Genomic DNA, 71,604 nt, shown 5'->3' with positions numbered 1-71,604 from the left:
ACTCAAGGGGTTACAGCCTATCCCGGTACGCCTGTTGGTCCCTCCTCTGTTTACCTCCCTGCCTCCTTCATTTGATATTCCACCCACTCTTATTTACTTATGTCCATATTTGGTTTTGATTCTTCTGGGCATACCTTCTTAATCACTCTTTAATAATCTCCTCCCCTATCATGTAACCACAAGGTCATGAGTTCAGAAATAACAGATGTGTTATCAACTGCTGTTTTTGGTTGGTTCAATTTCTCATTTCTCCTGACCACCAGTCCAACCACAAGTTCCATTTTGTTCTCTTTTTACTTCAACTGAACAGTCTAACGGCTCTTGCACCTATTGGGGTGTTTTCCTGTTTTTCTTATAATGCTTCAGTTATAACATTGCTTTTAGCTGACCCTTTTTAGAAGCCCTTATAATATTTTAATAATACATTAGCCATTATATTTTCTCCTTATGATAAACATTGCAATATATGAAAAAGTAACATATCCATTTCTAACAGGCTCAATGTCACACACACACACCACTTTGTGCGGTGCGATGGTTAGAGTGGTGAACTGGGATTCTAACTACACTACACTGGCTCTCCATGGGGTTGACATCAAAGAATGTATATATTCTGCTTTCCAGCTTGTTGGGTGCTGTTTCATGGCGAAATTATGGTTCCGCAAACATGGAGCCAGTGAAAGGGAAGATAAATATTGAAATCACTACTTGATATCCATGAATTCTTCCGAGGGCCTTTTTGGAAGCAGTGATAAAAGAAGTGGTATTAGGAGCTCTTGCTGTCTCTGAAGTTATTTTGAATAGATATCACAAAAATGTAGATCAGAGCCAGATATTTCTGCATTTATCTGCCAGTCCTGTGGGTATGTTTGCTTACATGTTTAATAACAGATATTTAACCAACTCGGAAGCTGCAAAGACTACCCCGAGAGGTGTAAAATGATACATTAGCAAGTAAGACAAGACTCCTCCATGGAAACCCAGGGGAACACGAGCAGTAGTGCTGGTCTCGTGGCTCCACAGTGACTATTTCCTTTATTATTTATTTAGAATTCTCATGCCTTGCCCTTCATTCAAAAGAAGCACAGAACAGCTTACCATATTAATAAAACAATGCTTTGCAATGCCAGGCAATGGGGTGTATGTGTGTATTACTCTGTCTCTACGGTTGAGCCAAAATATTTCCGTATCAGGTTTGATGGTTCTGTGTGTATGTGTCTTCATGGTATATAGAATAATCATAGAATAGCAGAGTTGGAAGGGGCGCAAAAGGCCATTGTGTCCAACCCCCTGCTCAATGCAGAAATCCACCCTAAAGCATCCCCGACAGATGGTTGTCCAGCTACCTCTGGAAGGCCGCTAGAGTGGGAGAGCCCACGACCTCCCTAGGTAACTGGTTCCATTGTTTTTCCTGATATTCAGCCAGAATCTGACTTCCTGTAACTTGAGCCCGTTATTCCATGTTCTGCACTCTGGGAGGATCGAGAATAGATCCTGGCCCCCTCTGTGTGACAACCTTTGAAGTATTTGAAGAGTGCTATCATGTCTCCCCTCAATCTTCTCTTCTCCAGGCTAAACATGCCCAGTTCTTTCAGTCTCTCTTCATAGGGCTTTGTTTCCAGACCCCTGATCATCCTGGTTGCCCTCCTCTGAACACACTCCAGCTTGTCTGCGTCCTTCTTGAAGTGTGGTGCCCAGAACTGGATGCAATACTCTAGATGAGGCCTAACCAGGGCCGAATATAGAGGAACCAGTACCTCAAGCGATTTGGAAGCTATACTTCTATTAATGTAGCCCAAAATGGCATTTGCCTTTTTGCAGCCATATTGCACTGTTGGCTCATATTCAGCTTGTGATCTACAACCATTCCAAGATCCTTCTCGTTTGTAGTATTCCTGAGCCAAGTATCCCCCATCTTGTAACTGTGCATTTGGTTTCTTTTTCCTAGATGTAGAACTTGGCATTTATCCCTATTAAATTTCATCCTGTTGTTTTCAGCCCAGCACTCCAGCCTATCAAGGTCACTTTGAAGTTTGTTTCTGTCTTCCAGGGTATTAGCTATCCCACCCAATTTTGTGTCATCTGCAAATTTGATAAGCATTCCTTGCACCTCCTCGTCCAAATCATTAATAAAAATGTTGAAGAGCACCATTGGATTCTCCCCACCCAGCTGCTACTCCCTGCTCGCTCCCAGTGACTTCCCCCCACTTGTTCACCTGCTGACCCACGGGACTTACCTGAGGCCTCTGTATGCACCAGCGAGCTGTCTGGCCTCCTCTCTAGACTGCCATAGATTTAGCATCGCAAATTACGGCACTAAATCTACAGCAGTCTACAGAGGAGGCCGGGTGGCTTGCCAACACATATGGAGGCCTCAGGTAAGTCCTGTGGGTGGGCGAGCAGGTGAGGGGGGCGGAAAGTGGATGTCCATTGGGCTGAATCAGTCCAAAGTGGTTTTGCTATTTCAGGCTGAGGTGGTCCAATCTGGTCCTGAACTGGATTTGAACCGTGGTGGGCCAAATTGGGAAGTGGTGGGCTGATTTGGCCCGGTTTGATTTGGGCCTCAGAATGGAGGCAAAGCGCAGCCCTGATTAAAATCTTTCTATGCAGAGACTTCTTTAATTCCAGTATGCTGATGTGCATTTGGGATGAGCTGAGCATTACGTACTTGTGTGCTTTTTTTTGGGCTGTCCTTATAAATTGATGCTCAGCCTTTCTATCTGTAAATCAGCAGATGATTCCAAAGGCACCATAAACCTCTATGAAGAAACGCAAAGGGATACTAGGATAAGAATGCCCAAACCTTGCTTAAAGGTGTCCAGCCTTCCAGAACAACCGCATTTGCAGTCTTTTATAGCAGTGGAAATAAAAATCTGTCAAGTTCTGATTTTCAGCTCCCAGAAGCCAGTAAACCAGTTTTTATGGATGTTCTTGCTGCAGTGAGGGGAAAGAAAGAAAAAAGAAGAAGGAAGAACAGGGAGGAAGAAAAAGAAAAGCCCACACAGGGTGTCAGCTACATCTTATGGGGGAGGAAACAATTGAACTTGCTGGGTTACATAATAAAATAAATGAGAAATCCCATGCCAACTTGTCAGCAGCAAAGTCCGTGAAAAGTGAAGGCATCTGGTGTGGTGCTTATTCATGTCTTCGTGCAGTAGAAGCAGGAGGCCTGCTTGGTATGCAGCTATCTTACTCTGCTTGCTTACTGGGTCCTGGCTTTCCTTTGCTTCAGGGCTGCAGAACCTGAGGTCCGGAAGCCAAAGCCAAATCGCTTGCAGTCCCCAGATGGCCACACCCTCAATGCCTTTCTGAACAATTGATGACTTCCTGGCTTTGGTGGATTTTTGAAATGGCTCCCCTAAGGCTCAGCTATTGGCAGGTGCCACAACACAGGCTCTGAACACCAGACCTCACATCTGCCACCACTTCTTATGGGGCGACACAGGCTCTGAAATCGACACCTATTCCCTGCTCAAGCCAAGCACCACCACTTGGTACGTCTGAGGCAAGGGATAAAGCCCACCTTCCTCCAAACTATGTGGAGAAAGGGGTTTAAATTGGAGAATGGATTTTAATATATATAATAATGCGCTGTGAGTTATATCTGCTTAGGTGAATGATTGTCAGAGTGGGTGCTGAATGTGTAAACTTAAGATGATAAATGCCAAACAGACACGTGGGCTTTTTGTGGTAGTTTAAAAACAAAACAATCAAAATTTATTTTTAAAAGTTCCTAAGCTTTGTTTCAAATAACAACATTTAAAAACCTTTTTGAAACCTTCCATACAATCCTGTCACTCTCACATTCGCGCTTTCCTTTTTCTCACACAATCACTCTTGAACTTTCTTTATTATCAGTATTGATTAATATACTTCCACTACGTGCACACCACACTCTAAAGACACCACTCACTACACTGACTCTCAAATTTCCCAGAACTTAAGTACCGTAAATACAGAGAGCACTACAGACTCTTAAGGGTACCTAACAAGTCTCCCTGAAAAGCTTTTCTGAAAAGATCTCTCAATCCCCTCCGTCCTTCCCTTATATATCACTCCTCCCCCTCCCAAGACATTCTAACTCCGCCCACTCAGGCCAACATTCTAAAAACGACAGATTTACAAACTGCAGACATACATTTGGAATTGACTTGTGGGGTGTAATGCCACAGCAGGGAACACTTTAAGCTGGTTTTTTGGTCTTGAGCCTGATCCACCACTGGAACGTGGCACCTGAGAAATTCTCTGTAGTGGAATCCAGCCCTTGGGCTCCATTGCCAAGCTGTTGAGATTTTCACTCATCATTTTATATAACTGAACCAATAAAAGAACCGGGTTTCTGGCTCGGAATAGTGGGGACAAGGCGAGACTCACATTCATCTCAATTACAAGATGGCGGCAGTAGGCACTTATCAACATAGCTTTTTACAAAGGGTGTGGACAACTTGATGGACAGGCTTATCAAGGGCTTGTAGCTGTGATTATTAAATGGAGCCTCCATACCCCAACACAGTATTCCTCTCAATCAGGAGAGGCTGGTGGATCCGATTCGGGTGGGACAGAGATTCCATTCTGGGTTTTAGTTAGAATGTCATGTAGTCCTAACCCCCTTATTGGTATAATCTGCTGCCTACAGGAATATGGAAGAAATTAAAGTGGAGGGGGAGAAAACGTTTGTGGTGTTTGATTAAATCCTCTGCAGTGCTGAAGCTACTGAATTTCTGCAGAAGCCAAAGGTTCTAGTTTGGGGCAGTAGAATCAGATGCCAGTATTTCACAGAGAGCTCTTTTGCCCTTCCATTTCCTTCTTCAAAATGTCATTGCAAGTAACCTTCCAGCAGTGGATATGAAAAAGTAGCAAGAGAGATAATAATGATGATGATGATGATGATGATGATGATGATGATGATGATAATACTGTGGATGGAAAAGTGGCAGGAAAGGTCTCTCCTCTAGTTTAAAGGCCTTCATGCTACACTCTAGAGCTGTGCAAGCTTCGGATTTGGAATTCCAAAGTATTGGTGGCCATTTTGTGTAGAATCCGCCATTTTGTGTAGAACCCTAGTGTGGAGCCAGGAAAGATCCTACAATTCCCAGCAACTCTGGACTCCAGTAAGTCTGTCCATCTGTAGCAATTCCAAAGCTGAAGTTAGCACAGCCCTTCTATACTAGGGTGACTAACTGTCAGGATTTCCCCGGATTTGTCCTGGTTTTTGTTCTTTCCATGGTGTCAGGGGGGATTTTCTATAATTTTCAATAATGTCCTGGAATGACACACCTTCCCCTTTAAGGCTGCCATTAGCATGGCAGGAGGGAATGACATGCTTTCTTGAGGCACAGCATTCCCCCACCCCGAGCTCCAATTGAGGTCTTAAAGGGGAAAGTGGGTCATTCGTGGACATTATAGAAAAGGCCCCAATTGGAGTGGATGGTGGTGGTGCAGAATGAAATCCTTTCCCCTCCTCCACTCCAATCGGGTTCTTTAAGGTGGCGGGGGAATCACGTACTTTCTGCAGGACTCAGAAAGCTGCTTCCCCACACACACACTAGGTGTCCTCTTTTTTGGTTTCCTAAATATGGTCACCCTATTCTATACTCCTTAGTCTGCTAAGGGAGTGGTCTGGGTTCACAGAATCTTTGAGAGACCCGAACACACCTATGACAGATAGGAGCTTCCTGGTGTAAAAGCATGAACCTCGGGTGGTTCTGTGTGTGGCTGTCCCATGTGGCGAGCCCTCAGAAGACGGGAAATCAGCATTCACTACACAGGCAGGTAGCGTGTCATTTGAGGAGCAGAGGTGTGGCAGGGTCCATGCTCTCACTCTTATTCTTCACAGGTGTGTGTGATGTCAGGGCGTGGACTGTCACGCAAAGGGCAGGGCCAGAACTTTCTGCTTGTTGTCAGTGTGCAAATATACACAAGGCATGTTACAAAGGTCCCTGCTGTCTGCCCTGAGGGATCTCCAGGGTTTCCAGATGGTGAAGCAACTTTCTGTTTTATAGAGTTTGAGAAAGCTACTCTAAAGTGTTTTATAACACGGGCTGTTTCATCCACTGGGCTGCTTCCTCTTCTAAGTCAGTGTTTTATGGGCTGGAAATCAAGGGTGTGTGTGTGAAGCATTGTGATCTGTAAGGGACCAAAGGTTCACAGCGACGGCCATTTCACTTCCTGAAGTGAAGGACAAGATGGCAGCCCCCTCCCATTCTATGTACAAAAGCGGACCACTGGTGGTTGAATCTTTCTTCAATGCTGGCAAAAGGACAACCCCTTGGCAGAAGGCTAGCTCAGGGGGCAATGTGGCAGGCTGCGTGGCTCACCGCTCTTTCCACTGCCACCTTGCTGCCACCTCCTAGTATCTGCTGCCTGAGGCAACTGCTTCACTCTGCCTAATGGGAGGGCCGGCCCCAGAGGGTCATGTGGATGATATGCGTTGGACAAATGAGATGGTGTTTAAGCACAAAATTGGCCCAATCATGTAGAAAGAAAGGAGAGGGGAGGGGGAGTCAATGTATGCTCCGCCATGACATACTTTTCACAGGATCTTCCACTTTCAGTTTACATGAGCTGCAAAGGCTTAAGAAGTCCTTGGGAAACAGGATAGAGGAGGTAAGTGATAAGTGCAGAAAGGATTTAGTGCTGGGGTGACCCTATGGAAAAGAGGACAGGGCTCCTGTATCTTTAACAGTTGTATAGAAAAGGGAATTTTAGCAGGTGTCATTTGTATGCATGCAGCACCTGGTGAAATTCCCTCTTCATCACAACAATTAAAGCTGCAGGAGCCCTGCCCTCTTTTGTATCTGGTCAAAACACAGCCCCAGACATCTGTTTTATCCCTCCTCCCAAACCTCCATGCTTGGGGCAGCCTGTTTGCCTTTAAAATATTCGATTGTTGGGTGGTATACGTATGTGATAAATAAATAAAACAACATATTTTTTGATGCTGCACGGCTGTCATTTATCCATCCATTCACCACTTTTCATATTTTTTCAATGAAAATGTTAAATAATTCTTAAATGATTTGGGGGAGATTTCTTGGTGGCCACACGGGCACTGGCCAATCAGTGCTCTGCCCGGACAGCTTCTGCTTCAACGTTGAAGAACTGCAAGCGGGTTTTTTTTCCTCTTTTCCATTTTTTCTTTTCAGAGCTCAATCCTGGAGAAGAAAAGATACGTTTGGGCTGAATGCAACTGTGGCTGTTTCCAGGGCTGCGTCACTGTTCTGAAAAAGTTACTTGTAGCTTCACACAGCTTCATGGTGAGTTTTTAATACCAGCCCTCCAATGATTTTTCAGTGCAGATGCTAAAATCGATTGCATGTGAAATCAACTCAGTATTGCCTCGACACAGCGGACAAACTCAGGCAACTTCCAGGAGAATCCAAAGGTCACTGCACATAACTGCCTTCCGAGTCGCTGCCCTTTCTTGTATGGCTCCTAGCTTGCGATGCGTTTCCTGTCTCCACAGCTGCCTGCTGGGAGATACTGCATCTGCTTGGTTTCTGCTGGTCACACTGCTGTAACTAAGAGTACAGGAGCCCCCTGCCAGGGAAAAAAAGTTTTGTCCAGCTATTATGGAAGGGATAGAACTTATAGAATCATAGAATAGCAGAGTTGGAAGGGGCCTACAAGGCCATCGAGTCCAACCCCCTGCTCAATGCAGAAATCCACCCTAAAGCATCCCTGACAGATGGTTGTCCAGCTGCCTCTTGAAGGCCTCTAGTGTGGGAGAGCCCACAACCTCCCTAGGTAACTGGTTCCATTGTCATACTGCTCTAACAGTCAGGACGTTTTTCCTGATGTCCAGCCGGAATCTGGCTTCCTGTAACTTGAGCCCATTATTCTGTGTCCTGCACTCTGGGAGGATCGAGAAGAGATCCTGGCCCTCCTCTGTGTGACAACCTTTTCAAGTATTTGAAGAGTGCTGTCCTGTCTCCCCTCAATCTTCTCTTCTCCAGGCTATACATGCCCAGTTCTTTCAGTCTCTCCTCACAGGGCTTTGTTTCCAGACTCCTGAACATCCTGGTTGCCCTCCTCTGAACACGGTCCAGCTTGTTTGCGTCCTTCTTCCATTATGGAGCCCAGAAGTGGAAGCAATACTCTAGATGAGGCCTAACCAGACCCAAATAGAGAGGAACCAATACTTGTCATTTGTGTGGCTGCATCTCCCACACACTCTCTAGCCCATGGTCCTGTGTGCTTGCTCATGTATCCCTACCCATCTCTTTCTCCCCACATGGTTTCTTGAAAAGAAGTGGCCAGGACTGCAAGCCTATGGAATCTCTTTCAGCCCAGGGGCTGAAAAAACTGTACAGTGAAGGGTCAGAGTTGATCCCTGGGATGAAAGATCCCCAACCCAGCTATGAATGGATTTCCTCCCAGGTAAGAGTGCATCAAATCACAACCCCCAAATCCTACAAAAATCCAAAGAGTCTATAACAAAACCTGCATGTCTTACAGCAAAAATCAAACACATTTGCACCCATTTTACAGACTGTCATCATTTATTATATACAGAGGAATGAACGTTATTAACTAATTATTTGTGAGTGTATGGAGAGGGTAGAGTTGGGCATAGATGGACAATGCAAAGACGTGCAGAGTGATGTTTGATCTTGTAATGTTCCACAGGCTGATTATTTGCCTCCAAATTTCAAGGTTGGTTATCCTGACATCAGCAGCTGTCACTTGGGTCCATAGGTTCTCCATCGGCCAACTCAGGTCTGGAACAGAACAACATTTTCAGTGGCCAGCCAGGTTAAGGACACTTTCAAATGAAATACTGAAGCCTTGAGAACTGCTACCTTCTGGGCTTCGCTAGTTTCTCCAGATAGACAATAGCAAGCATAAGGTTGACACCTGAGTCTCAAGGTTGAAGGAGCAAAGGTTTGTTCACACCACACATGTATCACTCGTCGCCTGCAAGGATTCTCATTGTCGTGGTCATTCCATTTTTGCAGCTGTGGATTCCCGTTCCTTCTCTCTCTCGATTCTCCACTGAGCTTTCTTCTCTAGATTAATCTTTAACAACGACTCTTCTCTTTTAGCGGCCTTTGAAAATGCATAACATGAATTAAGTGCTAGATCAATGCCTGGATATGTGAGGGGGAGGGGTCTGTCTTAGCTCGGGGGGAGGAGCTGTAGCTCAAAGGGGAAAGGACATAGCTCAGAGGTAGAACACATGCTTTGCATGCAGAAAGCCACAGGTTCAATCCCCGGCTTCTCCAGGTAGGGCTGGAAAATTCTGACCGGAAACCCTGGAGAGCCACTGTTGTCAGTCAGTGTTGACAGTACTGGGCTTGATGGACCAAGGGTCTGACTCAGTATAAGGCAGCTTCCTATGTCCCTAGATAAGTGCCTGGCTGTGACAATGGACTGGATGAGGGCTAATTAACAGACGCTCAATCCAGACAAGACCAAGATGCTGTTAGTGGGAGCTGTAGGCCAAAACATCTGGATGTTTTGGCCTACAACTTCTGATTGGATGGAGGATGCTCAACCTGTTTTGGATAGGGTTGTATGCCTCCTGAAAGTGCAGGTTCATAGCTTGGGGGTTCTCCTGGAGCCATCTTTGTCATTTGAGGCACAGGTGGCCTGAGTGCCTTCTACCAATTTTAGGGTGACCCTCTGAAAAGGAGGACAGGGCTCCTGTATCTTTAACAGTTGCCTAGAAAAGGGAATTTCAGCAGGTGTCATTTGTATATATGGGGAACCTGGTGAAATTCCCTCTTCATCACAACAGTTAAAGCTGCAGGAGCTATACTAGAGTGACCAGATTTAAAAGAGGGCAGGGCACCTGCAGCTTTAACTGTTGTGATGAAGAGGGAATTTCACCAGATCCTCCATATATACCAATGACACCTGCTGAAATTTCCTTTTCAGTACAACTGTTAAAAATACAGGAGCCCTGTCCTCCTTTTCATTTGGTCACCCTACCAATTTTGGCCTGGCTATGTTCCTATCTGGACAGGGATAATCTGGCTTCAGACGTCTATGTTCTAGGAACCTCCAAGTTAGATTACTGCAATGAGTCAGAAGTTCCAGCTTGTGCATTACGCAGTGGCCAGCTTGATAACAGAGACAAGAAGGTGTGAACATACAACACCCATTCTGGCCCATGAAGGAGCTACTCGCTGAACCCAATTCAAGGTGTTGGTTTTGATCTATAAAGCTTTACATGGTTTGGGACTGCAATACCTGATGGAGTGCTGCTCCTGGCATGAACCTATTCAGAAACTACAATTGTCATCTAAATCCCTCTTCCAATTGCCTCCTTGGAGGGAGGATCAGAAGGTCAAGGGACAGGGCCTTCTTGGGGGTGCCCCCCAATTGAGGAATTATCTCCCCAGCGAGGCCTGCTTGTTATCAACATTGTTATCTTTTCAGCACCAGGTTAAGACTTTGTTCCGCTTTCAGTCTCCTTCCCTGGCTCCTCCCCTCAGCCTGCTCTTCTGACTCCTCCCCTTACCTTCTTCCCCTGACTCCTCCCATTAGTCTGCTTTTCTGTCTCCTCCCCTTAGCTTCCTCCCCCGGGTCCCCCCATCAGCATGCTATGGGCTCTGTCCCCAAACCTTTCCCAGGTTGCAGAATTGTTTTCTTGGCCTGAGAAATAAATCCGGACAAGCTCTTACCTGTTTGCCAGAGATGACCATGGCCACGCATCCGAGCAAAGTCAATGCGATCATGATGTAGCATATTCGGATCCGCAACTTGTTTTGAGCAGTCTTGAGCACCTCAACTCTGCAGAACGATAGAATCATGACAGAAAAATGTAGAGTCGTGAGCTACAGCAGGGGAGGGCAACTTGTGCTCCTCCAGATGTTTTGGCTTACAACTCCCGTCAGCCTTAGCCAGTGTATCTAATGGTGAGGGTTGATGGGAGTTGTAGGCCCAAACATCTGGAGGGCCACATGTTGCTCTCCCCTGGGCTTCAGGTGTAGCATCTCCTTTGGTAAACCACTCCGAGATGATGATGACTCAGGACCAATTCCCAGTCCCCAGCATCTCCACTTGAAGAAGCAGGTGATGGGAACCACTTCTGATAGAGTAAAAGAGGTGCATGCTGGGTTAGATGGACCAGTGGGGTGACTTATGAAGACAACTTCATTAGAGCAGCAAACCATATGCAAAAAAAAAAAAAGTCTTGGCACGCACATCTGGAGGGCCACACATTCCCTATCTCTGTGCTAAAGGGCCCGTTTCTTTGTCAGGAGGACATGCTGGAGACTTCAAGTGCTTCAAACTTCTTTGTAATATCGCTTTATTTTTTTACAAATAGACCAGTTGAATAGGAGGAGGCAAGAGGTCAGGCGAGCAGCCTGAAAGCAAATAGCTTGTAATTTTCATGACTTCCTTGGGCTGCTTCATGCCAGGCAGCTGAAAAAACACAGGATCTCTCCATTCTTCCCTCCTTCGCTGGCTCTCTTCCAACTGCCAAGCTACAGTTGTGCATGTACAGTCAACGTGTGCCCAACGCCTAGTAGGCACCAGCCATCAAAAGCCATCCATATTCATCTAGCTATCAGTGCCCATTAAAGAAAGCATCAGCTGTTAAGCAAAGCAGAACTTCTCTGCAATTCGCCCAATATACTAACAATTTCCATTGCATTCCCATTACAAGAAAGCTATCAAGTGCTGTCACATGACAACTGTTAGAGAACAAATATTGAACAAATATTGAACAAATATTCCAGATAATGCTGTCTATCGGATTCTGATGCATTTTGCATGTAATGCCAAACCAGCCTTCCCCCACCTGGCCTCTGGATGTTTTGGACTTCAACTCCCAGCATTCCTGAGCATTGACCATGTGCGCTAAGGATGATGGCAGTTGAAATCCAAAACATCTAAAGGGGACTGGGATGTGAAAATCTGCACCGAAACGTAGTTTTAGGGCTCTGTGCACAAGCAGCTGTGAGATTCAGGCTTATACCCTCTCCTTCCCCCCTTTCCTGTAGCACAGCTGCAAGGAGATTGGCAGAATGCACTTCTGTTTCCAACATTTAGGGCCTCTCCACACCCAGCAAAAATCCCGCAGCCTTACTGGGGCTTTGTCTTCTGGAGTCTTTGCAGGTTTAACAATCGGCAAAATACACACCCACGCCCCTGGTTTTGCTAGTTCCTTCCCATATTTATTTATTCATTCATTCATTCATTCATTCATTCATTCATTCATTATATTTATATACTGCCCCACAGCCGAAGCTCTCTGGGTGGTTTAGAACAGTTAAAAATGGTAAACATTAAAAAGTATACAAAATTTTAAAACCCATCAGAAACATAAAAACAACAGTCTAAAAACAACAGTATCCATTTTAAAAACAACAATTCTTGGGTCCATTAAAAACAAACTTAACATTGTTAAATGCTGTTAAAATGCCTGGGAGAAGAGAAAAGTCTTGACCTGGCGCCAAAAAGATAACAATGTTGGCGCCAGGCGAACCTCATCGGGGAGATCATTCCACAGTTGGGGGGGCCACCACTGAGAAGGCCATATCGCCAGCAGGTAGGGCTGTTTTATAGTGTGTTTTCTATTTATAACTGTATTTTCAGGGTTTTATAAAATGACAGATTCCCACCTGAAAACAGCGTGAAAGGCATTGGAAGTTGATGACCCACAAACTTCCGTGGGCAACTAATTATGAGCATGCAATAAATTGCTTGTGTGGAGATGCTCTTAAACCAACTTGAGTTCCCCATTTTGTTTGAACTCAGGGGAACCCTGTGTTTAATGTAAACCATGGTTTGTTTAAATAAGCCAAGTTCAAAGTTAACGAACAAGAGTTTAACCTAGGGTGACCCTATGAAAAGTTGGACAGGGCTCCTGTATCTTTAACACTTGTATTGAAAAGGGAATTTCAGCAGGTGTCATTTGTATATATGGAGAACCTGGTGAAATTCCCTCTTCATCACAACAGTTAAAGCTGCAGCTGCCCTGCCCTCTTTTAAATCTGGTCACTCTAGTATAGCTCCTGTAGCTTTAACTGTTGTGACGAAGAGGGAATTTCACCAGGTTCTCCATATATACAAATGACACCTGCAGAAATTCCCTTTTCTATGCAACTGTTAAAGATATAGGAGCCCTGTCCTCCTTTTCATAGGGTCACCCTAGTTTAACCGAGCTAGAGTTCTCCAAGTTTGGAGATAATAGGGAAGTCTGGTTAGTTTAAAAGAGGAAGTGAATGACTCCCAATATCCTTGTAGCTGTGCTGGAGAAGGAGAATAGGAGAGAGAGAACACACATGAGCCCAAATCTCAAACCAGTTAATTCCACATAAAGCTAAACTGTGACTTAGCATGACATGCAAAAGAAGCCATGGACTTCAAATATGGAACTTTTGGTAGATATTGATTACCAAAATTTTCAGGGAGGGATCTTAAGGACAATTTGGGAAGGCAAAGAAAACATTTCAATCGTCTTCCCCTGCCCCTTAGCTATGGAGCATTGTGATGAAAGAAATCCTCATCTTGGCTTGTCGGAGAAGTTGGGTTCTATACACATTTGCTTTACAAAGCTCCCCTCCAAAGCAGGGGGGAATAAATTAATGTTTCCAAATCGGTTTGGTTTATTTTGGGGCAGAGATAATGATCAACGCCCACACACTTCACTTCCTATATCACACAGCTCTGGTGAAGTTTCTCCAGAGGAAGGTTGCTTGTCACTTAAATGTATTTTGGGTGACATGGGAAATAATGGTTGTGTAGGCGTATCGGAGGTGGGGGGAGACTTGGGCTTTAGTTCTGTGTGATTGGAGACAGAGTAGTTAAGGCGGCAGTCCTATGTACACTTACCTGGGAGTCTACTTCTGAGTAGACTTGTATAGGATTGTGCTATAAGAGCTAAAGACTAGGGATGTGCTCCGCTTCTAATCGGACTGGCGAATTAGAAGCAGAGCGGGGTGCTTCGCCTCCCCTTAAGGCGGAGGTGAAGAGGATTGGGGGGCCGGCGGAGCGTGGCGAAGAGGATCGAGGTGAAGGCGGATCCTTTGCCTCGATCCGGAGCTCCGCCGGAAAGGTAAGTGGGTTTACCGGGCCCTGCCGCTGTCCAGCGGCAGGGCCCGGTAAAACCCCCTCCTCTCCCTTACCTGCCTCCGTCCACAGTCCCTCGGCTTCTTCAATTGAGCCCGCGGTTCAACCAGGAAGTCTAGGCCGCACGGCCCAGACTTCCTGGCTGAACCGGGGGCTCAATTGAAGAAGCCGACGGACTGCGGACGAAGGCAGGTAAGGCCCCCCTCCCCCTTGGTCCCTTACCAGGCTCTGCCGTCACCGCTGCACGGGCGGCGACGGCGGCAGAGCCCGGTAACCCCCCCCGCCCTCCTCTCCTGGCCTTACCTGGCACCACTCCCCTCCACTGTGGAGCTCCGATTCGGAGCCGGAGCTCCGCAGCGAAGAGGAGCGGAGTATGAGCGGAGCGGCGCGGAGCGGGCCGATGCGAAATTTTTGGATCGGCCCGCGGGTCGATGGGGGGTCCGTGCACACCCCTACTAAAGACGTAAAAGCCTTAATGGTCCACAATCTACACATGCTCTGTCCTTTTGTCTTAACGTCATCTCTGGTTAAACAGGTTTTAAAGGCTTTTAAACCCCCGGAAAACCCCCGCACCTTACCGTGGCTTTTATCTTCGCAGTCTTCCACCATCATGACAAGCTCCTTCACATGCAACCATGTGATTTGTTCCATTTCAGAAAGGCCCCGTTATGTTTTAATGAGACAGTGCCATCTAATGGCAAAGAGAGGCTGCAATATCCGGATAATACCACATTATCTCTGGTTTTTTTAAAAGGCACAATTTCCAGGGGATAGTGCAGGAGACATCATGACTGTTGACATCATTGTCTAATGGACCCACAAACCTCTGTGAGTGGCAAACATGAGTGTGCTATAAATAGCTTGTTTAGCGAAGCTCTTTGTCCTGCTCCACACACCCCCAGTCATTCCCCAAAGCGAAATTGGGAGGAGGGCATTTTGGGTCAGCCTTAGTTTTAACAGACATGATAGTGGAGCAAAAGACATGAATTTGCACAGAATGGGCAGCTGTGTTCCTATCATACTGATTAAACTGGGTTGGCTCCAGAATTAGAGCAGATCAATAAAATCATTTTAGCTAGTTATCATTAACTTGTCCCATTGTTTTCAATGGGTCTATTCTAAATATGATTAAGTCCGGATGCAGCCCAACAGTTAGGATTGAAATGTCTGATATGATATGTTGCCTGAATGAATTGTTATTGCTATTTTTCTCTCTTTCTCTCTTTTCTCTCTTTTCTCTCATTCTCTCTTACTGTCAATGATGTTACGCTTACTCCGGTCAAGGAAGCTCGTAGCCTTGGCTTTATCTTCGACTCCTCGCTCTCCTTTATTCCTCATATTGAGGCAGTAGCTAAATCTTGTCGATTTTTCCTGTATAATATTGCCAGGATTCGATCATTTTTGTCTGTCTCTTCTGCCAAGACGCTTGTTCATGCACTGGTTATTTCACGGTTGGACTACTGCAACCTTCTTCTCTCTGGCCTTCCTTCTTCTCACATCAGTCCGTTGGTTTCTGTTCACCACTCTGCCGCAAAGATCATCTTCTTGGCTCGCCGCTCCGACCATGTTACTCCGCTTCTGAAATCTCTTCATTGGCTTCCAATTCACTTCAGAATCCAATATAAACTTCTCCTGTTAACCTTCAAAGCTTTTCACGGTCTAGCTCCTTCCTATCTCTCCTCTCTCATCTCACACTATTGCCCCGCTCGTGCTCTTCGCTCCTCTAATGCCATGTTTCTCGCCTGCCCAAGGGCCTCTACTTCCCTTGCTCGGCTTCGTCCATTTTCGTCTGCTGCCCCTTACGCCTGGAACGCTCTTCCAGAACATTTGAGAACTACAAGTTCAACCGCAGCTTTTAAAGCTCAACTAAAAACTTTTCTTTTCCTAAAGCTTTTAAAACTTGATGTTGTGCAGACTTCTACTGTTACTTTCTACTGTTAGTCTTTCCCTACCCTGTGCCTGCTTACCCTTCCCTGTACCTGTTTGCATTCTCTTCCCCTCCTTATTGTTTTACTATGATTTTATTAGATTGTAAGCCTATGCGGCAGGGTCTTGCTATTTACTGTTTTACTCTGTACAGCACCATGTACATTGATGGTGCTATATAAATAAATAAATAATAATAATAATAATAATAATAATAATAATAATAATAATATTTTTGTGTGTATTGTGGGTTGTTTGGAGTGTAATTGCCCATAGAAAATCAGCAGATAGGTTAAAATCTAATCTATCACCAATTCCAGCTTTGTCGATCTTCCATCTTCCTTTTAAGGAGACCGTAATAAATAAGTAGTAAAGTACTTACGACAAGAGTGCTGGGATGTCCTCTTCTTTTTTAAACCGCCCTGTCCACAGCAGTATCTTTTTGTCAAACTCAGTAGGTCTTTTCTCATTTCGGAATGTGCCATGACCTTTAAAATATAATCGAAGGTCAAGAGCATGTGCTCCAGATGGCTCCCATTGAGGGGCACTTTTCATGTTCCACCTGAGTTACAGGGTTGGTTTTGAGCATCTCAGTTAAACTCCAAATGAGACAATCTCCTTGGAGCGTCCTTTGGGAGGCAGGTGGAGTGCCAAGGACATTTCAAGGTGACCTGACTTTTTCTCCCCAATCAACTTTATTAAAGCATGGTGGAAGTTTGTCTCCATCCTGATAATATTTTTTTAAAACAAAATAAAAAATAAAAACGAAAACTCATCCCAGGTGGAAATGGCAAATGTCTCATCTCCCTGTAGTAATTCCCTTTACTGAAATCAATAACGCGCGCAGTTCTCCGAACAACCTTTGCAAAGAAAATAGTCTCTAAATGATTTATAGTTTTGTGGGCAGAAAGCCCCACGGATAAATTGCCAAGCCTGGAAGTTATAACAATGTTGCAACCCCACGGTACATACTTCAAGAAACAGATTATCTCAAAGGAGAGGGTCCCCCCCTCCTTTCTTCCTTTCTGCTCCAGAAGACTAATTTTTGCAAGAAAACAAAAGACAGTTAAAAGAAAAATGCACACCTGTGCCTCTCACGACCTCCACTTTTTAGGGTTTGGGTGCGAGTGTAATAATTAGAACCTGTATTAACACAGGAGGCTATAGTGTATTGGAATGTGCTGTGGTTTGAATCCTGGCTTCAACCCAGAAGCCTATAGGTGACTCTGATCCAGTTGCTAACTCTGTTTGCTTAAACTACCTCACAGGGTTGTTGGAAGGATAGAATGGGGAGGGCTGAAACATGCCATCCACTGCTCCTTGGAAGAAATGGAGGATAGAAATGCAACAGATATAGTAATGAAAATGAATGTGTGTCTATCTGCCCATCCCCATAGCTCCAGAACTGTGAAGCCTAGACACATGGAAATGGCATGTATACTAAGGGGACCATAGGGATGCATACCTCAGGGTTATTTCATTTTTTTAGATTAACCTGAATTAATTTTAATGTGTCCATGTGTTTAAGGCCTGCAGCAGCATCTTTGGTCACCAGGTGGCAGACTTTCCTAACCTGCACATAGCTTTGCCTTGAGACAGTTTGAAGCCAGCGCGGAGGGGACAACCATGTACCTCTGTCCTCAGGATGGAGTGGGCAGATGCTCCCTTAAGGGGCTATGGTAGGGTGACCAAATGAAAAGGAGGACAGGGCTCCTGTATTTTTAACAGTTGTACTGAAAAGGAAATTTCAGCAGGTGTCATTGGTATATATGGAGAACCTGCTGAAAGTCCCTCTTCATCACAACAGTTAAAGCTGCAGGTGCCTTGCCCTCTTCTAAATCTGGTCACTCTAGTATAGCTCCTACAGCTTTAACTGCTGTGATGAAGAGGGCATTTCACCAGGTTCCCCATATATACAAATGACACCTGCTGAAATACCCTTTTCTAGGCAACTGTTAAAGATACAGGAGCCCTGTCCTCCTTTTCATATGGTCACCCTAGGCTATGGGGATGCACCATGCAGGGGCTATGACTAGGGTGCCAGTGGGCCTGGGTTCACTCAAATGGGATGGGGATAATGAGTCCAATTCTGACAGTTGTGGAATTTCCCTGGAAGACTTTGTTGTGCCAGACAAAGATCTAGTCCAACCCATGCTGATCTGGGTCTGTTCACTAGTAAATAATACCATAACCAATGTCTGCATATGTGTGTGAGATGAAGAGAGACACTCCAGAACAAGGACCTTCTAGAAGGTATAAAGCTGCTCTGTACTAGGCCTACTTAGCCTGGTACTTTTTCATCTAGCTGGCTGCAAATCTTGGGGAAATGGGCTTTCACAAACCAGCAATTGGTTTGACGTTGCTTGGGATGTAACCTGGATCCTTCTGCATGCAAAGCGGGTGCTCTGTCATTGAGCTATGGACAATTGACCTTGGGAAGCCTACTCCAACCCGGTACCCTTCCGATAGGCTGTCCAATTATGCAACATCAAAAAGGAGGAAATGCATCACCAAAAAAGAGGACACCAATTTGTATGACACCTGCACATGCACATTTGGAAAGAAGAGCTAGTATTCAAATAGAAATACAAGACATCTCAACACAGTGGAGAGACTGATCAAGGGGCCGGCCTGCCTGTTGCTAAGCCTGCTGCTCACTATTCATGGGCAACTCCAAGGCCCATGCTCTGTCTTCTCTTCAAACTGGATTTTGACTGAACACTGCTCTTCAAATAGAGGACACTTTGAAGCAGAGAACTATCCTCTGCCAGCTCTTCAAAACAGAGGACTGTCCTCTGTACAAATAGGACACCTGGTCACCCTACTTTCAGATATTTTGGACGACATCTCCCATCATCCCTGGCCACTGGCTGTGCTGCCTAGGACTCATATGACCTGGAGGCCAAGTTGGGGAAGGTGTTTCTAGGATTTTCCTACAATTAACTATGCCACCTCTCATTTAGCTCATTTCCCGTCCTAGAGGAAAGCATCCTTAAACCAGAGCTCAAAGCTGCTCTTACCCACCTGAAAATGCTCTTTGAGAAGCAGCCTTGCTATTCACGCAGACTTTTCCTTTGGAGGAAGGTGCTCTCCTTGCCTGGGTTAATATCGTGTAGGGGTTCCTTGGCAGAGCTCCCAGGCTCCATGTTGTGGTGAGGCACCTGTGGCCGACCAACCTGGTAAACATCGTTGCACCCTGGCTATCCCTGTAGTCACCCGAGAGTTCTTAGTTGGGCAGAGGATTCAGCTGCAACTGAGTCGGTTGGCTGAAAGAGACCAATATGAAAGACGCCCCTCCTTCCAAGGTGACTCAACGAGAAGATACGGCCCTGGGCCCATAAATGGAGCCAGCTTCCTGTAGAAAGGCCTATAGAGATAGTGTTAGCATGAACTTTCCCCCAGTGGGATCCACTGAGTCACTGTGACTACAGTAAAACCTACTTCCTTCATTTTTTTATTTTTTATTTTTGGCCATGCAGTCTAAGGGTGAAGAAAGACAAAATAATCGCAGAGCAGAGGAACTGGTTTGGAAGCACCTCGGAAGCATTCAATTGCACCTTTGCTCTCTGGAGCTGAGCACCAATAAACCCCCAACCAAACAGTGCTGCAAGCTTGCAGCAAAAGCTAGCTGTGAGTAGCGTCGATTGGCTAGTACTCGTGACGTTACCAGGATACATAGAATCATAGAACAGTAGAGTTGGAAGGGACCTATAAGGCCATTGAGTCCAACCCCCTGCTCAATGCAGGAATCCACCTTAAAGCATACCTCACAGATGGTTGTCCAGCTGCCTCTTGAATGCCTCTAGAGTGGGAGAGCCCACCACCTCCCTAGGTCATTGGTTCCATTGTCCTACTGCTCTAACAGTCAGGAAGTTTTTCCTGATGTCCAGCTGGAATCTGACTTCCTATAACATGAGCCCATTATTCCATGTCCTGCACTCTGGGATGATTGTGAAGAGATCCTGGCCCTCCTGTGTGTGTCAACCTTCATCTCACATCAGTCTCTTTGGAGGGGTTTTGCGACTTTAAAAAGAAAAGTTTCTTTGGAAATAAGGGGAAGTATTCTAAGTAAATAAATACATAGCATAAGTAAATAAATGCAGACAGGCCCCTTTAAATTTGATTTTAAAAAGGTGAGTGTTTTGAAGCATATGATGGCAAACCCAGCATTTAACTTGATACATGTGGTGTCATGCAAACTGTGAAGCCAGGAAGAAGTTTGACTCACAAGGTAGCTGATCTGGAAATTCTCCTTAAACGTTAATGTTTAGCCTGAAGGTCTTATGGTCTGCTGCCTTCTCAAAAGAGAGCCAATCCTTTGGCTGTTTTCTCCAATGACTCCCATCTCCTCAGTGTCTGCAAGGTGCAAAACATCTCACAAAAACCTCCAGGTCAATAATTGTCCACCACTAAGACCTGGTTTACACATCATGCTGCAATTCCTGGGTTATTTAACCTAGGGAATTGCCGGGGACAAGAATGCTGCCTCCCCACTGTGTTGTACTCTTTCTGGCACCAGGTGAAGACCTTTATTTTCCCAGCATTTTAGCATTTTACCATCCTAGTCTTTATCTCTGCTGTTTTAAATCTGTATTTTAAATCTCGGCATTGGGCTTGACGAATCCAAGGCTGGAGTTAAAATCGCAGGAAGAAACATTAACAATCTCAGATATGCAGATGACACCACTTTGATGGCTGAAAGCGAGGAGGAGCTGAGGAGCCTTATGACAAAGGTGAAAGAAGAAAGTGCAAAAGCTGGGTTGCAGTTAAACCTCAAAAAAACCAAGATTATGGCAACCAGCTTGATTGATAACTGGCAAACAGAGGGAGAAAACGTGGAGGCAGTGACAGACTTTGTATTTCTGGGCGCCAAGATTACTGCAGACACTGACTGCAGCCAGGAAATCAGAAGACGTTTACTTCTTGGGAGGAGAGCAATGACAAATCTTGATAAAATAGTTAAGAGCAGAGACACCACACTGACAGCAAAGGTCCGCATAGTTAAAGCAATGGTATTCCCCGTAGTAACCTATGGCTGTGAGAGCTGGACCATAAGGAAAGCTGAGCGAAGGAAGATAGATGCTTTTGAACTGTGGTGTTGGAGGAAAATTCTGAGAGTGCCGTGGACTGCAAGAAGATCAAACCAGTCCATACTCCAGGAAATAAAGCCAGACTGCTCACTTGAGGGAATGGTACTAAAGGCAAAACTGAAGTACTTTTGCCACATAATGAGAAGACAGAGAAGAGAAGAAGAGAAGAGGCTGATGCTAGGGATAGTGGAAGGCAAAAGGAAGAGGGGCCGACCAAGGGCAAGATGGATGGATGATATTCTGGAGGTGACAGACTTGACCTTGGGGGAGCTAGGGGTGGCAACGGCCGACAGAAAGCTCTGGCGTGGGCTGGTCCATGAAGTCACGAAGAGTCGGAAGCGACTGAACGAATAAACAACAACAAATGTTTATATTGCGGTTTAAGCTTTCGTATTTTATACTTTACGCTGTATCTTACGATTTTAATTTTTGTGAAACTCCCAGAGAGTTTCATCTATTGGGCAGTATAGAAATGAAATAAATAAATAAATATGTTTTGTATTCATGGCATCCACCACTTTTGCTTTCAGATCCGCCTCATTTCATTTTGGCTCCGCCCACCACTGGAATCCCGCTCTTGAGAGCCTCTCTGAAATTGATTTTGCTCCCTGGGCTTAAAGAGCCCCCCCCCCATCCCAGTTCTAAAGTTATCAGACGTCTTCAGCAGCAACAGATCATCGACCCTTCCTGGCACAGGGGGCGGACCGAGCCTTGAATAGCGCAAGTGATTCATCTCGGCCCATCTGTCCCTCCTTGCTTCTTTGAAGAACGCCTCCCCCTTCCCCCCCTCAATATAACTGTTCTGCGCATTCTTCTGCAATTCCCACCTCCTCCCACACATACTGGCACTGGCAGGCTTTGAGCATCTTTTTAGCAACGGTGTGCAGTGCGATTGCTTCCCAGAGTTCTTAGGACTTTTCCTTTGGGCAGAAAAACAAAATTAAAATTAAAAAGATCTCTTCCCTTTGAATGGGAATGTAAATCAACTGGTGAGCTTCTTGCGCCGATCCTTCACGACAATGAAAAGGGAGAAAAACACACATGCGGGCCCGCGTCGGGGTTCTTGGTCCAAAAGTCTTGATTAGCATTTCCCAAGCCACGACGCAGCTCATTGTACTGAGACCAAGAGGGAATGGATCAAGTCTTTCAAAAAGGCGTTTATATTTGTGCTTAATTCTGTGTGTAGAAGAGATGTTACAAAAGAGGCTCAGATGTGTGGGAGTTTAAATTGCAACAGGATTTAAAGGAGCTGTCCAAGGCCACAGTTAGACCTAAGGTTTATCCTGGGATCATCCAGGGTTCACCCCTCCCTGAACACTGGATCCCCTGTGTGTTACCTAGATGAACAGGTTTGACCCCTGGACGATCCAGGGATAAACCTTAGGGCTAGCTATGGCTCAAGTGTCTTGCAGGAGCAGATTCACTGCCCCACTGAGCAGCCTCCACTGGTTAGCTGTGTGACACCTCTTTTGAATGTCAGGGCTCAGCTGTGGGTGTTAAGCACTCATGGCAGCTTTCCTATGGGATGGCAAATCTCCATGCAGCAATGACACCTAGCATGTGTGAATGGACCATCACAGACCATGAGCATCACTCGAAGCACAGTTCACACAATCAAGGCAACATTCATCACCCAGCCAGTCATCCAATGCAGAGGGACCATATTCTTACCCATCCTCTCTGGGCCTCACCCCTTATCGGTGACCTCTCGCCATGGATGCTCCTGAGCATGAATGACAATTGTGCAGCTGTCACCGCTCCGATCATGTTACTATTTTTCCATCGCCGTAAGTAGGTTACGTTTAAAAGCTGAGCTCATAAAATGCATTTGCCACTTTTAATGTCTAGAAATTAGTATAATCCTCAACAATCCCTTAATTGATCCTGAGAGACCTGTGGGTAAATGCCCCGCAAAGGACTGGGAAAGAGACATTTTCTCCAAACTGGGTTTTGAATAATGATCCCCCCCCTCTGAACGCCCGCTCTGTTTTGAATGCACCCCCTCAGAGAGCCCTAAAAATTTCAGTGACTTGCCAGTCTAACAGAAGCCAGGCTTCCGCTCTTAATTAATATGAGCTGCTCGTTTGGAATCAAATTAATTGAACATTTTGAAGCAAAAGGTTAGCTTTGTAGACATCCATTAGTCTGCATTTTAATCAAAGTCAAAGCAAACTTGACCGAAAGGGTCCCAGGTTTCCAGACAGGTAACGCTCCACATCAGAGATTCCACTGAAGTTGATGCTAAACCCTCAGCTAACCTGAGCGGGTAGAATATATGGTGGGCTGCAAAGGCCAAAAGGTTCTCATTTCAAAAGTTAACACAGTCTGGGGTGGGTAAAAGTGTTCTTGTTTTATCCCCAAACAAACATGATTTAGAGTCGGAAGGCCAACTTTTGCATCTCAAACTGCAGCTTCCCATGCTAAAATCATAGAATCATAGAACAGTAGAGTTGGAAGGGGGCTATAAGGCAATCGAGTCCAACCCCCCCACTCAATGCAAAAAGATGGAGGTTTCGTTTTGAAATAAAAACAACCAAGAGCCTTGTGACACCTTAAGGACGAACAAATTTATTATGGCATCATAAGCTTTCATGGGCTATAATCCACTTCATCAGATGCATGAACTGTCAAGAATGTATATAGAAATATGCAGTATACACACTCACATACACGTGAAACTGTATATACAAATTACATGTGATTCCCTTCCTTTCACCCTTTATCTGCGAGGTTTATATGTTTCATTATACAGCCACTAGGTCGCACTGATGTTATAGCGCCGTTTCCTCTTTCCACAGACAACTTCAAGCTGATTCAAACCAGATATTCTTATTACCTCATTATTTCCTTTTCACCTGGTCAGAAAGCACAGGAGAGACACTGGAGGTTGAGAACGTCATGTAAAGGACCTGCAAACTTCTGTGAGTAACCAACCTCAGTCACAGGATAAAAGCCCCATGTGGAGAACCCTTTATACACTCAGTACTCTGTGAATCTACATATTCTTGAATCATACCTCAGAAAGGGGAATGTTGAAAAGGGAGGAAACAAGGGACATTTGCATTTCTTGAAAAGCACCTTCCTGTGTGCTACAGCTCTCTTGAAGCTAGGTAAACATTTTGTGAGCAATTTACAACATAGAATGGTCCAGTGGTGTGGATGAAAAAGTAAAAAAATCCCAAAAACTACAAGAATGCATTTGCTGGGGAAGAAGGACACCACAGGAGCAAGTTAAGTGTCAGCTGTGAGAAGACAATGCAACAGTGTCAGCTATTTTCTCGCCACAGTCCAGGTCACTGGGCTAAGCGACACAGGAGGGCATCATGCTGCTTTGGGGATTTGCCGTGACTAATTTCCCAGGCAGGTTAGTGGTTTGATATAAGTTGGATGTTATATGAACAGCGGCCAGGAGAGGGCAGTACAACCTGGCGCTGTCTGAGCACCCAAGTTCTTCATACAGTTCACTGATGGTGAAGATTCTAACATGGTATGTTTAAAATCCTGTCCTGCAAATGCCACAAGGAGAAGAAGAAGCCAAAGGCAGCAATTGTCTGGGTCCCCCTTTCATATAAACTCTTGGGGTGAGGTTGTGTGATTTTTATAGTCATATTTGTCCCTTCAATTAAACTTACACCTGATAGTGGTGAGCAGATTTACACCGCGTGAATGGATTATTTATCTGGAAAGTAATGAATTCATCCACATGAGCTCGGGCGAGCGTTCTCCTCGAGAAACAAACTCTTGTTCCATGTATACAAGTTTCTGCACATGCACAATATCAAGGTGCTGTACTTTGGAACTGCGTAGTCCATAGGGATGGATGGACTCAACTCTGACCGGTCCCTGCAAGCGCTCGCCCTCCCCTGGACCTGTACACCCAATGAGCAGATCCGGCGGCCACCCATCCCCAATGCAGCACTTACGCCTGTATTGGGAATTTACAACTGTAATGTTGCGTAAACAGCTTCTTTATGGCTGCCATTTCCGCAACAGTACTTTTACGGAAAACTCTGAGCCGCCATTTCCGCACAAATGGCGGGTTGCTCTGGGGATGAGCGGCTACCAGACCCACTCATTGGGCACACAGCTGCGTGGCGAGTGAGTCCAGGTGGGGGGAGTGGATTGGTACCCACTGGACTCCCAGACCCAGCTGAGAGCTCATGACATTCCTAGTATCATCATGTCATACACCAGCATGTTACGTGCCCCCTTATTGTTTGGCTGTCTCCGCGTCCCCTGCCTGCTTGTTGAAGTCATGCAATGTTTACCCACCATCACTGACCGCCGGTATGAAGATGGATCCACAGAGCTCTTCTCCTCCTCCTCCTCCTCCTCCTCCTCCTCCTCCTCCTCCTCCTCCTCCTCCTCCTCCTCCAAGTCAGTACTGTGGCAGCAGCAGCAGCAGCCCCAGCGATGAGAAAAAGAACTAATGAGACTCATAAGAAGAGTCCTGCTGGATCAGACCAAGGGTCCACCTAGTCCAGCTCTCTGTTCGCACAGTGGCCATCCAGCTGTCGACCAGGGACCAACAAAGCAGGACATGGCTACAACAGCACCCTCCCACCCATGTTCCCCATCAACAGGTGCACACAGGCTTTTTGCCTCAAATACTGGAGGTAGCACACAACCATCGGGGCTAGTAGCCATAGAGAGCCTTCTCCTCCAGGAATTTACCCAACCCCCTTTTAAAGCCATCCAAATTGGTGGCCATCACTACATTCTATGGTAGCAAATCCCATAATGTAACTCTATGCTGTGTGAAGAAGTCCTTCCTTTTATCTGTCCTGAATCTCCCACCAATTAGCTTCATGGGATGTGACCCCATTGAGTTCTAATATTTTGAGAGATGGAGAAAAATGTCTTCCTGTCCACATTCTCCACACCATACACAATTTTGGACACCTCTATCATGTCTCCCCTTAGCCTCCTTTTTTTCCAAGCTAAACAATCCCAGTTGATGCAACTTCCCCTCGTAGGGGAGATGCTCCAGCCCCTTAATTATTTTAGTTGCCCTTTTCTGCACTTTCCCCAGCTCTATGATATCCTTTTTTAGGTGTGGTGACCAGAACTGCACGCAGTATTCTAAGTGTGGCTGCACCATAGATTTGTGCAAAGGCAGTACGATACTGGCCGTTTTATTCCCAGTTCCTTTTCTTATAATGCCTAACATGGAGTTTGCCTTCTTTACAGTGGCTGCTGCAAAGTAAGTTTTTTTTTGGGGGGGGGGTTCTAGGAGGTAGGACGATCTGAGTACTGCTTTACTGTGCATGCTCCAAAGTCCACAATCCATTCTGAATATAATAGGCAATTTTTAAAACATTGATCCAGGCTTGCTATAAAGGTGAACATTACAAGCACAGTTCCGACCAACAAGTCAATGAATTTCGATATTCGTCAGTATCCCTCATCGCTACTACCGCTATCAGTAGTAAAGTTATGCCTGCCAAACAGTGCATGAATTGTACATGGAAGGTGTTGAGCTTGTGCAGGCAGCTTTTAATAGCTTCTAGGCAGATTCACAGAGGATAGATCTGTTAGCGGGCATTAGCTGTGGTTCCTGAGAAACAGGGGGATCTACACTACTGCTTTGAAGCGCTTTAAAGCACTTTGAAAACTTTTTGAAAACTGTATATGCAGTGTGTCCTGGGCCCCAACAGTTGTCAAAACTGTTATAAAGCGCTTTAAAGCAGTAGTGTAGATCCTGACCAGGTCTCTGATGGAGAGGTGCTGAGAGCAAACAGGAACGGTGCCCCCTCTTTGGCCTGCTTCTGAGCTGCTTAGAACTACTTGGCTGTCCAATGTTGGAGACTGTGTGCTTGACCTTTGGCCTGAGCCAGCAAGGCAATCCTTACATTCTGCTCCTGGCTAGGGTGACCCTATGAAAAGGAGGACAGGGCTCCTGTATCTTTAACAGTTGCATAGAAAAGGGAATTTCAGCAGGTGTCCTTTGTATATATGGAGAACCTGGAGAAATTCCCTCTTCATCATAACAGTTAAAAGTGCAGGAGCTATACTAGACTGACCAGATTTAAAAGCGGGCAGGGCACCTGCAGCTTTAACTGTTGTGATGAAGAGGAAATTTCACCAGGTTTCCCATATATATTGGGTGACCAACTGTCAGGATTTCCCCGGATTTGTCCTGGTTTTTGTTCTATTCTGGGTGTCAGGGGGGATTTTCTGTATTTTTCTATAATGTCCTGGAATGACACACTTTCCCCTTTAAGGCCACCATTTGAGTGAGGGGGAATAATTTCTGGTGGCATGTCATTCTGGAGGTGCATCATTTCCACCACCACCCTGCTCCAATTGGGGCCTTAAAGGAGAAAGCATGTCATTCCCGGACATTATAGAAAAGGCCCTGACTGGAGCAGTAGGGGGGATGACATGCTTTCAGGGGCCTTTAAGGTGGTAGGAGGAATGATGCACTTTCTGGAGGCACTGGACAGCTGCTTTCGCACCCACTACCCACCCTCACAAGATGTCCTCTTTTTTCGTTTCCCAAATATGGTCACCCTACATATATACAAATGACACCTGCTGGAATTTCCTTTTCAATAGATACAGGAGCCCTGTCCTCCTTTTCAAAGGGTCACCCTACTCCTGGCTCTTTCCTTTGGCAGGAACATACCCATCTCGGGCCTTGCGATTGCACACAGTTCTATCGCACAGATCCAGCTAACACTTTACCGATCCTGCAAAGACTGTCCAGGACTTGGTGGGCACTGTTAAACTTGAGGTCTCAGCGCGTTGCAGCTGACTCTAATACAGAAGGAAACTTGGACAGGATCAGGCCAAATGGAAGGGTGTCTCTTTGCTGCTTGTTAAGACAGAATGCAGCAGAAACCGCCACGCAATATGTTGAGACTGCCCTCTAGTGACCAAAATGCTTGTGTGCATCACACAGCAACGTCACATTGCCCGAATCTGGTGCCCTCCAGATGTTTTGGACGACAACTCCAGCATTCCTGAGCATTGCCAATGCTGGCTGGGGCTGATGGGATTTGATGACCAAAGTCACGGCAGGACACCAAGCTGAGGGAAGCTGCTCTAGGTGAGAACCTGTCAGACTACTTGTGTTCAGGGAACAATTTCTACCTCCAGTATCAGAGGCGGCAAACCTATATAACCAGTTGCTGGGGAACATGGGTGGGAGAGTACTGGTGCAGGAGAGTACTGGGGGGGCAGGTATACCAATGTGGGGTACTGGAATCTGTGCGGAACAGTCAGAAGTGAAACACAGGTTGTCTAATCGTTTTAGTATTATATCATCGTATCAAATATTAATAATGTAACATTTTAATTTGATAAAAGTTAAACATTAAAGGATTAATGACTCCCAAATATATTTCTCTATGCCTTCGACAACAGCGTCAGCTAAGGATAGTCTGTCTCCTCGGAATGAATGCTTAGAGGTGGTAATGGGCTGGATGAGGAAAAACAAAGTGAAGCTGAATCCAGACAAGACGGAGGTGCTCGCTGTCAAAGGCCACAACCTGGGTTTGGACTTGTGTCAACCGGTTCTGGATGGGGCTACACTCCCCCTGAAAGACTGTGTTCGCAGCTTGGGGGTGCTTCTGGATCCGTCGCTCCAAATGACAGCCCAGATAGATGCAACGGCCAGGAGTGCCTACTATCAGCTTTGGCTGATACACCAGTTGCGTCCCTTCCTAGAGTTGGAAGACCTAAAGACGGTCGTGCACGTGCTGGTAACTGCAAGGGTCGACTTCTGTGCTCCACACAGGGCTACCTTTGTACCTAGTCTGGAAACTTCAACTAGTTCAAAATATGGCAGCCAGGCTGGTCACTGGTACACCTAGGGGGGACCACATTACACCAGCTTTAAAATCTCTTCACTGGCTGCCAATTAGTTTCTGGGCAAAGTATAAAGTGTTGGTTATTACCTTTAAAGCCCTACATGGTTTGGGTCCAGGCTACCTGCGGGATCGCCTTCTCCCATACAATCCGCCCCGCGCACTCAGGTCCTCTGGGAAGAATTTACTCCAGTCAACAAAAACAAGGCTGAGAACTATTACCCAGAGGACCTTTTCCTCTGCTGCTCCCAGATTATGGAATGACCTTCCGGAAGAGATTCGTCAATTTAACAGTCTTCTGGATTTTAAGAAAGCTATAAAGACTGATCTCTTCCGGCAGGCCTACCCAGTGGAATTTTAAGATGCCTTTTAATAATGTGCAGCTTTTAATAATGTATTTGTTTTCAAAGTTTTAATTATATGTATTTTATGGCGTTTGCATTTGTGTTGTACCCCGCCTCAATCTGGAGGGAGAGGGGGGTAACAAATAAATAAAATTATTATTATTATTATTATTATTATTATTATTATTATTATTATTATTATTAATCAGTGAAAGGTTGTGGCCCTAAGCATGAAGGGATTGGGAGGAGGATCACTTGCACCTCCCTTGTTAACATTTCTACATCTTTGAAAGGCAGCACCCATTGTTGGGGGAAAATGATCCCGAAAGGTCAGTACAAGCTCAGGGTGTGGGGTGTGTAGGTGGAGAAATGGCAGCATTTTGGTTTGAAAAACACACATGCCACAATTTTTTTAAAAACTGGCATTTTATTGGTTTAAGACAGCAGTGTCTTAATTTTTACAAACAAACAAACAAAAATTCGCAGTATAAAACGGCACATTGCCAGGACAACCCATTGCCAAAGGCCAAGATAACAGTGATGGAGAGCCAGACTGTGCTACGGCGGCCCTCGTATGTGCAAGAAAACACTGTTTCCACAGACGGTGAGGTGGAAAATCCTGCTTTCAAACAAAGAATACAGCTGGTAAGTGTTCTCCTCCATGTTGTGCACAGTCCAAGTGCCCATTTGAGAAGGAGAGATTTCTGGGACATGGCCTTCCGTATGACAGGAAATGTTGAAATGGAGGTGGGATGGATATAGGGCTCCCACTTGTACTGTCCCAACCAGGATGGCCAATAGTATGGTGTGGGGGACCACTTGGTAAGGTGTTTGTACCATCCTATCAAGTTATGAGGAGAATATTTTTAGCACACATCTGCTCTTGATCACGTAGCTCAGGAACAGACTGTGAGGACCCTATAGGGAGGACTCGTGGGTTCCATCAAAGGCACGACGAAACTCCATTTCTGTTCTTTTACTGAGGTAAATAGGCACAGGAGAAGTGCTCTTTCTCTCCACACACACTCTGCTGCTGCTGACACTCAGTGCCCAAAAGGCTGCTGAGTGTGCGATGAAGTGAGGCCCCAGGCATTTCACGGCATCTCACCACTGAAGAAAAGGCGCTGCAACCCTTTGCAAATAATACTTTCATGACATCAACATCCTAAAGGCCAAAAGAAAAGGGGTCTCCGCGTGGCGATGGAGTTGTGCGCGCGGTTTTTCTCGAGCACTCTTTTGTGCTTGAGAAAAATGACACATAGATGACACAGAGGGAATTCGGTGGGATTCTAAAGACGTGGAAAGAAGGGAGTGTCTCATGAAAAAAAAGGCACCTGTGGTCAACACATCCTGAGATATACAACACACAAAACCAAAGCATGGTCAAAGTCATCTTCTCTGCTGGCCTACTAGTCTTTGCCTTCTGAGAATAGCCAGGGCTGTGAAGCATCCTGGACACAGGATTCAGCTTCTCTTAAGAATATCATTTAAGACACAAAATGTGCAAGTCGCTAGTCCTGACGACTGAGAAGATACACTTGAAGGTGTGTAAACAATGCCTACTGAAATCTCAAAAGATAAGTGGCTGGATAGGTTTTCTGTCGGGGATGCATTTTCAGTGACTTTGCCTCATTCCTGCCCCCTCCCCAGGAGAACAATGAAAATAAATTAGGCAAACTAATCATTTTTTAAAAATAATAATAATAATCAAAGAATAAATTATGCAAAATCAAATAAACTGCTGGCTGCAGAATTATTCCTAGACATGTCTACCCAAAAGGTCCGTGGTGCTTACTCCCAGCCTCAGGCACTTATATGGTTTTGGATCACCCTCACCCTGTTACTGAAGTAATGCACATCACAACACTCCTGCAAGGGAGGGTAGGGCTGTCTGTCCCTTTTCCCCGCACAGGAAGAAGGATATGATTCGGGTGGGATAGGATTTGCACTTCCCCTATGAAAGGGTCTTGGCTGGGCAGGGGATTGGACCCATCTCCAGCAAGGACCCATCTCCAGCAAGGACCCATCTTGGGCCCCCTGAGAAGTAAGCTAGAAGTCACGCTCTAGAACCTGCTCTCACCATGCACAGCATGGACCTAGTCTAAGCACCATTCAAAAGGAGAGGAGATTGCCCCCGCCCTTGCTGCAACTCCTACAGCTCTGCAGGGGGGCTAGAGTGGTCCGTGTTGGCGGCGCTGAAGAACCGGCCTCCAAGCTCCGTTGACTTATTATCCGTTGCTCTGTAATAGAATGTACAAGTTCTCAGAATAAATAGCATGGCCTGCACGACAATCCCATCCTCCCAAGCTTGGGTGAGTTTGGGCTTTGAGGGACAGCATGTGCATCCCGGCGTGCCGCCTTCAGTCCAGCTTGTGTATGTAGCCATCCACGGTTGGGATCTCCATATCGTGTTCCTTCTCCGGGTCGACCATGTGGCTGTACCTTTCCCCGCGATGGCACTGCAGGGCGGGACCCCAGTTGGGTTGGGGCCTGCAGCAGGTGACAATACGCTAAAAGGGGGAGAACATGAAAGCCAAATAAGACTCCACTCATCAGGCATGGAAGGTCCGGTGGAAATCTCTGCTGCGAAGTGGACACCGGCTTGGAAGACTTGAGAAGGGAATTCTTGCATTGGCTGCCTATACGTTTCCGAGCCCAATTCATGGTGCTGGTTTTGACCTATAAAGCCTTACATGGCTTGGGACCACAATACCTGACGGAACGCCTCTCCTGACGTGAACCTACCCGTACACTATGCTCAACATCTAAGGTCCTCCTCCGGGTGCCTACTTTGAGGGAAGCTTGGACGATGGCCTTTTCAGTGGTGGCCCCCCAAATTATGGAATGATCTCCCCAATGAGGCTCACCTAGCGCCAACATTGTTATCTTTTGGGCGCCAGGTCAAGACTTTTCTCTTCTCCCGGGCGGTTAACAACATATGCTGAGTTTTTTTTAACTGACCTCAGAATAGTTGTTTTAAATGATATTGCTGTTTTTATGCTTTTAAATTTTTGTACCTTTGTTTTTAATGTTCACTGTTTTTAACTTTTGTTCACCGTCCAGAGAGCTTGGGCTATGGGGCGGTATACAAATGTAATAAATAAATAAATAAAAATAAATCCATCAGATTAAATAGTATATACCCTGTGCTCAGTGGTGCAGCGAGATCATTTTAGACCTTGGACACAATGGGGCAGTTTATTGGGGTGGATGGGGCAGCTTAGAAAGCCTTGGATGTTCCTTCAGTTGTGAAAAACATAACTAGGAACCCTGGAAGCTGGCTTAGGCCAGATTTACACCAAGCAGGATACTACACTTTGAAAACAATTTGAAAATTGTATATGGTGTGTGTCCCAGGCCCCAACAGTTGCCACTAGTGTTATAAACTGTTTTAAAGAAGTAGGATAGATCCTGCCTTATACTGAGTCAAACCTATGGTCCATCTAGCCCAGTAATATTGACTCTGACTGGCAACAGCGGCTCTCCGGGGTTTCAGGCAGGAGATTTTCCAGTCCTATCTGGTGATGCCACCAAGGATGGAACCTGGGGCTTTCAGCATGCAAAGCAGGAACTCTGCCCCTGAACTACACCTTCTCCAACCAGCCCCTGCCAACTCCCCCAAAAGTAGAAAGCCCCCTAACCTATGCTCTGAGAAAAAAGAAAAAAAAAAGCTCAGCAAAAAAAGGCCTAGAATTCACAATTGCATTATTTCTCAACTTTGTTTGAAAGCCAGACCCTGGGTCCATCTAGCCCAATATTGTCGACACTGACTGGCAGCATTAGCTCTCCAGGGTTTCAGGCAGGAGTTTGGAGACACTGCTGGGCATTTTGGCCTGCCAAGCAGGGGCTTGCCTACTGAGCCACGGCCCCCTGATTTCGTTGGAAGAGAGTTCACGGCACAGCGCGACACACCCTTTTCTTGGACACTCACCTGCCACAAACTCCCTTGTGCTTTGGCTATTTTGTAACCGGCCATGACGGGGATCCAAATCAGGCAGAATGAGATCATACACCAGCCGACCGCAGAACCCCAACCGGGGTATTCTACGCTGCCGTACTTCGGGGGTTCAAAAGTGACCAAAGACCAAACCAAAATTGCCTGGTTTTGGGAGGGAAAGAGAGAAAGAAAGACATGAGAGTCAAAACTCAGGCCAGCCAGGCAAAGCAGGTGAAGGTTGTGTCTGCAGCTTCGAGTAGGACCGAAACAGACCGGAACTGTTCAGATCTAGGATTCCCAACTTCCACCTCTGATCACCGGAGTCTCCCCAAGGCCCAGAAATCTACCCTCTGCCAACCTCCAGGCCTTCTTTTGATTCTCCTGGGACTTGTCTGGACGAAGGGTTTGCCCCAGGGGTGGATTCGGAGTGGCGGCATGTCATCTATATGACGCAGCCACCATCGTGAAACCATCTAGGGGCAAAACCCCGAAACTCCATTTAAAAAAAGTCGGGCATTTACCCCAACTTTTTTTTAAGCGGAGGTGTGCCACAGCTGATGGCAACCCCTGGTTGGTTGCCATTTGCTGGAGGAGGGCCAGTTCTGGCACCGTGCATCCCTCTCTTCCTCCCCCTCCAGCTGCCCTGTTGCTTCCCCCGCATTTTTATTTTAAATTTTTTAATCTGTAGATGCGAACCTTCACATCTACAGATTAAAAACAAAATGGGGGGGGGAGGAGGAACGGGGCAATTGGAGGGGGAGGAAGAGAGGAACGTGCGGCACCCGAACCAGCTCTCCTCCCTCTGAGCTCCCTCTGGCTGCCCTGTTCCTCCCTCCCCCACACCCATTTCTTTATTATTTTTAAATCTGTAGATGTGAAGTTTTACATCTACGGATAAATTTTAAAACAACAACCGGGGGGGGGGGAGACAAACAGGGCAGTCAGAGGGAGGTCAGAGGGAGGAGAGCCGGCCGCCCCGTTCCTCCCCCTCCCCAGATGCCGGGAAGGAGCGCCAGTGTGGGAGGTTTCCCCCAAAGCCTCCCTCTTGTGTACAGGTGGTGCCATTTTGATTCCATAAGCATCGGCACTCACAGCCTGGACATCAGAAATAGAGGGAGCGATAGCTGTCAACGGCCCTCACCTCCGTGAATATGCATAATCTTCATAAGAACATGCCCTGCTGGATCACCCATTCTAGTATCCAATCCAGATCCATCCATTCCAGCATCCAATCAGATCCCCCAATGAGACGCTCGGGGGAAAAAAGGGGGGGGACGACGACGAAGGCAAGACCTTTCCCGTTTTTATACCAGAATGGACCTATCTCATATTGCCGCTTCTAATACTTACAAGCAGAAGACAAGGAGTGATGAAAAACCAGCACGTTCTCCACCATATCCAGAAGAAGAAGCTTTTCTTTCCGATCATCATTTCTATGTCTAGGATAAATCGGTTTCCGCCTGTACAAAACAGCCACACACCGCAGAGTTAGTTCTGTGTTTGCGCATGATTAGGGATGCAGAAGTCCTGCGGACGACCTATCCTCCAACAGGACGCGGTACAGATTTGACTCCACGTGCCTGATGTTTAGCCAGCATGGAATTTGTGCGTGGGATTTGTGCATAGATTTGGAAAGGGAGATGACGATGGTGATGATGGTGATGATGATGATAATAATAATAATAATAATAATAATAATAATAATGGAGAGGGCCTTTTCAGTGGTGGCCCCCCAATTATGGAATGATCTTCCCGACGAGGCTCGCCTGGCGCCAACATTGTTATCTTTTCAGCGCCAGGTCAACAACATATGCTGAGTTTGTTTTTTAAATTGACTCCAGAATCGTTGTTTTAAAAGGATCTTGTTGTTTTTATGTTCTTGATGGTTTTAAATTTTATATACTTGTTTTTAATGTTCACTGTTTTTAACTTCTGTGAACTGCCCAGATAGCTTTGGCTATGGGGCGGTATATAAATGTAATTAAATAAATAAATAAATAAATAAATAAATAAATAAATAAAATCCGAAATGGAAAACAAGAAATCATAGGAAACTGCTTTTGTCTTGTCCATCCATGTCATTTTTTGCCTACTCTTTACTGGTAACAGCTGTCCCAGATCTCAGACCAAGAAGGGCTACTGATGCTTTTTTAAAAAATAATAATAATTGGAAATGCCTCCAGGGATTGAACCTCAGACCATTGGCATGCAACGCCAGTGGTCTGCCTTTGAGCCCCCTTCTTACTATAGAATCCTAATTTGGATTCATTTGCCAACATTGACAATACGGTGGGTGTTGCCTAACTGAACTGTTTTAGAAAATCAGCAGGCAAAACTTTGCATCTGGCATATTCAAATGATTGTTGCCAGATTTATTCAGAAACTGCAACGCATGCCTTCTTGCATTGCAATTTCTGTCAGGACATTAGGGGAGAGCTGATTATGCCTTTATTATCTAAGTAGCCTGGTAGAGACAATTCATTCTATGGGTGGTTTATGGTTTAGCTGGCATTATCTCTATCCTTGTTGAAAAGGTTGAAAAGATATATTTTTTCTGCCGCAGTTCAGTTGAGAACCCAGTTAATATATTCTGGATTTGTCTAGCACAGATTATATACCACTCCGTATGTGTCTGTGATATATGTGTTGAATCCAGAGTTAGGCAGGATCTATACTACTGCTTTAAAATGGTTTATAACAGCAGTGACAACTGTTGAGGCCCAGGACACAAACCACATATAGTTTTCAAACCGTTTTCAAAGTGTCATATCCTGCTTGGTGTAGATCTGACCTTAATCATGCTTATCATAGACCCATTGAAATCAATGGGATTGAAGTTAGTTAACCCTCAATTAAGCCCTATTGATTTTAGGATGTTTTTAGGATGTTTTTAGGATGTTTTTAGGATGCTTTTAGGATGCTTTTAGGATGTTTTTAGGATGCTTTTAGGATGTTTTTAGGATGCTTTTAGGATGTTTTTAGGATGCTTTTAGGATGCTTTTAGGATGTTTTTAGGATGCTTTTAGGATGCTTTTAGGATGTTTTTAGGATGCTTTTAGGATGTTTTTAGGATGCTTTTAGGATGCTTTTAGGATGTTTTTAGGAAGTTTTAACAATGTATACTATGTTTTTAATCAGTATTTTATGTATGTTATACTTACTGTTGTTCCCTGCCTCGATCAATCAGGATGGAGAGGCGGGTAAGAAATATTAATAATAATAATAATAATAATAATAATAATAATAATAATAATAATTAATTAATTAATTTCAGTGGCTCTACTCTAAGCATGCCTAAATCTGGATCCAGCCCAGAATATATATTCTACACGTTGCATTTTCCATCTGGGCATGGACTGTAGTAAACAGATTTGATCTGAGAATTTATCAGCAAAAGTATATATTTAGTGTAATGTTCCTAAAAATCGAGTTTCTGTTATTGTTTGTGGGGGTGGCTGCTGGAGGCGTTGGCAGGTTTCCCAGCATATATTTACCATAAATCCAGCAAATTCCTGCCAGCTCAAGGACAGCTGCAAAAAGGATCCCCCAGCCAGCACAGAAATGGTCCACCAGGTTGACCCAGTAAATTCCTGCCTGCAGAAAGAGAAGGGAAAGAGGCAAGGGTCATTCTATGGGAACTCATGGTGATTTTCCCCCTTGGCCCTGAGATGAGAAAGTCTCAAGAGTTTTTCCTCTTACTAAATGAAAAAGGAGAAGGGGGTTGGACTCGATGGCCTTGTAGGCCCCTTCCAACTCTGCTATTCTATGATTCTATGAAGCTCCACTGAAGTATTGTAGGGTGACCAACTGTCAGGATTTCCCCGGATTTGTCCTGGTTTTTGTTCTTTCCATGGTGTCAGGGGGGATTTTCTATAATTTTCAATAATGATCTGGAATGACACACCTTCCTCTTTAAGGCTGCCATTAGCATGGCAGGAGGGAGTGACATGCTTTCTTGAGGCACATCATTCCCCCACCCTGAGCTCCAATTGAAGTCTTAAAGGGGAAAGTGGGTCATTCGTGGACATTATAGAAAAGGCCCCAATTGGAGTGGATGGTGGTGGTGCAGAATGAAATCCTTTCCCTTCCTCCACTCCAATCGGGTTCTTTAAGGTGGCGGGGGAATAACGTACTTTCTGCAGGTCTCAGAAAGCTGCTTCCCCCCTCACACACTAGGTGTCCTCTTTTTTGGTTTCCCAAATATGGTCACCCTAAAGTATTGTCCATGTTGAGGTATTTCCTCATTCTCTTGTGGGCAAAGGGATAAAAACAGGGATGTATAACAATTCAGCTTTGTTCATGAATTGTGTGAACAGGTTCCGTGGACACTCCCAAACATAAATGCAAGCAGGAGCATGATTTTCTGAGTAATGTCCCTAAATGTCAAAATTTGCAGTCACATTCAAAAAATGCAGACTGGAAATGTGTTAGCAGGTTCATAAAAAGGAAAGGTCAAGAACTATTTTCCACTGTCACAGAAATTAGGATTCAAAATAATGGGTATAAGTTACAGCTACCTAGATTCCAATTAAATATAAAGAAAAACTTCCTGATGGTAAGATCTGTATAACAGTGGAACACGCTACCCAAAGAGGTTGTGGGTTCTCCATGGTTTAACTGGTTTTCCTGCATACTGCAGAGGGTTGGACTAGATGACCCTCGTGGTCCCTTCCAACTCCACAATTCTATGATTCTATAAAATGCACATTTCCCTAGGGTGACCATATGAAAAGGAGGACAGGGTTTCTGTATCTTTAACCGTTGAATTGAAAAGGGAATTTCAGCAGGTATCATTATTATACATGCAATACCTGGTGAAATTCCATCTTCATCACACCAGTTAAAGCTGCAGGAGCCCTGCCGTCTATTGTATCCGGTCACTCTCGTATAGATCCTGCAGCTTTAACTGTTGTGACGAAGAGGGAATTTCACCAGGTGCTGCATGCATACAATGACATCTGCTGAAATTCCCTTTTCTATGCAACTGTTAAAGATACAGAAGCCGTGTCCTCCTTTTCATATGGTCAGCTTACATTCCGCCCCCCCCCAATTAAAAATAAAAATTACACATTTTTGTGTTTTATTCAATGGGGGAACTTTGCACACTTTTGAAAAATATGTCCTGAAGTTTGCGCTCTCCCCATTCAAAATGTGAGCCAAAAATAAAATAAAAAACATGCTGAAAATGAAAATAGTAGTGAATAGGGTGACCATATGAAAAGGAGGACAGGGTTTCTGTATCTTTAACCGTTGAATTGAAAAGGGAATTTCAGCAGGTATCATTATTATACACGCAATACCTGGTGAAATTCCATCTTCATCACACCAGTTAAAGCTGCAGGAGCCCTGCCGTCTATTGTATCGGGTCACTCTCGTATAGGTCCTGCAGCTTTAACTGTTGTGATGAAGAGAGAATTTCTCCAGGTGCTGCATGCATACAATGACATCTGCTGAAATTCCCTTTTCTATGCAACTGTTAAAGATACAGAAGCAGTGTCCTCCTTTTCATATGGTCAGCTTACATTCCGCCCCCCCCCCCCCCAAATAAAAATAAAAATTACACGTTTGTGTTTTATTCAATGGGGGAACTTTGCACACTTTTGAAAAATATGCACAGAAGTTTGCGCTCTCCCCATTCAAAATGTGAGCCAATAAATAAATAAAAAACATGCTGAAAATGAAAATAGTAGTGAATAGGGTGACCATATGAAAAGGAGGACAGGGCTCCTGTATCTTTAACAGTTGTATTGAAAAGGGAATTTCTGCAGGTGTCATTTGTATATATGGAGAACCTGGTGGAATTCCCTCTTCATCACAACAGTTAAAGCTGCAGGAGCCCTGCCCTCTTTTCAATCTGGTCACTCTAGTATAGCTCCTGCACTTTAACTGTGGTGATGAAGAGGGAATTTCACCAGGTTCCCCATGTATGCAAATGACACCTGCTGAAATTCCCTTTTCTATGCAACTGTTAAAGATACAGGAGCCCAGTCCTCCTTTTCATATGGTCACCCTAGCAGTGAACCAAAAGAAGCTTCAAAGAGATTTTTTGGAGAATTTAGATGAGCTCTAAAATTGCTGTTTCTCTCATCCCTGTAAAAACCTACCTGGGTGACACACACAAGGCCAAGCAGAAACAACAGCATGCACAGACCCAGGGTCACTGGAATCCTCATTTTCTTCATTAGTTTGGGACAGATATCTTGAATGGTGGTTGTGATGGTCTCTGTGGGATAAAGTGGGGGTGGATATTTAGTGTATTTATTTATTTCAAACATTTATATCCTGATTTCCTTTAAAAAAAAAAGAAAAAGAAAATGCTCAAGGCTGCCATCAACAAGAAGTTAAAATGAATATGATAGGGTGACCAACTGTCAGGATTTCCCCGGATTTGTCCTGGTTTTTGTTCTTTCCATGGTGTCAGGGGGGATTTTCTATAATTTTCAATAATGTCCTGGAATGACACACCTTCCTCTTTAAGGCTGCCATTAGCATGGCAGGAGGGAGTGACATGCTTTCTTGAGGCACAGCATTCCCCCACCCCGAGCTCCAATTGAGGTCTTAAAGGGGAAAGTGGGTCATTCGTGGACATTATAGAAAAGGCCCCAATTGGAGTGGATGGTGGTGGTGCAGAATGAAATCCTTTCCCCTCCTCCACTCCAATCGGGTTCTTTAAGGTGGCGGGGGAATCACGTACTTTCTGCAGGACTCAGAAAGCTGCTTCCCCACACACACACTAGGTGTCTCTTTTTTGGTTTCCCAAATATGGTCACCCTAGAATATGATAAATCAAAATGACTGAACTGCTAAAAACAGCATCCACAAAATACAAAACAGCAACCAAAATTGCGGTGGGGGTGGTGGTCTTGCAGCAGTAAAAGCAGTTCGGTATACAGACCTCTAACCCCTTCATGGCTTCCGCCCCCACCCTGCCCTTAAACAGGAAGGTTGTGAGCAGCTGGTGGAAGTCCATATTTAGGAAGGGCCAAGAGAGCCTTCCTTGGGATTAAAGTAACTGATTCATCCAGTAAATATTGCTTCCCTAACTAAACAGGTCATCAGGCTGCACAACTGCCCTTCTGCAGTGTGGTCAGGTTTGCTGCAGTGGGCATGCTCAATATGTAGCCAACTGGGAGATTTGGGCAAAGATTGTTTCATCCACTACTTACCTATGGTAGCAAACTGGGAATCGAGACCCAAGAGCAAAAGCATGAAGAAGAACAGGAAGGACCAGAGAGGAGCGACCGGTAGCTTGGAAAGAGCCTCTGGATAGGCAACAAACGCCAGGTCGAAACCTGCAATGGAGCAGAAGCAATGGTCACGTCAGAAGGCATCAGGAAGTGTTGGCTTTTAGTGTCCATGGAGGTTATTCTGTAGAACTGGGGATGGCTGAGGGGTTGATGAAGGTAACCTTGGTTGAACTACGGCATTGGCTTCCACAACCTGTTACAGTGGCCTACCGGTCTAGCGTGATGGAGGAGTGAAGATCTTGAGATGTTTTTATTGCAAGATCTCCCCCTCTGTTTACACGCAGCACGCAATGACCTCAGAGGGAGAGGACGTCGCGCCCGCCATTTTGTTTTTTTTGTTTTTTAAAGAGGAAGGAGCGCACGAGTGCTTGTGCGCAAAAGGTAAGTGTTTTTTTCCCCCTGCTCACCCCATCCCATCCCCAATGGGTCCCCACCCATGCACGGGTCCCAGCTCCTCGCAAGTAACTTCCAGGAGTCAGGACAAATCGTGACGCTAGCCCACACATTCCACAGTCTCGGGATCAGCCTGAGAACATGGAAAAAGCAGGCCTAAAGTGTAGGGCGAGATCCCGGGGCAAGGGAGGGATCATCCCTCCCTGATCCCAGGATCCCCTATGCATCATATGAACGCACAGGGACGATCCCCAGGATGGCCCTGGGATAAAGCCCCGTCTAGCTATGGCCAGTGTCCTACCAAGCTTGGAATACATCAGAAAACAAGAGAAGACCTCCTGGATCAGAGCAAGAGATGGAGCACTCCAGCATCCAATTTCCCCAGAAGCTAGGATGAAAGCTCTAGCCCATCCCTGCTGTTTGTCCCCCAGGGACTGGCACTCAGTGTGCATCTTCTGGATCTCAGGAGCACAGGCATCGGAAGGCTTCATTTTAAGAACATAAGAAGAGCTATGCTGGATCAGACCAAAGGCCAATCTAGTCCAGCAATTTGCTCCCACAGTGGTCAACCAGCTGCCTTTTGAAAGCCTACAATCAATTAATCCCCCAGCATACTGTCTCTGATATTAAAGGCAAATATCCATCATCACTAGTAGGCAAGGATAGCTGTATCCCCCATGAATTTGTCTAATCCCCTTTTAAAGTCATCCAAGATGGTGGCCCTTCTAGCAGAGGATTCCATAGTTTAACTATGCATGATGTGAACACGGCCTTCCTTTTACCAGCCCTGAATCCCCCACCATTAACCTTCAGAGAGAGAGAGAGAGAGAGAGAGAGAGAGAGAGAGAGAGAGAGAGCTCTCCATTTTCTTCCACCCTTATGTCATCCTCTACTGAGTCTACTCAACACAAGTTTAAGAGGGCTTTCTCTGCTGTGGCACCCCGGCTGTGGAACAAGCTCCCCAGAGAGGTCCGCCTGGCACCTCCACTGTACTCCTTTTGTCACCAGCTGAAGACCTTTTTATTTTCTCAGTATTTTAACACCTAAATTTAAACTTTGCTGTTTTAGTTCCATATTTTAATCCTATATCAATTTCTGCTGTGTGGTTTTATCCTGGTTGTGCTTTTTATATTGTATTTTGTATTTGGGTTTTCAGATTGTTAGATGTTTTATTATGTTCTTAATGGTTTTAATTTTTGTGAACCGCCCAGAGAGCTTCGGCTATTGGGTGGTATAAAAATGTAATAAATAAAATAAAAATAAATAAATAAGAGACAATGTGTGTCTCCCTCACAGATAATCTCATTGTCAATTTATTTCCCAAGGTATTCCGTGCAAGGTTCCTGCACAACACCCATGTCTTTGCCACAGAATACAAGTAAGATCGAAACAGCTCTTTTCCAACCCACCTGAATCTACTACGTCTGAGACTTTCTTGCCTGCCGTGAAGGCCATGTGTCCCAAGATGGAGAAGATGGCAAAGCCAGCGAAGACGCTGGTGAGGCAGTTGACCACGCAGACAAAAATGGCGTCCGAATAGCAGTTATTGTTGAATTTATTGTATGAGGAGAGGGCGACCAACCCGCCCCATGCAACAGACAGAGAGAAGAAAATTTGGGTTGCCGCATCTTTCCAGACCTTGAAAAAGAGAGAGAAATGACACATGTTGTTGCATGTATAATCCTGGGAGCTTTAGGGGTCTGCAGGTGCGCCTTCATAGGTGCTGTACAAAAAAAAATAACTTGTACGTGGATAGTAGTAAACGAATACGATAATGCTTTGCTCTTCTATAACTATTTCCCTACCACTCAAAGCAGTTAACCTACACTGGTTCAGTAATTCTAATAACAAGCCTGTAAGGTTGGCCAATATTTTTATTTTCAAATTATATTCTGGGGTGAAGGCCAAGGGAGAGACTCCACACACCACAACGTCTCTGAGGTGAGCAACCTGAACAAGACGAGCTGGAGTCCAACGTTCGGAAAACATTGCCCTGTGGAACTTGCAAAAGGACAGATGTCCAGGCAACCCTCATAGTTACGTCAGGTCTGGCCAATCCAGATGCTGCATACTAACTGCCAATCCCAGGGCCCAATGTTGCCAGGCCTATTCCCTTCTGTGCCTAGAGGGAGAGCTCTTGAGGCTGCAACAGGCACAGACCCAGCCTCAGATTCTGAGGTTCTCAATTTAAGCCCCACCCCTCCTCCAAGCCCTTACACTTAGGCAGGATCTACACGACTGCTTTATAATGGTTTTGAAGTGCACTGACTCCTAAAGCAGCAGTTTCTGCAGCTGAAACTCTCCTCATGGCCTGAGTTCGATCCCAGCGGAAGCTGGTTTCAGGCAGCCGGCTCGGGTCGACTCAGCCTTCCATCCTCCCGAGGTCGGTAAAATGAGTACCCAGTTAGCTGGGGGAAAGGTAATAACGGCCGGGGAAGGCAACGGCAAACCACCCCGCTATAAGGCCTGCCAAGAAAACGTCGGCGAAAGCTGGCGTCCCTCCAAGAGTCAGTAATGACTCAGTGCTTGCATGAGGACTCCTGTTAGGGCCCATGACACATTCTATATACCATTCTCAAACCACTTTCATAGTGTTATATTCTGCTTGATGTAGATCTGGCCTTAGTCCCAGTTAGGACGTAAGCGTGTCCCACCTTCCAGGGTCAATGAATTCTGCGATGCCCTTGGCACACTGAAAGCGCAGTACGTGACAAAACATACTTTCCGAGTCAGCCTTTCCCAAGCTTGGGCCCACCCGATGTGTTGGATTACAACTCCCATTGATGGGACTTGTAGTCCAACACAACTGGAGGACACCAGTTTGAGGAAGTCTGCTCCCACTTTTTGCAGGTAAAAACAGGGAGACCCTCACCTCTGCCTCCGTGAGTTTGGTGAAATTAGATTGAGACCCAATGTAATACTCGATGCCCTCTCGAGCGCCTTCCAGCGTTGTGCCGCGTACCAACAATATAACCAGGACGACGTAGGGGAAGATGGCTGTGAAGTAGACAACCTGGGAGGGAAAAGGAAGTAACGATTAAGATATCAGCCGGAGAGGAGGATGGCCAAGAAGGAAGAAGGATGGAATGGATTCTTAGGTGAAGAGGGAGAGGGTGACTTTGTAAATCAACTAGATCCTTGATCTAAATGGAGCTGGATTTGGGAGAATCTTGTGGCCTCTCTTCGGTTGACTTCACACAACCCTTCATCCAAGGCCATTTAATCCACTAAGCCTGGGATATGATCTGCTTTGATTGCCCAAATCTCAGGCAGAACTCCTCTGCATCTCTTTCTGTCTGGTCCTTTTAATTGGAGACGCCAAAGATACAATCTGGGACCTTCTGCATGGAAAGCAATGGCTTTGCCACAGGGCTGCAGCCCCTCCCTTAATCCCCGCCAAGATGCAAACCTCTGAGAAGCAGGTCCCAGTTTCAGTTGTCATTGTGACACCTCCTTGCATGTTATCCGTATGTGTGTGAAGACACTCCCGTTGGCAACGTTCCACAGGAATTTTGTCCTTCGCTGGGGATCGCCTCCAGAGGATTTGCATAGACCAAAGGACCCATTGCAAGGAAACTTATGTGTTTGCACATGCCCACAGAATTAGTTTGCAAACACATTGCAGGAGTGCTCCAACGTCCTGCCAAACTGGGCCAGAGTTAGCCAGGGCTTGTTTAAATGGAGCCACCTAGCAGTGCTTCCAAGTGGTTGGATAAGGAGGGAGTTGCCCCCACCCCTGAGCTTGGCATGATCACCGTGTTCTCGGGATGTCTCAGAGCCGGTCGCGCTAGTGCTTCTGCAACAAAACAGGCCTGCTTGTAGCTCCGCCATCATCAGCTGTCAAACGTTGGTGTCCTGTTTAGGTTCTAGAGGCCACCCTCTGCCCTTGCAGAAGCTCCGCAAAGAGCTTTTTTAACCCAAGGAAGCTGAAACACCCCTCACTGGAATAAGGTGGTCATCTTGTAATTGCTGCTGGCTGAGGTGGATGGGTAGGCTGGTGGACTGATGGTCCTAGGCTGGCCAGGTGTCCTACTCTATCGAAGGCAGAGTTCTGTTTTGGAGAGCTGGCCTCTGTTTGAAGGTAAGAACGTAAGAAGAGCTCCACAGGACATCTAGCCTAGCGTTCTGCTCACACAGTGGCCAACCAAATGCTCCAAGGGGAAACCCACAAGCGGGAAGGGGCGCAACAGCACCCTCCTGCCCATGTTCTCCAGCAACAAGGTGTCCTCAATTTGATGGGTTGCCTAGTCTGGTTTAAAAGCAAAGAACCATAAGGAGGGAGAACAGGCAGGGCCTTTGAAATTGCCAGTCCACAGTTACCACCTAGACCAGCCTTCCTCTACCTGGGGCACTCCAGATGTGTTGGACTGCATCTCCCAGAATGCCCCAGCCAGCAGAGCTGGCTGGGGCATTCTGGGAGTTGTAGTCCAACACATAGAATCATAGAATAGCAGAGTTGGAAGGGGCCTACAAGGCCATCAAGTCCAACCCCCTGCTCAATGCAGGAATCCACCCTAAAGCATCCCTGACAGATGGTTGTCCAGCTGCCTCTTGAAGGCCTCTAACGTGGGAGAGCCCACAACCTCCCTAGGTAACAGATTCCATTGTTGCACTGCTCTAACGGTCAAGAAGTTTTTCCTGATGTCCAGCTGGAATCTGGCTTCCTTTAACTTGAGCCTGTTATTCCGTGTCCTGCACTCTGGGAGGATCGAGAAGAGATCCTGGCCCTCCTCTGTGTGACAACCTTTTAAGTATTTGAAGAGTGCTATCATGTCTCCCCTCAATCTTCTCCTCTCAAGGCTATACATGCCCAGTTATTTCAGTCTATCTTCATAGGGCTTTGTTTCTAGACCCCTGATCATCCTGGTTGGAGCGCCCCAGGTTGAGGAAGGCTGACCTAGACACATAGGCCATAGCTAGACTGAGGCAAACCCCGGGATTGTCCCTGTGCGTCCACATGATGCACAGGGGATCCCAGGATCAGGGAGGGATTATCCCTCCCTTGCCCTAGGATCTTGCCCTCCCCTTTGGCCCCAGTTTTTCCGCGGTGAGCCCGAGACGGCGGAACGTGTGGCCGGTTGCCGTGGGTTGACTCATCTCCGCGCGATTCCTCGCAAGGAGCGCTGTGCCCATCGGGGGTAGGGTAGGGGGAATGGGGAAAGTAATTTAAATTTGAAAAAACACGTACCTTATGCACATGAGCGTTCGTGCACTGCTGGCTTTTTAATTTAAAAAATGGCAGGCAGACGCCTCTGCTGAGGTCGTCGCTCACCGTGTGTAAACAGAGGAGGGATCTTGCGTTAAACACAACGTGAGATCTTCCCTCCTCTGTCACGGGCTAACAGGTGGGTCTAGCTAAGGTGAAATGCACGATTGAAATAATAGCTACCATTTCTAATAGTATTTAGTTAGGGTGACCATATTTGGGAAACCAAAAAAGAGGACACCTAGTGTGTGTGTAGGGAAGCAGCTTTCGGAGTCCTGCAGAAAGTACGTGATTCCCCCGCCACCTTAAAGAACCCGATTGGAGTGGAGGAGGGGAAAGGATTTCATTCTGCACCACCACCATCCACTCCAATTGGGGCCTTTTCTATAATGTCCACGAATGACCCACTTTCCCCTTTAAGACCTCAATTGGAGCTCGGGGTGGGGGAATGCTGTGCCTCAAGAAAGCATGTCACTCCCTCCTGCCATGCTAATGGTAGCCTTAAAGGGGAAGGTGTGTCATTCCAGGACATTATTGAAAATGATAAAAAATCCCCCCTGACACCATGGAAAGAACAAAAACCAGGACAAATCCGGGGAAATCCTGACAGTTGGTCACCCTAATTTAGTAGCAATAAATGCAATACTTAGTATTGCGTTTCTGTTGAAATAATAGTTACTCTTTCCAAGTTTGCAATGGAACATAAGTTTGCGTATGCACATATTATGCCCATGGTCCATCCTTTGTCTTTGGTGACACATTTCCTCTTTTGGAGGTGATGCATAAGTGGGAGAGGTGCTGCCATAGCGGACCTGGTGCGGTTCGATGCAATTACCTTTCCTGAAGACTTTATCCCTTTGAACAAGGCCACTGCAACGATCAGCCAGGAAAGGAGAAGGCAGAGGGCTAGGTACCATACGATCTCTCCAGTGTCGTTCAGTCCGTCTGATCGCCGAAGGACCTGTTTGCTGAGAGAAGGAGATCACGGAAGCATCAGCAAGGATAGGGCTTTGAACGGAACCACTCTGCTATCTACGAGGCTTGTGCATTGCGTGATCACAAGAAGGCGTCTGGTCTCTCCTGCACTGGGATCCTTTATGTCGCCCAGGGTTGTCTTTGAATGCAGGTCACGAAAGGCGAAGGGAGCAGGGGGCTGGGCCTAAAAAGACCTACAGGCCAGCCAAATGGGGTGTGGGATTCCTTTCTAGCCTGTCTGGTTTTGATCCACCCCGACTTGTCCAGTTTTTCCGTCTTGGTTGTATGTCCGGCCTGGACCTCTGATCCAGACCACAAACTAGCTTGCCAGTGTTTCCTCCTGGCCCCGGGCACTGATCCTGCCTGCTGGTTTTCGGTCTTGAGCTACTTATTGGGCAAAACCGCAACTGGAATTGCCCTGCCCATGATGGCCCCTGCCACATTCCTCAAGGCAAACAAACGTCTCTTTTGGAGTCGCGTGTATGTACACACACACGGGGTGCCATGTTGCTTCAGTAATGCACACCCTTTTAATAAGTTTATGAATCACCAGGCAAACACACCACAGCCCGCAGTGAATCATAAGCAGCACCAGAGTAATGGGTAGCAGCCCACACCCCTGCAAATTAGAGAGGTCCAGGTGCCACGGCAAGCATCAAGCACCTGCCCACGTTGAGGTCACTGGGGTGCCAGACCCAGAGGCAGAGGCTTTCCCGAGAAGGTCAACATTAACGATCAGGGAAGCTTGTGAGGAAAGATGCTCTCCCCAGCCTTTTCAGACCTGGCTTCCTGTGGTGCTCAATCATCCCATGCACATCCTCTTTCCTCTCAGAGGTGGCTCCTTAGGGGCAGGGCGGAGCTCCTTCCTCCTTCTCCAACTGTTGCTGATCCTGCACTCACATGCGAGCCTCACCAAGAGGTGGACAGAAGTGGGTGGACGAAGAGCTCAAACTGGATCTGGAAGACCCTTGTTGCTCATGACCTACTTCCACTATGGGAACGTCAGGTGACTTTGGACAAATCACTCAGGTTGCAATCTATACACTTAGGGATGGCATCAAGGGTAGTTGTGGGGTCCACACCCCAGCAGGGGCCCACTGACATGAGCCCCCTGGAATTGCTTCTCCTCCTCCTCCTCCTCCTCCCTATTGTTCATCTGCCTCTCACTCTGGACCAGATAATAGTGGTGGTAAGGAGGAGGAGGAGCTGAGGATACAGCCTCCTTGCTCCCTGGCTCTCAGGTATCAAGCAAGCAAACAAATGCTAGCAGTGATGAGAAGGAGGATGAGGAACAATAGCAACTGATGATAATGGCTATAAGGAGGCAGATGCACTGAGGGAGCGCGGCCATTGTCCTCAAGAACCTCAACAACCTGGAGTTGGCTCCCTGCTCCCCCTGGGCTGGAAGAAGGTGTTTCAGGTGATCCATCAGAATCAGACTCTGAAGTAGAGGAGTCGGCGCCAGACACAGGCCAGCCTAGACCAGTGGGGGAGAAAGCTCTCATGGGCTCTTCACCAGCTGGGAGTGAACTTTCTCCAGAGCTTATTTCGTCAAGAGCAAATAATACACAGTCAGAGGGAAGCTAACATTCTTCCGAGGGAGAGAGCACAGAGAGGGTAGCTGATCTTAGAGTACACCGCCGACTAAAACGGGCGGAGCAAAAGGAAGGTGAGAGGAAGTCAGCCCGGCTCGCATCTCATCAGAAGCTGCCTCAGAACAAGTCTCTCTGAAGTTAATGCATCTTGAGAAAAGGCTTTCCATTCTTCTTGAAAGGACAATTGTCTCGCTTAGTTTGCATAGTTTTGCCTAAGGGGGGAAGTTCCTAGTGATTAGACTCTCTTCAGGTGGGAAGAGATATTTATTGCTTGAATAAAGCTTTGCATCATTATTGTCTCCCAAGAAGGCAGGAGGTTTTGAGAAACAGAACATTGGCACTACATACACACTTACTTGGGAATCAGCCCCATTGAACGCAAGGGGAATTACTTCTCAGTAGACATGCATAGGATTGCATTTTGTAATTCCCCATCTCTAAAACTGGAGCAATAGAATTGCTTGCAACATCATTGTCCTTAGGAATATGTTCAACAACAAAATGTTTATCATGTATAGCTATAGGCCATTGCAATTCTTAGGAGTATAAGAAGCGGGCCTACTGAATCCAACCATCTAGCCCAGTTTCACTGACTCTGACAGGCAGCAGCTGCTCTCCAGAGTTTCAGGGCAGGATTTTTTCCAGCCCGACCTGGAGATGCTGGAGATTGAACCTGGGAACTTTGTGAGATTGTACACAAAGCAAGTGCTCAGCCTCTGAGCCATGGCCTTTCTCCTCGAGGGGCAACCTAACAAAACTTGCAGAGCAGGTGACAAAGGTGACGCGGCCCTTTAAGAATGAAAAGTTACAGGTCTAGTACTCACTTCCAGTACTGTTCGCTCGGAACCTGGGTGTTCTCAAACACTAAGGATCCATTGATGCAAGACTGGTTGTTGCTCATGGCCCAAGTGTAATTGACAGGTATAATGGAGTGATGTGGACCCGTTATATTGCAATGTCCTGAAAGAAAAGAAGGGGTTGTAAGGCAATGTTGCAAGGAGAAGAGGCTGCCTTTATTGCTGCAAACTTTTTTTTTTTTAACCCAGCTTTGGTGTTGCAGCTCATGATAATTTATTACTAGCAAAATGCCTATGAGAATGACAGGAACAGGGTGTGTTTGTGTGCACGTGCGTAGGTAGCCCTCCCCAATCCTCCAGGTCTCACAGGACTACAACTCCTGTGAATTACATTTCGGAGACCCTGCTCTGTATACAGGCACAGACTGCCCTTCCTATGGCCTCCCGATGAGGAAGGAGCAAGACATAGGAAGAGAGGTATTTATTTCACTTATTTAATTCATCATATTTCTATATGCCCCACAGCTGAAGCTCTCTGGGGGGTTCACAAAAATTTCTGAAATCCCCCTCCTCTCAATTCCTCTCTGGATTTTGGAGTGCTGAATTACCTGCTGACATTTAGCCTGGAGAAGAGAGGATTGAGGGGAGACATGAGAGCACTCTTCAAATACTTAAAAGGTTGTCACACAGAGGAGGGCCAGGATCTCTTCTCGAGCCTCCCAGAGTGCAGGACACAGAATAACAGGCTCAAGTTACAGGAAGCCAGATTCCGGCTGGACATCAGGAAAAACATCCTGACTGTTAAAGCAGTACGACAATGGAACCAGTTATCTGGGGAGGTGGTGGGCCCACCCACACTAGAGGCCTTCAAGAGGCAGCTGGAGAACAGTCTATAAATAAATTTTAACTTGGTGTTTTAAATTCGTAATTTTGCATTGCTGCTGTTTTTATCTGGTTGAGCTTTTATATTGTATTTTATATTATGGTTTTATACTGTTGTTTTATACTTTGAATGGTTTTAATTTTTGTGAACCGCCCAGAGAGCTCCGGCTATTGGGCGGTATAGAAATGTAATAAATAGATAAATAAATCATGTTGCTAAGAACAGTTTACCTTTTGGTGTCTTGCTGCACATTGGGTCAGCCCAAGCTGGGTCGCATTCTGTCCAAGGGAGCACACTTTGGAAGGAGGCAAAGAGATAGTAGAGACTGTAGCCAATGATGACGTTGTAATAAATGGTCACAAAGGTTGAGATGATCACCATTGTGATTCCCACTCCTAGGAGGAAAGAGAGAAGACGTCTCATTGTAAGGTCAGAAGATGGTTTTCAATGTCTGCTACTCCAGTTTCCCAAGACTAGGGCCACAGCTAGACCTAAGGTTTATCCTGGGATCATCCAGGGTTCACCCCTGCCTGAGCACTGGATCCCCTGTGTGTCACCTAGATGAACAGGTTTGACCCCTGGACGATCCAGGGATAAACCTTAGGTCTAGCTATGACCCAAGTAGATCCACTGGAGAGAAAATTGGAGGCATGTGGGGAAAGAAGGCTGATGGGGTTTTATCCTGTTCTTATTCCATGTGCTTCCCTGATTTCAGGCGCCTGCATGGCTTTCCCAATCCCTTCCCAAACCATCTGGCTGAAGATGTGCTTAACATATGTCAAAGCACCTTGTAGAGCAGGACTGGGGAACCTCAGGGCGATGGGCCAAATCCAGCCTTCTAAGGGGACTAGGTTTGCACAACACACTAACCTACACTCAGTGGTTGAATGTGCGTTGTTGTTGTTGTTGTTGTTGTTGAACTATGGGCTGTTTGTTGAACTGTGGGTTAGTGTGTTGTCTGAACCCAGGTCATTTCCCACAGGATGGCTTGTTAACCATGTGGTATGGCTTTTTTTTCTCGAACAAGCCACCTTGAGAACCCATGGCTTGTTGTTGGGTTGTTAATAAGCCACACTGCGTGGTTAACCATGCATCCTGCGGAAAATGTCCTGCGTTCAGATAGCATGCTAACCCATTGTTCAACAAACAACACACACTCAAACACTGAGTGAGACCTGGGTATCAGCTCTGGTCACTGAAAAACCTGTATACTCCATTGCTTGTAATAGGAACACCTGTTGTCCCTCAACCAGTGGTCCTACACTGAAATGCTAAATTCTTTCTCTAGCTCTCTTCACCCGCTCCAGTCCTTAAATAACTGCACTGTTGCTAATCTAGTTCTTGGCCCCAACTACATTACTCATCCCAAAAACTCAACACAAGGAGACTGGATCACAACACTGTACTACACTACAGGGGTGTCGTACAGTACACTAACACCTCCCCCCCCCATGTAAAACAGGCAACTTTATATCAGCCACAGCCTCGCTTCCTTCACTATGGGTACAATAGTGATAGATTTTATCTGCGTTGGCATGTTTATAACGTTTATAAACTCAGGAAAACAAAGCATCTTTTTAAGAGGGGAATGAAATAAGATCTGAGTTAGAAAGATCATGAACTCTTGTATTTGCTGCTGCCTTTTGTTTCTCAGTAGACATACTACTGCCTAAAAACCTGTATTTCTGAATTGTAAATTTTTGGAGCCAGGAAGTTCCTTCTCCAGTCAATGGCTGTGTGGAATCAATCACTGACTGCCACTTTGCTCATTGTCTAAAGTCCCTGAAAAGCAGGGCAGGTGAGTTTCTCACAAATGAATGGGCAGCATATTGCCCGCACATTCTGGGTTCTACATGCAATAGAGGCTTCCTTTAAAATAATAATAATAATAATAATAATAATAATAATAATAATAATAATAATGGAATTGCTCCGTATGGCTTAGCAATTCCCCGGCCAGAGAAGGGGGGTCTGACTCAGCCAGGCCAGACACACGCCCCTTCACTGCTGCTTGTTAACCCTTTACAGTCTAGGTTCTCAAGGAAACCATGCCACATTCCAGAATAGGGACCAAATGCTTTTATTCTTTACACACACACTTTCATAAGGGTCCACACATTAAGGTTAACACTTAAGAGGTTTGGAGGGGTGGGAAAACACAGACAAAGGAATAACACACATAAAACAGCAGGGATTAACACTTCACCCTTCCCTTCCACACGCTCAAGCCTAACAGAATTCACACTCGCTCCCCGCTTAACCACTCCCACCAGCTGTAACTCCGGCAAGGTCCCTTGCCCCAAAACAGTACCCAAACCTATTCTAAAACAAAACAAACACTTAACTCTGCGACTCAACCTTTGTTGCTCACCCCAACTTGGCTTTACGCCACTCGAGCTAAACTCCTTCCCTCAGTGGCTGCATGGGGCCTCCGCCATCCAGCCGGTCTGGCCTGGATGCTTTGACTCACCACGCACACGCTGGCCTCCTGACACCCAGAGGAAAGAGACTGGACCCTTAGGTGCCTAAGCCTTTTATCCCTTTCTGGGACCCCTTTGTCACCAGACCCACCCTGGCCAGTAGAAACCCCATAGCAACCCACACCTCTCCTGAAGGGAGGGGGAACGCTCCCAGACATTACACAGCTGCAACTTGTTACTCTCTCCCCGGTACCAGCCTGGGGAGGCATTATCAGATGCCAGGCGCTTCTCGCCCAGCGTGGCCTTGGCATTTCACTTGCTACTCCCTCTTCAGACACAAAGAAACCCCTCTCCCTCTCCCTCTCCCTGGGATGAAGCAAAAGATGTTCTCTTAAAGGAACCATGGGCTCAGCCCATGACAATAATCATCATCATCATCATCATCATCATCATCATCATCATCATCTGGGAATTATGTCTCATCCAGTGGGGCAAGTGCCCCCTGCCCACCACCCACCTACAGGTGCCCATGCCTGCATCCTTTGCAATTCTGAATACTGCAACATGCAGTTTGTGCCCTGTGCAGAGCCTAAGAGGTTTTCAGTGTTTTTTACTAGGGACAAATTGGCCAGGATTCTGCCCAGATTCTGATAAATTAATCCTTAGGGTTGTCTTCTATAGTTAAAAGTCAACAAAGTTAAAGGCTGGGTAAGTTCTTAATCTCTAAGCAAATGAAGTTTCCTGGTTCTTCCTAAGATCTGTAGTAAAGGCCAACAGGTTACCCAGGGCTGAGCTCATGAATCTTTACTCTCAGAATTGGCAAAGTATAAACAGGGGCAAACATCAGCTCACAAAGGATGGAACTTCCGAAATGTAATAGATGCAACAGGACAACCCAACCCTCCCAACAGGCACTCGAAGGCTCTCTGGACTTACTAACACTCCTTTGGTCTAATTTCTGGGAGTGTTTCCCAATCACTCTTAGGCACAGATTCACATGAACCAAAACAATACTATGCTCTGTCTCTTCCAGCTTTTGAAAGTGTATTTCTTTCCCTTACAAGTGAAACTGTGTTCAGCCATCACTCAACTGAACTTGAGTAGGGTATAATCAAAGTGCACCATGGTGTAGGTCATGAGCAGGGAATCTTTTTTAAAAAAGATATTGAGGGCTGCATGGGGAAAATCTTTCTGGAAGGGGTGCATGCCCTATGGGGTAGATTTGAGCCACTCTTCCTCAACCTGGAGCCCTACAGATAGGGTGACCATATGAAAAGGAGGACAGGGCTCCTGTATCTTTAACAGTTGCATAGAAAAGGGAATTTCAGCAGGTGTCCTTTGTATATATGGAGAGCCTGGTGAAATTTCCTCTTCAACACAACAGTTAAAGCTGCAGGAGTTATACTAGAGTGACCAGATTTAAAAGAGGGCAGGGCACCTGCAGCTTTAACTGGTGTGATGAAGAGGGAATTTCCCCAGTTTCTGCAGCTGAAACTCTCCCCACGGCTTGAGTTCGATCCCACTGGAAGCTGGGTCTCAGGCAGCCGGCTCAGGTTGACTCAGCCTTCCATCCTCCCGAGGTTGGTAAAATGAGTACCCAGTTAGCTGGGGGAAAGGTAATAACGGCCAGGGAAGGCAACGGCAAACCACCCCGCCATAAGGCCTGCCAAGAAAACGTCAGCGAAAGCTGGTGTCCCTCCAAGAGTCAGTAATGACTCAGTGCTTGCACGAGAGGTTCCTTTCCTTTCTTCCCCATATATACGAATGACACCTGCTGAAATTCCCTTTTCTATGCAACTGTTAAAGATACAGGAGCCCTGTCCTCCATTTCATAGGGTCATCCTAGCTCAATGGCTGAGCCGGGCTTTGTACTCTATGCAATACACGGCCGCCTCAGCTCTGATTTTCATGGCCTTCGGAGTACTGCCAAGAGGAACCTTCCCTGGGAGCTCATTTTAATAAAGCACATCCCCCTCCCCAGCTGTAATCAATATGGAAAGGATAACAAGGCCAACCTTGGAAAAGGGGGAGAATCCTCCACACGGAAACCGGTCCCAAGCTGGCAAACTGCCCAAGGGAACATTCCAAGAAGAACAAAGGCAGTCCAGCCAGTGCCAGCATGATGGTGTATGGTATCAAGAAGGCTCCTGCCAAGAGAGCAAAACCAGCATGAGAATTCGATCCGCCACCCTTCACAGGTATGTGTGCAGCGGCAATGAACTTTAAGCTGTCCTGTTCGCAGAAACCAAACAAAGGCATTAGCTGCTGTGATGGGCACAGAGAAAAATTACAAAAGTTAAACAAGTAAAAGGCCGTCTGGAATTTGTCCAACTTCTGTCGGCACAACATTACACTGGCTTTAGCGTTCTGCATAAGTAGGGTGACCCTATGAAAAGGAGGACAGGGCTCCTGTGTCTTTAACAGTTGCATAGAAAAGGGAATTTCAGCAGGTGTCGTTTGTAGATATGGAGAACCTGGTGAAATTCCCTCTTCATCACCACAGTTAAAGCTGCAGGAGCTATACTAGAGTGACCAGATTTAAAAGAGGGCAGCTTTAACTGGTGTGATGAAGAGGGAATTTCACCAGGTTCCCCATATATACAAATGACACCTGCAGAAATTCACTTTTCAATACAACTGTTAAAGATACAGGAGCCCTGTCCTCCTTTTGATACGGTCACCCTAGCATAACTCTAAATGCTGCCTATTTTTATGCCAACAGACATTGGCCACATATTCCTACAGATTTGGAGATGTTTCCCAGATGAGAAAGCTTTCCAGACTGGATTTAATCAAACTACATAAACAACTGAAGCTAAATCAGTGTGTCGGTTCTAGAAATGTGTGTGGCGAAGATAAAAGAGAGTGCCGTACAATAACAGAGGTTTCTTCATTGCAATCTCGCTGCTTCCTTTAATTTTACCAGGGGCACCATGCAATGGACAGTGCAGAAAGGTGCTGGCCATGCCATGCTCCACACAACCCAACCTGTTCCTATGCTGTGTAAAAGCTTTGTACGCTCAAGTACAATTCTTGATGTTATCACTTTTTGTTTTTGTTGTTCTACCTGTTGAACTAAAAAAAAAAAGGTTCTCCAGGGTGCTTAAAATCCAAGTTCATGTTAAAAGAACTGATAAAAGAAAACATCACAGCAAGACGGAAGTGAACAACTTTTGTTCAGCAGCAGAACACACACACACACCCCTCCAGCAAAAAGAAGAGCACTCCCTTAAATTCAGCGAGTCCTGAAGGCCTCTGATTGATGACTAAACACCACAGGGAGCGTAAGACATTTGTCACCAGAGGCAACGGTTAAGATAGCTTGCTCGTCCCATTTCATGTACGAAATCCAGCTGGGCTGCTAGATGAATCTTTCTCTGACAATGGTGACGGAATGACACCTTCTACCACAAGGGAAGGCACATAGATCTCTCCTCCAACATCTGCCACCTCCCAGCAACTGCTGCCTGAAACAACAGCCTCACTTTGCTTAATGGTAGGGCCGGCCCTGCTAAACACCAACAGTGGATGATCAAAGTGCATTTCCTACGGGAGGGAGCAGAGTTCCTCGTTGTTGGTGCCACTGCAAAAAAGGCCTTGTAGAATATAAGAGCTGCCTTGCTGGATCGGAACAAAGGTCCATAAACCGACTCCCAACATTCTGTATCCCACAGCTGCCAGCTAGTTACATCTGGAAGCTGGCAAGCAGGCTAGTACATGACCATACTGTATCACACAATGTTCTAGGTCCACTTAGTGTGCCAGACCAGTGCAAGCTATTATGCTGTTGTGTTCATTAGCTCTGGACTTCAACTCCCATCAGCATCAGCCAACCTGGCAAATGGTCAGGAATCCTGGGAGTTGTAGTTCAAAACTACTGGAGGGCATCCCAGGTTGGGGAAGGCTGTTTTACAGGATTAACGCTTTCTCTGCCTAAAATGGACAAGAAAGGAGTTGGAGGGAGAAAAGATTGGAATTTCCCAAAGAGGAGGGCTTTCTGCATTCCATCATTTTGTGCAAGGATGATTCTAGCCATGGGGAGTCCTATTGCTAACCATTAAAAGGCACTGTGAAGATATCCCATCTTTTATGCCTGATCAGATGTTCTATGCTAAGAAAAAAGTCAGGAGAAGAACCGGAAAAACACACAAAGAGTCCAAGTGAAAGTCGGTGGTGTCTAGACTCCCTGTAAAATTCTGCGAATGAGGCAGCTTTGTGGTGTGATAAAAGCCTCATCTGGAAACACCCCAAATGTGGAAAAAGCACAGGTATTGACTGAGCATCCTGGAAATCTCAGCATCATTGGTTGCATAGTGTGGCCGCTCCACACCGCCACCTGAAGCAGGTGAGGCCTCGGGGTCCTTGCTGATGGTCAGCAGGTAAGACACTAGGAGATGGCTGGAGTTCTCTTGTTGCTGTTTTCCAATAAGCAAATGCATGCAAAGATATATAGAAGCAGCCTTACAAGTAGGTGCGTGAAGTTCAGAGCCTGCAAATTATTACTAGTCTGCTGGATTAGTCATTTGCATCCTAAAAGGTGGATGGGGTTAGGGAAGAAGTAGATTTAGTAAAGTCTTCCTTGGCTGGTCACCTAAAGATTTTATTTATTTATTTATTTATTACATTTTTTATACCACCCAATAGCCGAAGCTCTCTGGGCGGTTCACAAAAATTAAAACCATAAAAAGCAAAATAAAACAACCAACAGTCTAAAAACACAAATAGTTTTAGTTACAGCTCGCCCCAGGTGACCAGGGAAGTGGCTTGCATGATGACACATGCCACTTTAACAATATTATTATAATTATTTTATTAAAACATTTGTATCCTGCCCTATATCACTAGGATCTCAGGGTGGCATACAGATAAAATCAGAACAATATACACAGCTAAAAACATATTAAATTCTTAACCAATTAAAACCAGTAGAATTTTTTTTAAAAAAAGCAATAACAACAATTAAAACTATGTGTAACCATGCAGAATTTAGCCTTCAAAGGTTCTGAAAAAACATATTTCTTTCCCTTACAAGTGAAACTGTGTTCAGCCATCACTCAACTGAACTTGAGTAGGGTATAATCAAACTGCAACATGGTGTAGGTCATGAGCAGGGAATCTTTTTAAAAAAAGATATTGAGGGCTGCATGGGGAAAATCTCTCTGGAAGGGGTGCATGCCCTATAGGGTAGAACTGAGCCACTCTTCCTCAGCCTGGTGCCCTACAGATGTTGTGGCACCGAAATGAAGCCGGTGTTGATGCCAGCTGGGCCTCCAAGGGGAGGGCATTCCACAACCAGGGTGTCACAACAGAGAAAGCCTGGAAGGCTGCTCTCTGTGCCGTCCTGCTACAATGGCCTCATTGCTGCTGACACAGAAAGCAAAAGAAGAAATCCTACCTCCGCCATTCTGATAGGTCAGGTATGGAAACCGCCACACGTTGCCCAGGCCGACAGCATAGCCAACCATAGAGAGGAGGTAGTCCGTTTTACTTGACCAGTTTCCCCGTTCAGAATTCTCATCGTCTTTATCGGCAATTTTCTCAGTGGATAATGTGAATTCCTTTGGGAATGTGAACAGAGGAGAGGCGCATTCATTTATCAAGTCTCACAAAAGGCAAAGTTAGATCCCAACATCTATACGAGAGCCATTGTGGTGTAGTGACTAGAGTGTCGGAGTCAGGAGATCTGGGTTCTAGTCCCCACTCAGCCATGAAGCTCACTGGGTGACTTTGGACCAGTCACTGGTTCTTAGCCTAACCTACCTCACAGGGTTGTTGTGAGGATAGAATGGAGAGTTGGAGGAACACATAAGCCACCTTGGTTCCTCTCAAAAGGTGGGAAAAGGTGGGAGATAAACGTAATAATAATAAATAAAAGTAAAAATACCTTTACTAGGCCAACCAAAACATGAACAAAAAGTGTGCAAGCTTTCAAGATATCTTCATCTGGAAAGATCTTATAAAAAGCAGGTTAGATGAGCATAGGAACGGAGGGGACCCATGAAGACAATGTGGATGAATGAATAAATGAAGCGTTATTGAATAAGTCTTCCGACCATTTAAAAAATCAAAAATCACATCATCATTAAAAACAGACAGGCATTAATTAAAATTTATGTTTTAAAATGATAAAACAATGTACAATTCTTATATAATATATTATTTATGACTAACAATTAATTAAAAACCCTTTAATAAAATCTATTTATTAGGCCAATTTTCTACTTCTTTTTTCCCCTTACACTGGCTGCTTTAAGAGTAAAAAGAGCAACCCTTTAGGTCACATAATAACTAGAACCACGTAGGAGAAGGGACAATTTATCCTTCGCTGTCCAATTTCTCATACGTATTAAAGACATAGATAGGTAGTATTCTCTACGTTTTGAATATAAACAACATTCAAGTAGATAATGAGCTATGAAGACAATGTGACTTCACCATCAAGTCAATTTCTCCACTCCTCTATCACCCCCCACATCTTGCCTGATGAAGAGAGATGGAGGTCATAGAATCATAGAGTTAGAAGGGGCCTATAAGGCCATCTAGTCCAACCCCCTGCTTGATGCAGGAATCCACCCTAAAGCATCCCTGACAGGTCTCAATAACTTGCACATCTTTTGCGTGTCATCTTTTGGCTGGCCTAATAAAAGTAATACACTAATATGGATTTTGGAATCATTCATTCATGTATTGACAAAAATATTTGTATCTCAACAACATCTTGAAAGGGGATAATTAAAGATATGAAACTGAATCCTAATGAATGGAACTGAAATTTCAGCTCCTCGCCAGGTCAAGGGCTGGTTTGATGAACAGTAGCAGTAATTAACGCAGGGGCAGTTCTAGGGCATCTTTAAAATGTTTGTTTCTGTCACATGCATCCAGATCATTATTACTACTAGTAGTATTTAATTACTGCTGCCACAGCACTGCTATGACAACCCAGAGTAACATAAACAAAACACACCTTTTCTATTAATCCTTTGACAAAACCCCTCATTATTTATTTGATGGACTGGACTTTTAAATCACTCAATAATGGAAGTTCTCTGGGTGGTGTACAATACTTAAAAAAAACCACACACACCCATAGAATACAAATGTTAAAGCAAAATTTTAGAAAACAGTATCATAAAACAATGTTAAAACCAGCGGCAGAACAAAGTATTAAAAACAGCTCTTAAAATGCCTCCGAGAATAAAAAGGTCAGTGCCACTGAGAGACCATAATGGAGGCATCAAGTGAATCTCTCTGGGGAGGATATTCCATCAACAGGGGGGCCATCACCGATAAGTCTCTCTGCCATTGTCTCCTCAAATGATGGTCCCCATAACCCGGTTTTCCCCAACCTGCCTTCCAGGTGTTTTGGACAACAACTCCCAGCATTCCTGCCCATTGGCCACGCTCGCTGGGGCTGATGGGATTTGAAGACCAAAACATCTGGAGGCCAGCAGCCTGAGGCAGGCTGCTATAACCTCACTGTTGGAGAAAAGGGAGCCCAGCCGTATCTTTCCCCGTATCCTTCTTCTGCTTGAGTTTCCCAGCCCTTCCTCTGCGATCTCCCCCTGTGTTGAATGCTAGCTCCTCGGGGCAGGGATCTGTACTCTGTAAAGACGCACACGCGTCGAGGGAGGAGAAAGAAAGCAACGAAGCAGAAGAAGGTGCAGGTCTCTGTTGCAAGGAGCTTACAATCTAAACCCCGACGGTATTTGACGGAGGACTTCAAGGTGCTGCTGGGCTCCCGTGGTGGCAGGTAGAGAAGGGGGTGGGGGTGGGATTTGGATTTCCCACCTGAGCCCGCCTTCCCAAAGGGGTCCTTGCCCGTAGCGCGAACACCTGTCACACCTGTGCGAGCATCCGTCATCCCCCAGAGCAGCGCTGGGACCAGAGGGCGCCCCCTGCTGCTTCCCGCCGGCTAGGGACGCCCTCCCTCTCCCCCGAGGGCCACCTGGGCGCCAGGCACCCCCACCCCCCACCCCAGCCGCCGCCGCTCACCTCCTTGTTGCCGCAGCGCAGGAACGACGGCAGGCTGAGCCACCCCATGACCGCTGCGCTCTGCTTCGCCTCTCGAGGACTGTCGGCCGCTTCCTCCCGGCGGGGCAGCCTTTATGGGGCGCGCCGGCCGGCGGGGCCACCCCCCTGCCCTGCCCTGCCCTGCCCTGCCCTGCTCCTCCTCCTCCTCTGACACCTGCCTGATGGAGCCGCGAGAGGAGCAGCAGCAGGAGGCGCAGGAGCAGGTGGGCGGCCGCAGCCGTCGCCCCCCCACCCGGCCTGGCACGAGACAGGGACGAGCCGAAGGAGCGGGGAAGGGGGGGGGATGGACGCCCCCGCCCCCTGCTCCGCCCCCGTGCCTCTTGAGTCGAGCCAGGTGCCAGGACAGCCATCCTGCGAGCCACCCCCCCACCCCCACCCCTCCTTTCTCCCACCCCCCTTCTGTTCCTCTCTCACTCCCCACCCCCACCCCATGCATTCAACTGAAACTCCGCCTGTGCCAGTCGCACCTTCGCCTGAGCCCTGCCTCCCTCCTTTCCCACCTGACCACGCGCTCATCTAAGCCGTCGGTCCATCCACCGCTCCCCTCCGTCATCCCAAGACTCAGCCGGACTCTAAAACTCCTTGTTTCGCAAAGGATGCAAAAAAGCGCAGTTCGCGTTCGGGCACCGAGAAATCTCTCCATCAAAAGTCAGAAAGGGATGCTGTGAGAGCGCAGGATGGTCCGGGGTGGTTTAGCCAGCTACATCTTTTCACCTTTCTGTTCACCTTCCTCTGCTGTCTGGCCCCATCCTCCCTCCGGCTGCTTTCCCAACAATTCTTCTGGCTGCTTCTCCATCTGGAGAAAGTGAAAAGAGAGGACTGCCCCCCCCCCCCCCGTTCAATCCAGATATCTGCTGTCCCATCCGTTTCTGTCCATACCTGTCTCCTTAACATATCTCGGAAACATATAGGCTGCCTATATGTTTCCGAGCCCAATTCAAGGTGCTGGTCTTAACCTCTAAAGCCCTACATGGCTTGGGACCGCAATACCTGATGGAACGCCTCTCCCGACATGAACCTACCCGTACCCTGCGCTCAACATCTAAGGTCCTCCTCCGAGTGCCTACTCCGAGGGAAGCTCGGAGGATGGCAACAAGGGAGAGGGCCTTCTCAGTGGTGGCCCCCTGACTGTGGAATGATCTTCCCGATGAGGCTCGCCTGGCGCCAACGTTGTTATCTTTTCGGCGCCAGGTCAAGACCTTTCTCTTCTCCCAGGCATTTTAACAGCATTTAATAACGTTAAGTTTGTTTTTAATGGACCCCAGAACTGTTGTTTTTAAATGGATACTGTTGTTTTTATACTGTTTTTATGTTTTTTAAATTTTTGTATACTTTTAATGTTTACTATTTTTAATTGTTGTAAACCGCCCAGAGAGCTTTGGCTGTGGGGCAGTATATAAATGTAATAAATAAATAAATAAATAAATAACATGAGCTGGTCGTGTGTGTGTGTGTTTCAGTGTAATGTTTTTGCAAAGTTCAAACTCTCTCTCTCTCTCTCTCTCTCTGGCTGTATTCACCTGCTATATTTTTTTTCAGAATAATAACACATTTCTATTTAATAACATTTCAGCTCCAACACATTTCTTTTTTAAAGGCAAACAGCCCTCCATTCCCTATCCCATAAGCAGTGCGGAAAGAGGTGGCGCTTATATTTTGGTTCGACAATCTTTTCAAATGACACTTCGGAGCAAAAACTCAACCACGTGAGAGTGCAGGGCTTTCAGAAGACGTTGGAAGATACAAAGTGAATATCAGATTGAGGGATGGCATGAAGAAGTATGGGATATAGCTATCAATGATCAATTAACATGTAATATTAAAATAGAAAAAAAAAGGTGCAATTATAATGAATTTGAGATTATACGGAAACCGTTTTTGGAATTTGTTTTGTTAAGAGGGAAAGGATGTATACCTGTACAAGAAATATTACAATTTTGGGGAAAGGGATGAAGGTTAGTCCCGGTGCTAGGAGCACTGTTGTTTTATTTTAATGTAATGTAACTAATAAAATAAGGAAAGCTGAGCGAAGGAAGATAGATGCTTTTGAACTGTGGTGTTGGAGGAAAATGCTGAGAGTGCCTTGGACTGCAAGAAGACCAAACCAGTCCATACTCCAGGAAAAAAAGCCAGACTGCTCACTTGAGGGAATGGTAGTAAAAGCAAAACTGAAGTACTTTGGCCACATAATGAGAAGACAGGACACCCTGGAGAAGAGGCTGATGCTAGGGAAAGTGGAAGGCAAAAGGAAGAGGGGCCGACCAAGGGCAAGATGGAGGGATGATATTCTGGAGGTGACAGACTTGACCTTGGGGGAGCTGGGGGTGGCGACAGCCGACAGAAAGCTCTGGCGTGGGCTGGTCCATGAAGTCACGAAGAGTCGGAAACGACTGAACGAATAAACAACAACAAACTAATAAAATAATAATAATAACAGAAGACATTTGCCATCCTTTCAGAAACTGAGACATTTCGACTTGGTTTTTCAACCCAGACATTTGGAAATGCGGGAGGGAGGGAGGGTGGGGGTGGGGAAAGAAGGAGATGAAAGGAAGAAGCAGCGCGTCTTCAAAAACGATTTCACCCTGCCCTTCCCACTCATTTGCAGGGCTTTGCTTCACACTCAGCTGACGCACAGAGTCTCTTCAAAAGGAAAACCCAGCGTTGGCCCATTGTGTGCTTGTACCCACCCATGCTGCAATCTAAATATTCACTCACCCTGAGCAACCGCCACCTCCCCTCTGCAAGGTGCCTTGTCCTAATGTGTCATCCCTGGAAAGGGAAATGAAGATTTTGCAATCAAACTGATCCACTCCAGCCTAAGCAATGTAGCGCTCAGGGCAAATCCAGAAACCGCTGTTGCTGATTCTTAGAAATGGCAGGAATCTCAGGATTGAAGAAGGTAAGGAGATGCTTGCTGAATCAGTCCAGCATATTCAGCATAGCTAGTCCACAGTGGCCAACCAGGGACCTCTGGGGAAGTCCACAAGCAGGACATGAGAGCAATAGCCAAATTGCCCATCCTGTTCATGTTCCTCTGAAATTGGCTTTGACCGGGTTCAGATGAACAGCAGAGAAACAACAGGCTATGGGTTGTGTTTCCCCAGCCCTGGGCATACCGGTTCTGTGACCGGTATTTCCCTAATTATCCATGCTCCATCGTGGGTTGCTGTGTTGTCTGAACCCAGCGGGGAATGGTCTGGTGGTTTCTTACCAATCTTACAACCCATGGCTTGTGAGGTGGGAGAGATGCCACAAATGTCGCGCTGCGCACCAGGTTCAGATGACACGGCACGGAAATTATGGAAATACCACCCGTGCGACTGGCATGCACGTGTGTGCGTGCGTGCGCACGCGTAACAACCCATACTGGGTTGTTTCCCCCATTGGTCATCTGAACATGGCCAGTGACAGGCATACCTGAGTCTGGAGATAATCTCTAGCCCTCACGGCTAGTAGCCACTGCTAGCTTTTTCCTCCATAAATTTTTCAATTTAAACCCACCCAAATTGGTGGCTAGCACTGCATCCTGGGGTAGCAAATTACACAGTTTATGAGCTGTGTCTACTAGCACTTTCTTTTATCTGTCCTGAATCTCCCACCATTCAGTTTCATTGGGAGGCCACGGGTTCTAGTATTATGAGAGGATAAAAACTCCTCTATATTCCCTTTCTCCACACCAGGCTTCCCCAGCCTGGTGCCCTCCAGATGTTTTGGACGTATTTTATTTATTTATTTATTTATTTATTTATTTAGTAAGACATCTGTATCCCACCATATATCACAAGGATCTCAGGGCAGCGTGCAGATCATAGAATCATAGAATAGTAGAGTTGGAAGGGGCCTATAAGGCCATTGAGTCCAACCCCCTGCTCAATGCAGGAATCCACCCTAAAGCATCCCTGACAGATGGTTGTCCAGCTGCCTCTTGAAGGCCTCTAGTGTGGGAGAGCCCACAACCTCCCTAGGTAACTGGTTCCATTGTCATACTGCTCTAACGGTCAGGAAGTTTTTCCTGATGTCCAGCCGGAATCTGACTTCCTGTAACTTGAACCCATTATTCTGTGTCCTGCACTCTTGAAAGATCGGGAAGAGATCTTGGCCTTCCTCTGTGTGACAACCTTTCAATTATTTAAAGAGTGCTATCATGTCTCCCTTCAATCTTCTCTTCTCCAGGCTAAACATGCCCAGTTCTTTCAGTCTCTCTTCATAGGGCTTTGTTTCCAGACCCCTGATCATCCTGGTTGCCCGCCTCTGAACACGCTCCAGCTTGTCTGCGTCCTTCTTGAAGTGTGGTGCCCAGAACTGGACACAATACTCAAGATGAGGCCTAACCAGGGCCGAATAAAGAGGAACCAGTACCTCACGCGATTTGGAAGCTATACTTCCAAAAATCATACAACCAATATAAAACAATCAATATACATAGCTAAAAACAAATCAAACCATTAATAAGCTAAAACCAGTACAAAATTTACAAAACAGTAAAACCAATTAAAACAATTAAAGCTATGTATAGGCTTGGTGAATGTTAGCCTCCCATTAACTCCAGTCAGCCTGGCTAATGTTCAGGGATGCTGGGAGCTGTAGTCAAAACTATCTGGAGGGCACCACACTAATTTTATAAACTTCCATCATATACCTTCCCCTTTACTCACCTGTTTTGTGAACTATAAAGCTCCAAAGATTGTAAGCTTTTCTTGTGTGGGCATTGCTCTGGCTCCTAGATAATTTTGCTTGCCTTTTCCTGCAGCCTTTCCAGCTACCGTTTTTCAGGCACAGCAACTAGAATTTTACACAGGTTTCCAAGTGTGATGACACCATAGATTGTTAAAGGCATAGTGATATGATCAGTTTTTATCATATTGTCTATATAGACTTTCCCGATTGCTTTGTGGGGTGGCTACAGGTGGAATACTGTGCATAGCTCTGGTCGCCCCATGTCCAAAAGGATAATGTGGGGCCAGAAAGGGGGCAGGAAAGAGCTGAGCTGGGCAACCCAAATGAATGTCTATTGGAACACATTGGTTCCTTCCCAATAGCCAAAGGAATGCACTGAATTTCTGAATGCATTAAACCCAGGGCGATTGGTTGTTTATACACACAGTGGCTTTTAGGGACTGTCCCCAAACGGCAGAATAATCACCCTTCCAAATGGCCACTCCTCGAAATGGAGTAGATTTCTGCACCCAAACCTACAAAGTCCAGATACAAGAAAGATTAATACATCTGCTTGCAAATGGCTATTAGAATGTACTGGGATATTCTAATACTCTGATGACCTGCAGGCCTCTGAATAAAGATTAACAAAAGGTTTGCCATTCTGACTGCATTGCAACAGAACTTGAGATCACAGCAGGATCAGCTGTGCGTCATGTGGGATGAATTCGATATTATTCTGGCATAAACGGCTGGTGTAGACAAGGCCTGGGTGCGGAATCGCAACCAATTCCAGCCTGTTTCCCGTGGCCATTTGGAAGAGCAACATCATTTCGATTTGGCCATTTGGGGACGGTCCCTAAAAGCCCTCCAGAAATTCTGCGCATTGCATTCCTATGGCTATTCGGAAGGAACCAATGTGTATTCCCAATGGCCATTCCCTGTGACTGGCTTGAGAATCTCCCTTAGGAGAGGCGCAAGTGTGTGGGGCTTTTAAATAGAATCACGCATAGCCTGGAGAAAGGGGATAGAGGTCATTTTTCACCCTCTCTTAGACTGCCCAAGTTGGTATAAGTTGGGGTCACCCAATATAATTGCCGGGTAGATGCAGGGCAAACCAAAGAAAGTACCTCTTCAAACGCACTGTGTAATTAACTAAAGGTATTTGCTGCCACAAGATGTGGTGATTATAGTCACAGGCTTAGAGGACTTCTAAAGGGGATTAGACAGTCAGACGTCCACAGCCTGGTGGTCTCTAGAGACTGGTACTACAACTCCCATCATCCTCATCCAGAAGGACTCTCTTTATGGCCTTACTAAATTACCCCATTTCAAAAGCACTGAAAAGCTAAAACCTAGTTCAGCCCTCCCTCCACTGGGATGGGGGTAATAGGGTTGGTAGTCCAACACATTTAGAGAGTACCAGGTTGAAGAAGGCTATCAGAAAAGACATAAGAACGTTGGAAGCTGCCTTAGACTGAGTCAGACCTCTGGTCCATCTAGGCCAGTATTGTCGACACTGACTGGTAGCAGTGGCTGCTCAGGGTTTCTGGCAGGAGTTTTTCCAGCCTTACCGGGAGATGCTGGAAATTGAACCTGGGACCTTCTGCATGCAAAGCAGATGTTCTACCACTCAGCCACGGCCCCACCTATGGCATCTTATACTTTGAATACATGTCGTTCCAGGAGTACCCCCCCCCCCAGCTGTCCCAGTATTGGGCTAAATTGGATGTTACGTTAGCCATATTTACACATTCATTCATTCATTCATTCATTCGTATATACATCTATTTTAGACCATCTATACCACTTTTTTGAAATAATACGTCACTCAAGACCATTTACAGAAATGTAATAAGATGAATAAGAAATGAAAAAAATGAGTCTTGTGCTATTTAAAAGCTAACAAAGACGTTTTTTGTGGTTTAAATATGCTCAGTTTCAGATACTGTACAATAAAAAATTAGGCTGTAAGATGCCTCAAGGTTCTTTGTTGGATTTTGCTGCAACAGGCAGACACGGCTATTGCCCAGGAAAGTGGGGGCCAGTGTATGAACATAAAAAGAGCCCCACAGGATCTGACCCACCCAAATTTGACCTCTTTCAGGATTCTGTTTCCCACAGTGGCCGATTAAATGCCTCTAGAACAGCCTTCCTCAACCTGGGGCGCTCCAGATGTGTTGGACTGCATCTCCCAGAATGCCCCAGCCATCAGGCTGGGGCATTCTGGGAGTTGTAGTCCAACACATCTGGAGCGCCCCAGGTTGAGGAAGGCTGCTCTACAAACAGGACATGAAGGCAACAGCGTTCCCCAGTTCCTTGTCTCCATCGTTTGGCATTCAGGAGTTCACTGCTTCTGGACCTGGTGGCACCATATCGCCGTCCTGACTTTACAGCCATTGAAAGATCCATCCATAATCAAAATACGACAACAGTCCTTCATAGCTTAAGGCTAAGGGTAAATAACTGCGAGAAAAACAGCAGCAGCAGTGAAATGAACTTTAAAAATAGCAGTTAGAAAACAAATTCTTGTGCAAGAGGAATCAAAATCTGGTGCTAGAGTCTGCATCAAAGCTACAGTTATCCATGCTCTCATAACCTCTCATTTGGATTACTGCAATGCGTTATACGTGGGGCTGCCTTTGAAAACAGTCCAGAAACTTCAACTGGTACAAAACAGGGCAGCATGTTTATTAACAGGGACTGGCCAATGAGACCACAACATCACGCCAGTCCTTTTCCAGCTTCACCGGCTACCAGTCCAGGTCCGGGCACGATTCAAAGTGCTGGTATTAACATTTAAAGCCCTAAATGGCTTGGAGCCAGGCTTTCTGAAGGAACGCCTCCTCCCATATGTACCTGCCCAGACCCTAAGGTCATCCTCAGGGGTCCTTCTCCGTGAGCCCCTGCCAAAGGAAGTGAGGCAGGTGGCTACCAGGAGGAGGGCCTTCTCTGCTGTGGCACCCCGGCTGTGGAATGAGCTCCCTAAGGAGGTTCGCTTGGCACCTACACTATATTCTTTTAGACGCCTTTTTATTCTCTCAGTATTTTAACAGTCTATAAATTAATTTTAACTTCACTGTTTTAAATTTGTATTTTAAATGTGCATTTCTGCACTGCTGCTGATTTTATATTGTCTTTTATATCGTGTTTTTATACTGTTGTTTTCATACTTTGAATGGTTTTAATTTTTGTGAACCGCCCAGACAGCTTTGGCTATTGGGCAGTATAGAAATGCAATAAATAAATAAATAAATAAATAAATAAATAAATAAATAAATAAATAATCAAATGGAGGCATGGCTGGGCCCCTGCTGAGAAGCTGCACCCCAATAGGGCCCCATTGACAAGAGCCCCCCTGAAATTGCTCCTCCACCACCTGCCCCTCACTCTGGCCCAGACAGTGCTGGTAGTGAGAAAGAGGAGCAGGAGATAATAGAATCATAGAATAGTAGAGTTGGAAGGGGCCTATAAGGCCATCGAGTCCAACCACCTGCTCAGTGCAGGAATCCATCTTAAAGCATACCTGACAGAAGGCTGCCAAGCTGCCTCTTGAAGGCCTCTAGTGTGGCAGAGCCCACAACCTCCCTAGGTAACTGGTTCCATTTTCATACTGCTCTAACAGTCAGGAAGTTTTTCCTAATGTCCAGCCAGAATCTGGCTTCCTGGAACTTGAGACCATTATTCCGTGCCCTGCATTCTGGGATGATCGAGAAGAGATCCTGGCCCCCCTCTGTGTGACAACCTTTCAAGTATTTGAAGAGTGCTATCATGTCTTCCCTCAATCGCCTCTTCTCCAGGCTAAACATGCCCAGTTCTTTCAGTCTCTCCTCATAGGGCTTTGTTTCCAGACCCCTGATCATCCTGGTTGCCCTCCTCTGAACACGCTCCAGCTTGTCTGCCTCCTTCTTGAAGTGTGGTGCCCAGAACTGGATGCAATAGGCCTAACCAGGGACGAATAGAGAGGAACCAGTACCTCACTGCCTCTTTGCTCCCTGGCTCTCTTCTTGTCAAGCAAGCGAGAGCAATCATAGAATCATAGAATCATAGAATAGCAGAGTTGGAAGGGGCCTACAAGGCCATCGAGTCCAACCCCCTGCTCAATACAGGAATCCACCCTAAAGCATACCTGACAGATGCTTGTCCAGCTGCCTCTTGAAGGCCTCTACTGTGGGAGAGCCCACAACCTCCCTAGGTAACTGATTCCATTGTTGATGAGAGAAAAAGAAGAGGAGGCAGAGCAAGAGCAGCTGGTGACAATGGCAGTGATAAGACTGAGCGAGGGACCCCATGGAAGGTGTCCTGCTGAAAGGATCTCCACGGAGATGGCACTGCTGGTGCAGACAGCATCAAAAGTCAGGTAGCAAGGTGGGCCTTGCTGGGGAGAGACACCTGCAACTACGGCAAAAGAAAAAGGCCAGTTCTCTGACCCGCTTCCTTAATTCCCCCTGGATGCAGGATGAGATACACACGCTTCATCCCAGAGGTAGCCAAAGCCGCAATTTGCCAACAGTACCAGAAACCTAGGGTGACCAACTGTCAGGACTTCCCCGGATTTGTCCTTGATTTTGTTCTTTCCATGGTGTCAGGGGGGATTTTCTATAATTTTCAATAATGTCCTGGAATGACACACCTTCCCCTTTAAGGCTGCCATTAGCATGGCAGGAGGGAATGACATGCTTTCTTGAGGCACATCATTCCCCCACCCCGAGCTCCAATTGAGGTCTTAAAGGGGAAAGTGGGTCATTGGTGGACATTATAGAAAAGGCCCCAATTGGAGTGAATGGTGGTGGTGCAGAATGAAATCCTTTCCCCTCCTCCACTCCAATCGGGTTCTTTAAGGTGGCGGGGGAATCACGTACTTTCTGCAGGACTCAGAAAGCTGCTTCCCCACACACACACTAGGTGTCCTCTTTTTTGGTTTCCCAAATATGGTCACCCTACAGAAACCTCTTCCCCAGGCTATCACTGAACAAAAGCCAAAATAGTTTGAGGTCCTTGATGTGCAACCCCCACTGGGAGCAAACAGCCCCCCCCCAGCAGTGTTACAGCAACAGTGACAGGCTTGGCGAGAGGGTATTTATCCCCGGGCATTTTGGTTTAATGACTAGGCAGGCCCCTCCTAGATAATTCGTATTTACACAGCAATACAGCCTGATGCCGAACAAGCTCTTTGCGGTGATGCCTGCTTATTAGGATTAAGGTATGTGATGTAATGTTTTGAGGCTGCACGATTGGGGTTATTTTTGTTTTGTTTTAATGTGCAAAGTCAAGGTGATGGGAAAACACAGCGGTAAACACTGCAAAGGCAAGAACATCTTGGTTTGGGGGAAGAATGAAGAGTTTGTGGTACACATGTGTGTGTGTGTGTGTTGGGGGAGAGATTTCAAATATTTCGCCCTTTTAAAAATATAACCTCAGCTCAGTGTGTGTAAGGTATAAACAACCACCTCTCTTTTCATCCAATGCTGGGACTGCACAATGACCCACACTCACTCTCGGTTGGGTAGAGGTTAAATTTGGACCGAAGAGGATCATAAGTTAAAGCATAGAGTTTGGAGCATGGGGTAACCTTGTCATAGGAAACTGCCTTATACTGAGTAAGACTCTTGCATCATCTAGTTCAGTGTTTCCAACACTGACTGGCAGCAATGGGTCTTAAGGGTTTCAGGATGGAGTTTATTCAACCCTATCTGGAGATGCCGTGACCTTCTGCATGCAAAGCCGGGGCTGTACCCCTGAGCTACTTTGGTCCTTATCCTGAACTAGGGCCCTTTCATAGCTATTGGCTTTGGGCGTGCAATGTTTGGGGAGGCACTGCATCTTTTGAGGCGAGGGCACTGGTTTCCCCTCCACATTTTTGGAGGCCATGGTGGCTTTCTTGTAAGACTGAAAACTTAATTGGTAAAATAATCATTAGATTAAAAAACCCGAAAGCTTTATTTATGTCTTCACCAGCTTGGCACCTTCCAGATGTTTAGACTACAACTCCCATCATCCCTTGCCATCGGTCATGCTGGCTGGCACTGACGGGAGTTGTAGTACAAAACATCTGAAAGGTGTCAGATTAGGGAAGGCTGCATTAGTTGATGGGAGTCAATGTTCCAAGCTGAGGGCATATTTGTTGATGATATTTTGCTTCTGGGGTGTTCTTAGAACTGTTGGTTCCTTCTAAATACTTCTGACGCTTTCTCCAATATAACAAAAAGGCACCTGTGGCCGTTTTCATGTTTATTTCTATATAGGCAATTAATCAATTGTTTGA

At 46.0% G+C, this 71,604-nt stretch overlaps 2 protein-coding genes across 2 annotated transcripts; both read right to left on the bottom strand.

Annotated features, from left to right (window-relative positions):
• Positions 1–8,482: 8,482 nt before the first annotated feature.
• On the bottom strand, positions 8,483–19,239 carry LOC134409200 (protein FAM162A-like). The gene is made up of 4 exons (XM_063141808.1): positions 18,976–19,239; positions 16,334–16,439; positions 10,629–10,737; positions 8,483–9,048 (listed from the first exon to the last, which is right to left on the bottom strand). The coding sequence occupies exons 1-4, from the start codon at positions 19,136–19,138 to the stop codon at positions 8,941–8,943; spliced, it is 486 nt and encodes a 161-aa protein (XP_062997878.1). The 5' UTR covers positions 19,139–19,239; the 3' UTR covers positions 8,483–8,940.
• A 12,317-nt stretch (positions 19,240–31,556) lies between these two features.
• Positions 31,557–60,715, bottom strand: SLC6A14 (solute carrier family 6 member 14). Its single transcript, XM_063142079.1, has 14 exons — positions 60,642–60,715; positions 58,045–58,207; positions 54,665–54,796; positions 50,460–50,624; positions 49,374–49,509; positions 46,815–46,947; positions 43,646–43,786; positions 42,183–42,411; positions 40,300–40,425; positions 39,238–39,356; positions 36,628–36,727; positions 34,484–34,593; positions 33,128–33,295; positions 31,557–31,706 (listed from the first exon to the last, which is right to left on the bottom strand). The coding sequence occupies exons 1-14, from the start codon at positions 60,687–60,689 to the stop codon at positions 31,557–31,559; spliced, it is 1,920 nt and encodes a 639-aa protein (XP_062998149.1). The 5' UTR covers positions 60,690–60,715.
• Between the last annotated feature and the right edge of the window lie 10,889 nt (positions 60,716–71,604).

This window comes from Elgaria multicarinata, chromosome 15, assembly GCF_023053635.1.
Source record: "Elgaria multicarinata webbii isolate HBS135686 ecotype San Diego chromosome 15, rElgMul1.1.pri, whole genome shotgun sequence".
Lineage (NCBI taxonomy): Eukaryota > Metazoa > Chordata > Lepidosauria > Squamata > Anguidae > Elgaria > Elgaria multicarinata.
This window is presented reverse-complemented; position numbering and strand designations above follow the sequence as displayed.

Bases quoted from the DNA above. Each gene is read 5' to 3' on its own strand.
- LOC134409200 (XM_063141808.1), bottom strand. From the start codon at position 19,138: ATGTTTACCAGGTTGGTCGGCCACAGGTGCCTCACCACAACATGGAGC. The intron at 16,440-18,975 runs GTGGGTAAGAGC...TATATTTTAAAG, and splicing joins TTCTCAAAGAGCATTTTCAG to GTCATGGCACATTCCGAAAT. The intron at 10,738-16,333 runs GTAAGTACTTTA...ATCGTTCTGCAG, and splicing joins GACATCCCAGCACTCTTGTC to AGTTGAGGTGCTCAAGACTG.
- SLC6A14 (XM_063142079.1), bottom strand. From the start codon at position 60,689: ATGGGGTGGCTCAGCCTGCCGTCGTTCCTGCGCTGCGGCAACAAGGAG. The intron at 49,510-50,459 runs GTAAACTGTTCT...CTTTTCTTTCAG, and splicing joins GTGCAGCAAGACACCAAAAG to GACATTGCAATATAACGGGT. The intron at 36,728-39,237 runs GTAGGTTTTTAC...CTCTTTCTGCAG, and splicing joins GCCTTGTGTGTGTCACCCAG to GCAGGAATTTACTGGGTCAA.